We start from the raw sequence: 72089 nt of genomic DNA, 5'->3' as shown, positions 1-72089 counted from the left end.
GTGGTATATCTATGAAACCTATTTTTCAACCCCATGAGATTCCCCGAACAACAATTAATTAAATTAAATGATAAAGATGATATTTTGAACCAAATAAATTTAAAATTAGCTAGTCCGTCCTTGAAAGATAAACCTTTCGTTCATTAGTAGGTACTTAATTCGATAATCTTGAACAAAATAAAGTTAAAATTTGTAGAGTCAATTTATTAACGATAAAATTGAAATAAATAAAATATACCATAATAAAGGTTTTGACAAACCTAGACTAGACATTATTATCCTAGACCTACTCCTCCAGGATGTCTTGTTTGAGGAAAGAGTTAGCTTTACTCAAGCAAAATATGATGGAGATTCATTTATGAATGGAACTTAGATGGTCCGTCTGAATATCGGATTTTAAATATGTTACTGAGAATGACTATGACTTTACAGCAGCCGATCAGATCAGAATAATATCGATAAAAATAGCTCGGATGTTAATATCCGGCTTCAATCGGGTCAATTAAAAGGATGGTGGGATAATTACACCTCCTTAGAAGATAAATCAAGGATTTTAAATGCTAGGAAAATAGTTGAGGAATCCTATTTTCAAAATCAACTCCTTGTAAATTTGTAATAGAATTTGGAAAACGTGTTGTGTGTGTGGAAGGTCTAGAATTTTCAAAAGTAGACAATCTAGATGAAGGTACAAAAGTAGGTGAAAAACTTATTTGAACAGAACCATTTGATTGCTCTAAAATTTGTGAAACTCTAGAATTATTTTCTATAGACTGAGGCTTATTAATTTCTTGTAAATCCCAAGTTCCAGCTTGCGATAATTCATTCCATTTTAGTCTTTTGGGGACTTGTATTTTAGAATGTAAAGGATTAGCTTCAAATAAAACCGTTTCATTTCTTGTTAAAGAATGTCTTGCTCTAGGATCTATAGTTGTTGTCATTACTTTATAGTAGATCCTATAAATGACAGCTATAGATCTAGAATTTTCAGCAAAATCCATATTTTTTGTTTTAACAGTTAAAATTAAAGTGTCTAAAATATTTGAATCAAATAATGAAATTGAAAAATTTGGATAACAATTAAAATAGACAGGACCATTGGCTAAATTTGATTCAGCCATAGCCAAAAGTGAATTTGAAAAATTCAAATGTCTTGCATCTCTTAAACAAAGGAAAATAGGTATGTCCAATCCAATTCTAAATAAAGGTTTAACAGCAATTTGAACCATGCCTATATGTAAAAATTTAAATTTCTTTTTAATATGTTCATGCAATGCAGAAGACGAAAGTAAATGTAAATTTTCATGAGATTTATTTAAAGCAATAGTTTGTTCAGTTTGTTTAATAGAATAATTTTGTGCAAAATCAAAAGTTCCAATTCGATAAATGCTATTAACATTTTGTTTAGGGATGGACCAATTATGTAACTGATTTTCTATTTCCGAGATATTAGACCTTGAAATTCTTGAATTTAAATCGGAAAGAGTAAGAAGAAGAAGGAGAAACTATTTCTCGACTACTAAAACTGCAACGATGTCATTACCAAAGACAATAAACAAGTAAATAATGTTTAGGATAGTGGGACCACCTACCGAATCGCCTTGACCGATAATTGGGAAGACTACCGACCAACGGAAAACCAGTCGACCAACGCTACCTTAAACAATATTACGAGTTTAATAACTAGGCTCGATACCATTTGAGAGGATCTAATAGAGAAATAGTTAATAATAGAAGAAGATAAAAGATATAAGTAAATAATTTGAACTTTTATTGAAAGAAGATTTTACAAAGAGAGATAGTAGGGAAGATAGTTCAAGCATTCAAGTGATGCCTTCTTCCTTCTAATGTGCATCTATTTATAATAAGAAAATCTATACTATTCGGACTTCAAACATTTTTGAGTCCGTTACATTATTGAATTAACTTGTCAAAAGAAAATAGTAGCCATTTTGTCCATTTTGCCAAAGAGAAGATTCTTTGTCCGCCACTTGTTCATTTTTATCATCTTTGTTTTGTCCTTGTCCATTCTTCAAAAGATGCTTGTTTATCTTCTTGTCATCTTGTCCATTTTGTCAAAAAGAGAAGATTCTTTGTCCGCCATTTGTTCATTCTTATCAACTTTGTTTTGTCTTTCTTTGTCTACTTGTCCACTTATGAAAAAGGAAAGATTCCTTGCTTATTTAGTCAAAAAGAATGTCATAATTGTCGAGTCCATAACAATCATCTTCATTTTGAGGAGTAAAACTAGGTCCACTAGTGCTTCCAGAGTCTTCATTGTCACTATCTCCAGAGACTTGTGACAAAGCTTGTTCCAAGGCTGCTTTGAATTCCTTCTTTGTTGTATTTCCAGACAATTTTGCTAAAATTTTACTTTTGTCCGATAAAAAGTTAAATTGTTCCATAGATTGGCTTGCTATCATGGGATTTTTTCCCGCAAAATGTTTCAAAACAGTTTTTTTATTGGCTTGAATGTCTTTGCAGTTTGTCCACCATTTGACACTATATTCTCGAACTAAACAGGCAATAGAATTTACATTTGGAGAGGGTTTATAAGGTTTCACCTTGAATTGCCAAGAAAATATCCAAGGTAGGTTAAAAGTTTCAGAAAAAATAATCAATTTGTTATGTTTAAGAATGGGTAATTTTTCTTTAAAGATAGTAAATCCTTCCACAATTTTGGTAGGTAAAATTTCTGGGCATAGTCCAAAATATGTCCACCAATCAGAAAACCAATTGGGAAAGGTTTTTGAGTTGGTTTTGTGAAACATAAAGAACCAGGAATGGTTCCAATTTCGAAGATAAAAAGTATAGTACCAGGCTTTCTTGTAATCAAAATAATTGAAACAAGGAGGTGTAAAGGTAATGTGAAAATTTTTAGCGGTATAAGGATTTTGGTTCCGGCTAGGGTAAGGACTTTCAAAATTCTGCATTTTGAATAGGAGATCTTTTCAGGAACGTCTTTATCAAAGGAATGTTCAATTTCTATTGAGTGAGTGTCCAAAAGGATAAGTTCATAAAAGTTTTTTAATTTGTACGAACTTTCAGGAATGAAGAATTGTCCAGAGGGAAAAATGTGTTGGAAAAATTGTTGGTAATTAGGATTTTCTAAATTTCCATTGAATATTTCGCTTTCAAGAATAGTTACAATTTGGTGTTGAGGTTTTGTGAAATATTTGGGTGGTTCGGTTTTAGAAGAACCTGGTTTTGTAACAGTTTGTAAAAAGTTGGATGGTTTAGGTGGGGTAGAAGGAGTTTTGTCAAGTATTTCAAATCTGTTGGTAGAAATCAACGAAGATTGTCCAGACTTTTTAGCCGCAAAATCGGCTGGAGATAATTTTTTCTTGATGGGAGTGCCCATAAGAATTAGCTTGATTTATTTCCCTGCAAAAATTCTCTTGTCAAAAAATCAGGCAAAGAATTTGAAGAACCTTTAATATACTCAATATCAAAATCAAATATTCCTAATAGTGCTTGCCATCTGGCAAAAACTTGTTTTGAAATAAAATTTTAACATCCTTTTCTAAAATATTTTTGCGACTACAATCAATACGTAGTAAAAAATGTTTTCCAACTAAATCATCTTCAAATTTTGTAATACACAAAACAATTGATAAAAGCTCTTTTTTAATAGTAGAGTATTTAGATTGGGTTTCATTCCATGCTCCAAAGTGAAATCTAACCAAAGACTCTGTATTTTGATCAGGTAACCTTTGTTTGAGAATACCTCCAAAACCTAAATCAGAGGCATCTGTTTCTACTATGAGAAAGGCATTGGGATGTGGTATGGATAGACAAGGTAAATGAAGAATTTTCTGTTTAATAGTTTGTACGACTCGAGTGTGTTCATGGGTCCAAGGTTTTGGATTTTTTCTAAGACGATTGAACAAAGGTTTACAGAGGATTCTAATATCCTTAAAGAAATCAGATACATAATTAAGGCATCCCAAAAATCTTTGAAGTTGATTTTTGTCTTTAATTTCATCAGGAAATTTGGAAGTAAATTCCAAAACTCTTGAAATAGGTGAAACATTATTTTCAAAAATTTCATGTCCAAGAAATCTAATTTTTGTTTGACATAGTTTCATTTTAGGTGCAGAAACTACTAAACTATTTTTTTTAATTATATTGTAAAACTTATGCAAATGAGAAAAATGTTGTGCTAATGAATTTGAAAAGACTAACACATCATCAATGTAAACAATGGTAAATGATTGATGATCATGAAAAATGTCATTCATAATTCTCTGGAATTCAGATGGTGCATTTTTTAATCCAAATGGCATGACATTCCATTCATAATGACAGAAAGGAACATTAAAACCAGTTTTATAACGATCCTTTTCATCTATTTGGATTTGCCAAAAACCAGATTTCATGTCAAACTTAGAATAAATTTTTGAATCATAAAGTTTTTCAACAAATCTCTTTTGTTAGGTAAAGGGTATCTAATCCATTCTAAAACTTTATTTAAAGGTTTATAATTTATGACAAGTCTGGGTACACCACGCCTCTTTCTCACCGCATTATAGACATAGAAAGCAGAGCGTACTCCAAGGAGAACTAGAATTACGAATTAACCCCTTTTGTAATAATTCATCTATTTCTTTCTTACAATGATTTTCAAGTTCTGTGTTCATATGTATAGCATGTGATTTTGTTGGTATGTTATTTCGGAAAAATCTTTAACATAAGGTAAAGATATCACATGTTTTTCCTATTCCAAAAAGTATTTGGGACGTGCACATAAGTCTTTAGTAAAGAGATTCTCGATATCTTTTATTTTGGCTTTTGTCACATCAAGGTCTAACTCTTCTTTAATCTTTAAAGATAAGATTTCTTTGTTTAAAAAAGCGATTTATTTTTTCTTTTGACTAATAAGATCATTAAAAACGCAATTTTTCTTCAAAACATTTATGTCCTTTTCTTGCTCGGAGAAGATGAATTTAAAACAAATTTCTTTTCCTAATAATCTAGTTTTGATACCATGTGTCAACTGTGAAAGGATAAAGTAATGCTAAAAACGGAGTTCCAAGAATAATGTGAGCGGATAGATTTTTATTAGAATAAAAGAAGTGTAAAAACACAATCCATCATTACAAATTTTAACTTTAGAAAGTTTATAATTTATTTGCATTCTTGAACCATTAGCGATGTAATTTTTCGCTTGTTTTTCAAAAAACTGTGTAGGTACAATTCCTTCTTGTATACAATTTTGGTCCTCCAGAATCAACTAAAGCAATTGTCTCAATTTTAAAATCATTTATAAGAATTCTAACAAAAATAAACCATTTATGAAAATTTACCTCGGTAATATGAGCTAAAAATTCATTAATATGAGAATCATTCGTATTTCGGAGGACTCAATATCTTTATTTTTCCTATTTAGTTCCAATTTTAAAATTCTTTCTTTGAAATCTAAATTTTCATTTTTAAATTATTAATTTCTTGTTTTATATTTTTAATTTCTTCTTGTAAATCTTGAATATTAGGTGTAGAATTTCTAGAAGATTTTGAGTCAAATCTTTGAAAAATTTCTTTTAAGTTATAAGGAATAGGTTCGGATTTTTGAATTTCGTTATGCAAAACAATATCTCTTAATTTTAAAAAGTATTTTTCTCTATCGGAAGGGTCATTAATTTTGTCAACTAATTCAAAAAGATCGGAAGGGTTTCTTTTGTTAAAACATTTAAAGTTGAATTACAACAAGGACACCCGTACAAATTCAGGACCTTCACATGTTTCAAAATCGATTTGTAGAAGATGAATCACTTAGAATATTTAAATCATTTTCTTCAAAATCACTTAAATCAGAATTTTCAGGATCTGTATCAGATAGTAAAAGATTAAGCATTTGATCTTTAAGTTTATCAGAGATGTCTAATTTATTAATTTTTTTCTTTCATCCTACATTGGGATTTAAAATGACCAACACGACCACATTTGTAACAGACAGGAGGACCTTTCTTTTTATTATTTTTATTAATCACTTTTAGATTTTAAATTTAACAAAATAAGTTTAATAAATTATTTCAACCAAAGTAAAATTACGTTGTTTTAAACAAAGTGATAGTAGAGTTCATCTTAATAGAATATGGAATAAGTATTTAGGAGGACTATATATTTTCTAGATAATAGCTATGAGAAATATTTAACACTATTATATATTATTAGTTAGACTCGGCTATGGATCAGTTTTAAACCAGTCAAATCTAAAACGAGCTTAAATTGAAATTAAAATCAAAAATGACCAGTTCAAAGCTTATTTAATATTTATTAGAATCAGAACTAGCGGTTTGATTTCCGAACCACCCATTTAAAAGAAACTAATAATAATAAAAAATAAAAGTATTTATTATATTATAATTTAATTTATTATTTTAATTAAGAATAAAATTAACTTCTTTTTTTTATTGATAATAATGTATATAATAATATTATAATAACATTAATAATATTAAAGATATTTGATGAATGAAAAATAATAATTAATAAAAAGTCAATAATAATAATAATAATAATAATAAATAAATAAATAAAATTTATAAAAAACAGGAGATGAATATTTGTCCGATCATACAAGCAAAGGACTTCAACTTTCAGTGCAGAAAGTGATCAAGGATGTAAATAAATTTTTAATTCCTTTAAACTCCAAGAGGATATATAAACACTTTAATATTTGGTAAAATATTTAAATTTAAATTTTTTCTTAAAAAAATAAATAAATATATATTTTTTAATATTGTCTGAATGGGCCGAACCGGAGGCAGCCCTGAATCATCCAAGGGACAGTTGCGGTGTGGCCACTCCTATTATTAGTATCTTTTTTTTATTATATTTATATTTTAAAAGTTTGAGTTTCGCATGTTGGAGAGCTTTTCTCTTTAAATATTTTTTTGTAATTACTAGTGGATGTTTATTTAAAAAGTAAATTTAAGATTTATTAATTTAATATTATTAAATATTTCTAATTTTATGAGTTATATTTAAATTTTATCTTAAAAATATTAATTTATCTACTTTTTGTAAAAATAATTACTAAATTTAAAAAATAATATAAAATTAAAATTCTGAAATCAGGGAGCACGCAGCGATGCAAGGCCGAATACAAGAGCGGGTCGAGGGCAATAAAGAAACATGAGGGAATCGAATGAGGTAAGCAAGCAGCTATTGTGGGTCAAAAACAACATTGTCAAAGACATTGATGCTTTTTCTTCTGACCTGCTGCCAGTGACTGGTTAATTCACAAATATATATTATTTGACAATGACCCTTTTCCTACCCAATCCAATGCATCTTTCTCTTTCTGTCTTATTTATGTATTATTTTCTCTTTCTCCAAAATAAAATCCTTTAGTTTACTTTAGAATTTAGAATTTAGAATTTAGAATTTAAATATTTGATGAAGCAGAAGGGAATGATTTTGCCCACAACAGGTCCTTGTCACTCAACTTTCCATTTTAATAAGTTCAGAATCAAGCAATATTGCTTTCAATAAAATGTTCAAGTTGCTTTGTTTTTCTTTTTTCTTTTTTTTTTGTCAAGAGTTAATTACTATTTACTACCTTATATTAGGTTTATTATTCATTAATTAATTTTATTCTTTTATTACATTAAAACAGTATCCAATTTTTAGTTTATCATATACTATATTAGCATATCCTCTATCTAAAATAGATATAATTTTAAATTAATTAAAAAATAATTATAGTCTGAATCTTTAAATTTATTATAAAATATCAAATTCACCTAAAAGATTATTTTTTTTGTTATCATTTTTTCATTTTTAGTTTAGTCATAGTATGTATAAAGTAAAAATAAAATTAGTATTCTTTAATAATTCAAACTTAAATTGAGTAACAATTTAATAATGGGATTAAATTGTCCTAAATCAAGCAAGTTAAAAGTATTAATAATCAGCTAAAGGATATTAATTAATTTTTTTTATGTTTTTATAATTGTGCTGAGATTTTATAGTATTAATCGATTGAGAGTTCTATTATTAAGGACTAGATCAAAAACTTTAAATTTCATTTGCTAAGTGTTTTGGCTGTCACTCTAGCTTTCCTTTTATTTTCTCTTTTCAAGAAAAAAAAAATCAATGATGAGATTTTAAATTTGATCAGATTTAACTTTTGTGTTAAGTAAAGTCACTAAATCTTATTCTAAGTAAAAAGAAGTCACCAAATCTCATCATTTTATTTTGGTAAATATCAACCAGATCTTTTAATTGAAAAAATTTAAATTTTAATTCAAGAAAAAATTTAAAACTAAAAGTTAGATAAAAACACAAATAGTATTAGATTTGGTGTGTGATAATTTATGAATATTTTGTAGTTCAATCAAATCTAAGAGATAATTCTCACTTTTCAATTTTCAAAAAAGACAAAATGATAATTTCATAGGGATTCATATTGAAAAGATGTTTAGAAGATAATATCTGGGGTTTCACCAACCAATCTATTGACAAATGAAAAGCTTATTTGTCAATACAAAGTTTGAAGAAGAACAGTGCATTACATACTGCGAAATTCAACATCATATATATATATAATCAGGTGATTAACTTTTAAAAAAAATCACTTTTTATTTGTTTTTAAAAATAATTATAAAAATATTTTATATTTTTTTTTAATTTTTAAAAATTACTCATTGTTCTTTTAAAAAAAAGCTCATTCTTCACTCTTTTCATTTTCTCCTTTGAATTTATGATTTATTAATTTTCGATCAAATTGTGACGCCATATGCTATTATGACCTATCTACAAATTTTTAGAGGATGGAGAGTCATTTTCAGCATCAAATTTAACAAAAAATACTGGCAAAACATTAAAAGAGCGATAACAGTGAGAGAGGAATAAAGTTTAAATCTTTCTGTTGTTAATTAACTAAATTTAAGCCGTTTTTATCAAAAAAGAAAGATGAAAGAATGGGTATTCTTGAAAGAAAAGCTATAAATATTGACTAAATTATTCATCTAATTTTAATATTAAAAAGATTTATATCATTATTAAACATAAATATAATTAAATATTAATATATACTTTATTTAGTTTAGATTAAAAGCATATAAGACATATATATATTTGTTAATATATTACCCAATACATACCTTTTTTACAATATAGTAATTTGTTTTCTTTTTCAGATATGATATTCTCAACAAAATCTTTACATCCTTAAATCAGTAAAATATCTTTTAAATTATTTATTTATTTATTTATTCATCAGTAATATTATAAATTCAAATAAAATACAATAATATTTAACAAAAAGTAATATATATTTTAGATTAAGTATCGATTAAAAGTATACCGAATATATAAACTTTTTCTTCAAAGTATATCCAACATATATTTTTTCGGTTAAAAAAAGAAAACTAAATCTGGATATTTTATAATAAAATTCTGTTTTTGGGTATTTATAAATAAATTCTCTTTTTTGTATATTCTTATTGTTAGTAATTTTTACGTTTATAATTATTTTATATTTTTGTAGCATTTATGAAAAAAAATTAATTTTAATCATTTTGATATTGATTAGATTCAAGCTCAATTATATTAGTTGGTCTCTATACTTACTCATTTATTTAACTTCCATATTAATCAATCAATTCAAAATTTAGTATGGTATCAGAGCAGATCTGGCTTGAACAAATTCAAGGAGATGATCTCAATTTCATGTGACTATTAGGTGTCAAAGTCAAATCTCATTTGCACTTGAGGGGAGTGTTAGAGATTTCATATTACTAAAAATATAAAAAATATAGTCTACCTTATTATGAAATAAAGAATAAGAAGAAGAACAAAAAGTATTATAAAGTAGAGATCAAGAACAAAGTAAATAAAGAGAGAAGGGAGAGTAATTTTTTATATGTATATATGTATGTATATGTGTTTATATGTTTATATATTTCATTTCATTGATTGTAATACCTATTTATAGTTGTAAAAGGTTATAGAAATAGAGTTCTATCTATGCAAGAAAATCTATCCATAGACATAATGATAGACATCCAATATATAACCCAAATATTATCATAACACTCCCCCTTGGATGTCTATTACAATGAATATATCTGGTTTCATATGGAAAAAAATCTTGGTGAAGGAAAAAAAGTACATTATTCATGTAGAAGCATGCGCCATAACACTGCCTCGTTAAAAAACTTGCTAGGAAAATTCAATGGGACAAAATCTAAGCTAAAAAAAAGAGTATAATGCATCAAAATCTCCCCCTTATGAGAACATGATTTCTAACAAAGATCTCTTAGTCTGTGCATGCCAATTTTGTTCATCAACTTCTCAAATGTTGTTGTAGAGAGTGCTTCTGTAAATAAATCTATCGAATTATTAATATCTAAAACACCTTGCTTTTAAAGCTCGCAAGTGAAAAAGAACTTTGGTGAAATGTGCTTGGTTCTATCTACTTCAATATATCTTTCTTTGAGTTAGGCAATACAAGCAACGTTATCTTCATATAGCACTGTTCGGCGTCCTTTATCAAATGGAAGATCACATGTTTCCTTGATATGTTGGATCATAGATCTCAACCATATGCATTCTCTATTAGCCTCGTGCATTACCAATATTTCAACAATGATTAGATGATGTGGCAGTTAGAGTTTGCTGAATAGAATGCCAAGATATAGCAGTGCCATCATATGTAAATAAGTAACTCATTTGTGATTGAACTTTATGTGGATCAGATAAATATCCAGCATCTACATATCCAATAAATTCTAACTTCGAGTCTTGTAGATAAAATAAGCTCATATCTGATGTACTACATTAATAATGAAAAATTTGTTTCATATCATTCCAATGCCTTCAAGTTGGTGAGGAACTATATTTTGCTAGCAAATTCACAAAAATGTCATATAAGGTCTTGTACAATTAGCAAGATACATTAATGCTCCAATAATACTAAGATATGGTACTTTTGGACCAAGTATTTCTTTACAATCTTTTCCAGGACGAAAAAGGTCCTTTTTCACATCTAGGTGCAATCATAAGAGAACTCATTGGATGAGATTTATTTATATTAAAGTATTTCAATATCTTTTCAATATAAGTTGATTGATAAATAAAAATTTCTCCAAATAAATGTTTGATTTACATGTCGAGATAAAATTTTGTTCGTCCCAAAACTTTCATTTTAAATTTATTTTTTAAATAATTTATTATTTCTATCAACTCTTCAGGAGTCCCAATGATGTTTAAATTATCAGAATAAACTGCAATTATATAATTTATTTTCTTAATGAAAACACATGGAGAAATTGAATTGTTAGTATATTCTTCATTCAAAAGATATTCACTTAGGCGACTATACCACATTTGTCCAAATTGTTTCAATCCATACAAGGATTTTGGTAGCTTAATTGAATATATTTTTCATAGTTTTGAGCTACATGCTTCAAGCATTTTTAGTCCTTCAAGAACTTTCATATAAATATCATTATCAATTGATCCATATAAATAAGCTGTAACTACATCCATAAGATGCATATGAAGTCATTCTAAACTTGCCAAGCTAATTAAAAATCTAAATGTAATTGTATCCACTGCTGGTCTTTGTGAGAATTCTTGTGCTACAAGTCGTGCTTTATATCTTACAATTTTATTTTTCTCATTGTGTTTACGCACAAAAACCCGTTTATAGCCTACTGACTTAATATCATCAAGTGTTAAAACAATGGGCCTAAAGACTTGGCATTTTTCTAATGAGTTTAATTCTACCTATATTGCATCTTTCCTTTCAGGCCAGTCATTTTTTTATCAACATTCAATGACGGACTTAGGTTCAATGTTCTCACTTTCTTTTGCAATATCAATTGCCACTGCATATGCAAATACATTATCAATAATAGTTTCACTTTGATTCCATCTCTTACCTAAAGTGACATAGTTGATTGATATCTCATCATTTTCATCATCTTCAGGCACTTGACTTCTTCTAGGGTTATTTGTTTTTCTATATCTTTTATTATAGACTCCTCAGGAACATCAATTTTGAGACTGTCAATTGGTTTATTTTGTTCCCTTTTCTTTCTTGAATTTTTATCCTTGGAACCAAGTGGCCTACCACGCTTCTGCTGTGTTATGGACTCATTTGCTATAATATTAACATGTTGTCCTACTGAGACATTGATTCTAGCTAGAGTATTTTCAACTGGTATATGAGATTTAGTTACTCTTTTTGCATCACAAAATGCATATGGCAATTAGTTTGCTATACTTTGCAAATGAATGATCATTTGAACTTATAGTTCACATTGTTTTGAATAAAGATCAAGATGATTTAGTGATGGCTCATACCAAACAATTTGTTTCTCTAATTGCTTGTTCTCTCTCCCCCAACTTAGAAAATAAAGCCTCATTAAATATCGCAGTAAAGATATTCCTTGTTAATGGCTCAAGATATTTAATTATAAATGGAGATTCAAATCCAATATATATTCTCAATCTCCTTTGAGGTCCCATTTTTGTGCGATATGAGGGATCAATTGGGACATAAACAACGCATTTAAAAATTCTCAAATGGAAAATATATGGCTCCTCGCCAGAAACCAACTGTAATGGTGAAAATTTATGATAACTAGTTAGCCTGCTGTGAATAATAGTTGCTGCATATAAAATTGCATGTCCCCAAGCAATTATTGAAAGATTTATTTTCATTAGTAGTGGTCTAGCTATTAGTTGGAGACATTTAATAAGAGATACTGCTAGACCATTTTGAGTATGAACATGAGCTACTGGATGTTCAACAGTTATTCCAATTGAGATGCAATAATCATTAATGGCCTTAAATGTAAATTCACCAGCATTATCAAGATAAATTGTCTTAATAGCATATTTTAAAAACTATGATTTTAATTAAATTATTTGAGCAAGTAATCTGGCAAATGCCATATTTTGAGTTGATAATTAACATACATGTGACCATCTTGTTGATGCATCTAACACTATAAAATATTTAAATGGTCCACATGGTGGATAAATTGGTCCGCAAATATCACCTTGTATATGTTCCAGAAATCTAGGTGATTCATTTTAAATTTTGCTCGGTAAAGGCCTAATAATCAGCTTTCCTTGAGAGCAAGCTAAACATGAGAATTCATTAGATTGAAGAATCTTCTTGTTCTTTAATGGACGGCCATAAGAGCTTTCAATAATTTTTTGCATCACCTACTCGATCATATGCCAAATAAGAAAAATATTTGGGTCAGTAAACTTCTGATTTACTACCGCATTTGTTTGAATAGTACACATATATGTGTGATATAAGCCATAAGAGAAAGCAGGTAATTTCTCCAATACACATTTCTTTCTCATTGTGAGGGTTGTAATATAGAGATACTCTATATTCCCCACTTTTGTAGTTTTAATATGATATCCATTTTGATGAATATCTTTAAAGTTAAATAAATTTCTATGAGATTTTGGAGAGAATAATGCATTTTTAATAAAGAAATATGTACCTCCAGGTAGTAATATATTTACTCTTGCGGAGCCTTCAATTATTCTTTTACTACCAGATATTGTATTGGCATAAGTTTCTTCTATTGTTAAGTGAGAAAAATATTTATTATCTCTTAATATGGTGTGCGTGGTAGTACTATTTGCAAGACAAAAATCTAAATCATTTGTTCTTAATCCTACTAACGATTGAGTAGGATCCATAATATTTTACATTTCTACATAAAGAAAAATAAATAACACGTCAATTAGCATCAATCTTTTAAAGACTAATATATTTAGTTCTTCAAGAACATAAAATATTAATTTCTTAATAAATTGGGATACTAGATTTCAAGATACTTAGTTCGTCGAAAACTTATGGTCAAAATTCTTCAGGAATTTATACTTTTAGTTATTTATTTATCTAGTTCTTTAAGAACTAAAACTAATATTAGTTCTTTAAGAACTAGAATTTATAATGCAAGTTCTTTAGGAACTAAAATTCATTATACAAATACTTCAAAAATTAAAATTTATAGTACAGGTTCTTTAAGAACTAAAATTGTAATATAAGTTCTTCAGGAACTAAAATTTATAATATACGTTCTTCAAAAACTATATATCACTAGTTCTTCAAGAACAAGAATTTATAATAAAAGTTCTTAAGGAACTATATATAATGCTAGTTCTTCAGGAACTAGAAATTAATTAACATTAACTAATATCAGATAATATATTTATAATAAATTAAATAAAAAAATAATACTATGATCCTAAAGAATGTAGATAAAATTATAATTGCAATATAAACTAGTATTTGACTAAAACAAAGAAATTTAGTAGAAATTTAAAAGCCACAAAATCAAAATAAAGAAATAGATGTTATATACTCATTAAGACAATTAAAATGGGTCCTTGGGAATTCAATAGTGAATTCAATAAAGATAGACTATAGCTTCATGCAATTTATTTTTAAATATGAAAAAAAAAAACTCTACCTTGAATCTTGTTTTAAGCAATCATGCTGATAACGTGTTATGAAATAAAAAATAAGAAGAAGAATGAGTATTATTGATAACTCAGTCAGCTGAGGCGAGCTATCAACAAAGATCTTCAAAGGCTGACCTCAATCTTCGGGGTACATGCAAGAAAAGATTAGAAAGCAGCGGACGGGGTTATCCGGTCACTCACTCCGATGATAAAGTCAGTAATTTATGTGAGGGTGGCTAAAGTGCTTAAACGTGTAAGATATTTTGTACCTGATATGTGACGTTCCCATTCCTTTTATAGACGTTGACAGTCTTCCAGTCTATTTAGGAGAGAACTCCATGTTAGTAGATCATCCTAATTGTATTAGAATTTGTATTCTTGTTCATCTTCAGAGTTCTAGATCGGATTAGACTCCAAAACTAGAGTCCTGTCAGGACATATTCCCTTAGAGTCGCAGTCATGGTGGAGATCGATTCTTGGTCAATCCCGCCTTTCTAGGGTGGGATAGGCTGGCTTATCATACCTAGTTATCATTAGTTCTCCCCTTTATCTGAGAGTATTTATGCTCGGTATTCCTCCTTCTCTAGAGCTCAGTAATTATTACATGATGACTAGTTCTAATGGTTTTAAAGTATTAGGCCGGTGTTTTGTTTAATCGGGAAGTAAGGTCAGTTAAACAGTTTGAATTTCAAATGTTTGTAATGTCTAACATGTCATTGGGACGCTTCATGTGTCGCGCCTTTAATGATAACTGCTCATTGTTTTGCTTTTAAACCAAGGACGGTTATGTCCTTTCTTGACTGGTATCTTCATCACTGAATGTTACTATAAGTTTGGTGTTTTCTCTTTGTGAAACACTTCTTGCCATTTTTAAGTATCTTTCTGTCTTCTCCATTTTCTTCTTCAGTGTGCCTTCGAATAAGCTCTCAGTTGTCACCAGTAAGTTCCTTTACTCTCTTATGTTTTTCTTTTCTTCTTTTCTTCTTTAGACTTAAGCCTTTGCACATTCTCGTTGTCATGGATCCTTCTCCCCTTTCTTCTCTTTGCCCAGAAACCATTGTTGTTGACAGAGATGAGTCCGCATCGACTCGTTCTCTAGACATGCCTGACCACCGGCTTACTTCTCACGAAGAGGTTGAGGGCCCTTACTCTTCTTCCGATGATGGTGAAAATGACTACCATCTTTATCCCTTTAAAATGGATTTGAATGTACTGGAGTATATCCAATGTTGGTATAAAATCCCGACCTCTTTCACTTTAAAAGAGGTCCCAAAAGACTTTCTAGAAAATAGTGTGCCTAAGGCCGGTCATATAGTTATATATGAAGAGCACCTTAAGGCCGGTTTGAGGCTTCCTTTAGACCTTTTTATTAAGTTAGGCATTATTGACATGAATGTATCCATAGCCCAACTTTATTCGAACTCTGTTCGTCTCTAGTTGCCTTGAAACAACTTTGTAAAAATTTGAATATAGTCCCAACTCCTTATTTTTTGTTCAGTTTTTACTTGGTTGCTCAGGCTTCTGAGTATTCTTTTCTATATCTGAGGGCTTGAGCTAGATCTAAACTTTTAAATGGTCTCGTTTTATCAGTTGATAACTGGCACGACCATTTTTTCTTGGTCAGCCACGAAACAGACTTTACCAACCTACCAAGGAGATGGCATGTGCCTCCCCTCAGAAAGGCCAACTAAGCTTACCATTCAATCCGATCTTATAAATAAGTGAACTTTAATGAACATTCAGAAGAAAGGGAGTGTGTTACCTGTTACTCCTCTAATCGAGTAGTACCTTTTTAAGCTCGACTCCAACGAATAAGGATCCGAGTTAGGTGTCAGCACGTTAGTTACCTACTTAGCATTTCTTTTTTGGTATTTTTACTTTGTATTTATTGTTATAGAGCTCTGATCTTATTTACTTGTGCTATTTTTGCAATTATTGATTTGAAGCAATTGAAGAAAATCAAGCTGAACAAAAGTAAGAGACATGTCGGATCCTCTTCTGCTTCTTTAGCTGCCGCTCCAACCTTAGTTTCTCATGATGCACCTGAAGTCAACACGACTTCAACTGATCCGATTATGGATCCTATTTTTAGGGATCAATCCTTTGTGGTGTGCTCTCCTTCCCCTGCTCGAAACCTAAAGAAACGTCCTCTATTGGTTGATGAGGATAGCTGCGTGAAAGTTGATACTCCCACGCCGGGCCGTTGTCCTGACCCTCATCTTTATTTGGAAAAGAAATATAGGGCAGGTCTAACGGTTCAAATGCCTTCCCTGTCGAAGGAGCTTGCCAAGTTTTTTTCATTTAAAGCTGATGTTCGGGAGCTTGACAGTGTTCATCCCTCCGAGTTTCACGCTCAGCATGTCTCTCCTCTTTTAGGTAAGTTCTCTCTTCTCCCATTTTTTTACGATCTCTTCTACAATTTTTTTCTTTTGAGTAGGTTGTACCTCTTGAAAATGCTCAGAAACATTATGAGAGGTAATTGAGCGAGCAGGCTTCCCATGATCGGGTGAGAGCAGAGAATATCGAACATATCCTTCAGAAGCAAGCTGAGGAGTTTGCTGCTAAGAAGTGCAAATGGGAAGAAGAGATCTAGGCGGCTAATGCTCAGGCAGAAAATGCAACTACTCAGCTTAACTCCATCACGGCTGGGAAGAAGAATGTTGATCTTCGCATTACCGAGCTTCAGCTGGAGTGTGCTACAATCACTTCAACACTTACTGACCAAACTCTAGTTAGCAAGAAACTGGAGGCTGAGAAATGTAGCTTTTACTTAGAGATGTCGTTTCTTCTGTCCAACTATGAGGAGGCCATTAAGGAGGCTATGAAAGCTAGACTCCCAGATGTGAACCTGAGCTTCCTCGAGGAGTTAGATATTGAGGAGATCGATAACAAGGCTAGGGAGCAAGCTACCGAGGGGGTTAAGGATGCTAGTGCAGCTCCTCCTTTAGGAGATGATTTTGATGTAAAGGGTGATCTCAATGAAGCTCGGAACATTGTAAATGATTCTTGAGCTTCACAACCATGTATATATTTTTCCTAATTTAATGAAATCAGCTTTTTCACCGTGACTTTCTATTTTTTGAACTTTCCTTTTTGAGATTTCGCCAAGTATAGTAAGTCGGTAATACAGAAGATATAATAAACTTTAACAGACCTTTAATAATAAAAAATGGGGTAAACTTTCATATCTGAATCTAGATATTCTCCAAGTATGAAAGCTTAGTTGTCTTTGTTGATTGTTTTGTGTCCAACTTCTTATGATCTTAATCGTGTAAGGCACTTAAGAAATGGGCTCGAGGCTTCTAGGGTGGCATCTTTAAGTTAATGCCTTGATTTGTGCAAAGTGCTTTGAGATAAGCTCAATGTGCCTGATAGTGGAGTCTTTAAGATAGTGCCCTGGTTTATGCTAAGTGCTCTGAGATGAGCTCGGTGTATCTATTAGTGGCGTCTTTAAGGTAGTCCAATGGTTTGTGCCAACTGCTCTGAGATGAACTCAGTGCGCTTGATAGTGTCGCCTTTAAGGTAGTGCACTAGTTTATGCTAAGTGCTCTGAGATGAGCTTGGTGCGTATAAATTGGCATCTTTATCAATTATATGCTCAGAAAAATTGTACTTTATTTATGAGCAAAAATATATATGAAATCAAAGCAGGAAATAATATACTTAAAACTTAAAATGTGTCTTGTGCCATCCTCGGATGTTTATTGATAGTACTTGTTGAGTACTTAGACATTCCACGACCGATGGAGTTCTCTTCCTGCCATGTCAGCTATCTTGTATGCACCTCCTTTAAGTACCTTTACCACCTTGTAAGGGCCTTCCCAATTAGGTTATAGCTTGCCAATGTCTGCTCCTCCTTTGCTAATGTTAGCTCTTCTCATTACTAGTTCACCTAAGCAAAATGACCTAGGTCGGACTCTCTGATCATCATACTTAGACATTCTATGCTTGTAAGCTTCATTTCGTATGTTGGCTTCCACTCTTCGCTCTTCTAGAAAATCCAGGCATAATCTCATGTGCTCCTCGTTCTTCTTTTCATCATAGTACTACACTCTTAAGGTTGGCAATCCTATTTCTATTGATACCACAGCCTCTGCTCCATAGGCTAATTTGAAGGGTGTCTCACCAGTTGTCGTTCTAAATGTTGTTCTATACGACTATAGAACATTGTGAAGCTCGTTAATCCATTTTCCTTTTCTTTCATCTAATCTCTTTTTCATGCCTTAGAGGATTGTTTGATTTGTTATCTCAGTTAACCCATTGGTTTGAGGATGAGCTACTAAGGTGAATTTGAGGTTGACCTTCATACAAGTACAAAAATCCTTAAATTCCTTATTATCAAACTATTTTTCATTGTCGGTCACCACAGTATGGGGAATGCCATATCTGCACATGATCTCCCTCTAAAAGAAATCAATTGTTTCAGCTTCTACCCACTTTGTGAAGTGGTTAATTTCTACCAGTAAGAACTTCTTTTGCCCTGCTACAGGAGGGAAGAATCCAAGGATATCCATGCCCCATGCTGCAAAAGGCCAAGGGCTGATGAATGGACACTGCAGTGCGATAGGTAGGTGAGACACATTCTGATGTTCTTGGCATTTCTCGCCAACTCGTACGAGCTTCTTTGTGTCTTTGTGCATGGTCGGCTAAAAATATCCTTGGAGAATAGCTTTCTTAACTATGTCACTAGCTGCCTCATGAGCGCCATAGATCCCTTCCTATATTTTTTTGGCCTTGAGAACAGTAGCACATAAAAGAATTTGAACTTAATAAGATTCGCTAGCCCTATTTTGTAAGCGGGATAATTACACATTTGGTGTCCCAACTTGTTAAAAAATGACAATTAGTGTTTCAAATTTTATTTATAATAATTAAGTTGCAACCTATTAAAAAAATGATAAATTCGTGCTTTTATCAGGTCTCTCCCAAGTCTCCCTAAAATTGGTGCACACGTGGATGAAAGACTTGAAATTATTTAACACATCAGAAAGAAATGTGGATTTTTTTATGACATAGAATTATCTCAAAGTTAGGTTAGATTAGGGTAAGAATTACCTATATGTAAATCTAAATTTTCTCCTTTTCCTTCGTCTCTCTTTCTTTCATCTCTATTTCCCTCTTCTTTAATCTTGGCTTCTCTTCTTTAATCACGGTCTCTTTGATTCTGAAAAAAGGTAAAGGTTATGGAGGGTGATGGGATTCTTTGCTTGTACTAGAGATGTTGCATGGTGAGAACCTTATAGATTAACAGAAATCTAGGAAGAAGATTTATATGTTGTAAGCTTGGTTCAGGAAACAAGGGATGTAGTTATTATATGGATTGATCCTGAGATATGTAAAAGAGGAAAACAAATCATACCTGGTTTCCTGCGAAGGGTGAGAAATGTTGAAGCTGAAAGGGATAGGAGCTGGAAAATAGAGAAGTGGTGGTTATGGATATGACCATTTTCTCAATTTTGGTTCTCATTTTCAAATGACAGTTTGGGTCTTAGAATTGTGAAGCTCATTAGAGTTGGCTAGTGAGCTGTAATTGTTCCTTTGTCTTAGGTTGAATGTTACAAAGTTTAGGTGGTTTAATCTTCATGTATTTTTAAGCAATGGAAGCTGTAATTGATGTTTTATGATTCTAAAGTAATGGATATGTAATTTTATGCATTTGAGTGGTATATTATTAGCTAATGGTATTAATTTATTCAAAATGATAATGCATATTCCTTGTGTTTGATAAAAGTACTAAATGACAACTTTAGCAGAAGTGTGCTTAAATCTGTGCATATGACACATGTCTCACAAACCTGAAGTACCAACAAAGTGGAATAAACTAGAAAACATATTTCAATAAACATTGTCTTTTACAAACATAACCATCACCCATAAAAGAAGTTATAAATACCCATTATATATTACTGGCATCCTAGGAACAAAATGAACAAAATGCAAAACCCAAAACTAACTAAATCAATTCACAGAAAACCTATTGTTGGATTGCTCAATATCCATAAAAAGTCAAATTTCGCTAAAGATTAATTAACAATAAACAATTGGCCTGACTTCATTGAGGTCTAGTAGAAATGTATTCTTGTATCAAAATAGGAGGTGTTGGGTCAGTAGAACCACTTTCTCCTTACTTTGCTTTCTTCTTGTTCTTGGCATTATCTAATTGTGAAGTGGTGCTCTTTCTCTTAGATCTAGCTAGTGATCTTAAAGTGAACATGCTTTCCCTTTCCTTTAAGAGATTGATTCTTAATCTTTCTCTGCTTTTTAGACTGAAATATGAAAAGGTTAGTTAGAAGCTAAAACATTGAAATGATGATAGAGATTTTAAAGGCTGTAGAATAAGGATGATACCTCCAACTGATTTGCAGTAATGGACTGTTTGCCATACTTTTTAAATCTTGTCTTCCTCTCTATCATGAATGAGGGTTCAAGTTCATTCTCAGTTCTTTTTTTCCCCTCCTTGTAAATTACCCTTTGAGAATTTGTTTTAGGTTGTAAATAATATCAAACAGAGAAATTAATATCACTAAAATTAACATCATTCAAATAACACACTTCATTTAACATCATACAGTAAATGCACATTACAGTAATGACAACATTTCCTGAGACTGGGTCTATAAATACACCATAACCTCTAACAGGTTGCATCCCTAATCCTGGTATATACTGGTTATTCTTTCTTCTTGAAGTAAAAATAGCATAAGAAAACCTGTCTGAATTTTCATCACATATAGTACTTTCATTCCTTGATTCATTATGAGATTGAAGGTATTCTTGACTGTGAGCCCTTGGATTCTAGGCATTTTGAGTTCCTCCTTGGTATGGGATAGATTCTCTCTTATTGCATCTTATTAGTTTAGAACTCTTCTTTCCACCTTTAACCTGAATTAAATTAATATATATTAGTAAACCATAATAAACTAAATTAATATAAATACCCAAAAAATTATTGATGTGGTTCTTACTGAAACCCTAACTTCCTATTGGTAAAACGAGAAATAAGTGATGGTATTATGGTCATTTACACTTTACTCATTTTTTTTGTTTAATTTTAAGATTGTAGGTAAAATGTTTAAGTGGGGTTTTTGTTAAGGAATAACTTTTAGAACAAATTTTTTATCCTTTACTTTTTAAGCTTTATTTCTTGAATTTTGTAATTAAATGATAAAGACAATAAAAATAATTAATAAATGAGGAAGACAAATTTTCTTTTATATAGTTTTGCATTCGAATGTGAAGAAAATTATCAAGCATTGTAGCTAAAAAAGAGAGAAAAGAACAAAAAAATTGTATTAATATTTTAATTGTTCCTAATATAATTCACTTGCCTTCGAAAGTATGTGTAATACACTGTCTTGAATGTGGGGCTTATCGACTAATTTTGCAAATGTATTGGGTAATTTAGCTAAAAAAGTTAATTTGGAGTGATTTAGATTTAGCGAACAAATTCAGAGGGCAATTTGCTACTTAATCCGTTTTACCTTTCCGGTAAATAGAAATGAATTTTTATCCTTAATTAATTGGATATATTATCCTTATTACTTTCCTTTAATTAGCATCAGGTTGAAAAGTCTCCCAATGGACTTCTAGCCAACTGAAATATAATTCCATGTATAATCCGTACATAATATCGATTGCATCCGTACATATTTTAGTGCAATATTGTACCTGTTTGAGATATTCAAATTAATTTTAAGTTAAGTATGGAGTTATGTCTTAAATTTAGTATTAAAAAAATTAAATTTAGTCTCTCAAACATTATAGACTATTTAATATTTATAGAAGTGAGTTCCATCATTAACTAGGAAAGACTTTTTTAATTAAGCTGTTGCAGTAGCCGGTACTCGGTAGCTATTTCTAACAGCTGATATATGATATATGGTAGCTAATAATTAATAGCTGATTAATAATTATATTTGATAAAATATTCAATAATTATTATTGTTTATACCAATATAGGTGTCAGTTAATTGTTTTTTTAATGAAAGTATCACATTTGTTATTCCATTTAATAAAGAGTTTTTAAATATAATATAACATGTAATTAATAGATAAGATTATCATTTTAAATTTATTTTTATAAAAGCATAGATGATACTAATAAAAAAATAAAAGTAAATATAATAATAAGAAATATTGAGTGGAATAATTAGAAGACATATATAGCAATAGTTTATTTTCAAATATTTTAGAGTTATTTCTTTTGCATTTATCTTTTATCTTTTGAAAAATTCTTTTTCTAAAAACAAAGAGAGGAGATGATATTTTTAAGTTTTCTAGTTTAGAATTTTAAAAATAAATAGAAATAATTTAGTTATTATATTTAAATTAATAGAGCTGTTTATAAAAAAACTCTAATTTAAAGCTGATATAAATTACAATTGTTAGAAATTTCAAAAAATTATCAACATCTCTTTAAAAAGAATTAGGATAATTATCTTTTAAAGAAGAAAGTACTAACATATTACAAGTTCATAGTATTCTATATCATGAGCTAAATATCTAGGTAATGCATCTTTGTTTCTTAGCAGTTGGGGAGTTTATTCTTAGTGAGATTTAAACAATAGACAATTTTAATTTTAGAAAATACTTGGTTAAGAATTTTGATGCAGTTGATAATTATTTTTTACTCAGTAGCTATATTAAAGTGTTTGGTAAAAACTTAAGAAACAACAGTTGATAACTGATTTAGTCTCAATCAGCTGCTGATTGTATCAGCTCTATTTTAGAGTTTTTTTTTTCTTATTAGTTGATAGTTGATTTAATTTTTTTATTATTTAGATATTATTATCCTTATAAATACTTATTAATAATGACTTATTTGAAATTGATATCATATAATTAAATTAGGCATCGACCCAGGAAGAATCAATTCCAGACTTATTAAGAATCCATGATCAACTTCCTTTCGTAATACCCTACCCCTAGGGGAAGTCGAATCCCCGCTGCCTCCTTGAAAGAGAGATGTCCTGAACCACTAGACGATGGGGGCGCATTTGCCCGACCACCAGCATACTATGCTCATAGTATGAACAATTTTTTGAAATTGTCAATATAACTTTAGGGGGCATAAAACAAAAAAAGATTCGGTCCGAGTTGGAGTTGAATACCTCATTCAAGAATTGTTTTTGATCCAATTCGTCAGAATCAATAAAAAAGATAAATCCCTTATGATACACCAGATCCAGCTCGGTTATTGATAGAGTGAATAGATTCGCCATTTCTTGAAATCTCTCTTCTGATTCAAAATCGCAGTGTAACGTGTATCCCCATGGGTTACTCGGAATGCTGCCAAGATATCAGTATCTTTGGTTTCATATTGAGGAGTATAATAAGTTAATTTATAATCTTTAACACCAGCCTTGAACCCAACACTTGTTTTTTTTTTATAATATATAATTATTTTTTAAAATTATTTTTAATGGTTAAATACTTAATATTTATAATTATAGTATTTGAACTTAAAAAATTTTATTAGTAGAATTTAAATTTAAATATCTATTTTTCAAATAATTTTTATAAATATTTTTAATAATAAATACAATTGAGTTAAATAAAATAAGCTATAATATTTTTAATTATTATAAATTATTTTTATTAATTTGTATCATCGAGTATAATAAAATAAAACATACTTAACGACAAATTATATTGTCAATTATCATTTAACATATTAATAACAATTGTTTATAAAATTTTACTAAATGGTTTAATTTATCAACCATCAACTGTTAGCCATCAGTTACCAGCTGATCAGTCGAACCATGAATTTGTTTTATTTAATCTCAAATAGATAATATATATATATAGTTTCATCTTCTTAGGATCCCAACTTTTAGATACCAGCTTTTGTTTCAATTTGCCGGTTGAAACAATTGGATTAGTTTTAATTTTCTTTGTTATTGGGCGGCGATTCAGGTATCTGTGTCCTGTTCTACAGCTCTTCCTTTTCCAAATTCAGTGCATCTCTTTCTTTCCTTTTTCTTTTTCTCTCTCTCTCTCTTATTTGATAAGGAACATGATGGCATGGTTGTCAACCCAAAATCCCCTTTTATAATATACAATCAAGACAACTTGAAATACAATTTACCAACTTTAATTAACTTTTTCTCCCCACTCTTGTTTAAATTTTGCTATATGGCATTGATTCTTTTTCTTTTCCATTTTTTTAAAACTTTTTTAGCATTATTATTATTTTTTTTTATGATTTCAGAATCAAAATTCAAATTGTTAGCATTATCTTTGTTTGTATCTTTAGTTGTACTTAAAGCTGTCCAGCAATTAATTATTTAAGGCTACAAAAGTTGATAATTATCTTCCTCGGAAGAATTGCTGTAGCATAGGCATGATCAAATGAGTGGTTTATTTTTAGTAGCTACGACCAAAAATTTATATTTATACATAATCGAATTGGTAATACAACTTAATTAAATATTAAAATAAAGAAATTAATATCATATTATATATAGACTAATAAAATTCTGCTAGCAAAAATATTGCAATATCTAAAGTCAACCATGTCAATTAAATTCTTATAAATAAAAAAAAATGTTTATATAATCAAGTAGTTCGGACACTAATTAGATGTTGGTACTAAAAATGTCTTTTAAAATATGAAGTATGAACCCGAACTTTATTTAGAGCAGTTAATTATCAAACAAAAAATTCAAGCAGTTGATACTAAATTTCATTAATAAATAGCTACGAAAAGAATTAGAAGGAATTGTGAATGTATTATCAATGCACATTAAAGAACTAATTTCTTTATTGGTAAATATATGTGAACTAACTTAGCATTTGGAAGTCCTTTGAGGTAAAATCTGAGTTCAACTTCCACAATATATGCATATGAGACAAGATAGAGTAACATTTCTTTAATATCATTGCTTTGATGGGTATTTACTTCCACTCAATGTACATGAATAGTCAAAAGTTTATTACATTCACAAACACATATGAGATCAATAATCGAATTAGACCTAATTTGTTGGAGAGAAAAATTATGGTTTGGATTTATGTAACACTGGAAGGATTAATTTGTAAACCCAACCATCAAATTTACTCATTATATCAAGATTAATATGTTTTCTTAAAAACAATGAAGAAGTGGTATTCCCACAAACTAATTCAAATTTGGTGTGAAGAACACATTCTATACACTTAGTTTATACTATCATAAATTGAGTTTAAATTAATGTTTAAATTAAATTGATAGTTACTGGCTAATGGATAAAGAGACTGGGATACAAATTAATTCCTTTTTAATTCTCACAGATAAAATATTAATCAAACCAATCTCTAATTAACAAGAATAATAAATAAATAATACAATCTTCTATGACAAAAAAAAAAAAAGCAATAAAAGAAAGACACGATCTTCTCAAAGAAGAAATATTCTCAATAATACCATCTTAAGAAAATGTAATGAATATTATTCAATTAAGAAAGCTGAACTTCCATAATTAGTACCCACGCATTGCTCCTCTTGTTCCGGATGAATATCCCAAATCCAGCCGTGATATTTGATTAATCAAAGATTTGTTAGGGATTTGACGACCAAAAGCCCCTAGTTTTAATTAATTAAGTTAATTAATAGATTCACTATTTAAATGTCTCAAAGTGGATAGCAATAAAGTTTGAACTGTCTTGGAGACCAGTCGTTTTGATTTGATTCAAAATTATATATATATAACTTAAACTAAAATTGAAGCAAACTGAATCTAACCAAAATAGTAGTAGCATATGTGGTTAGCATTTAATTTCTTCAAAAGGAATTTGAAAATGGATAACTTTTCCACTTATTTACACATTATCATGAATAGTAAGATATACTTTATATATTGTTTTAAATAATACCTATATATTTCATTACTTTGAAATATTTTTTGAAGGTTACAACAGAAAAGAACATATATATCAGAAAGAACCACACCTAGCAAACATTAATTGTTCTTCTCTTTCAAAGATTTTCTACCTTCTATTATTTTTTTAATCACCCAACATTGTTTTTTATTTTCTTTGATATATATTAAATTAGTTGCCTTCCATTTAATCCGCTTTTCATTGCTAAAATTCGAAGGATTATGTGAAATTTTATGATATATTTATATTTGAAGAATGAATATTGAAAGAGAAATTAAGGGAAGCAAATTGAGAAACTAGACACAGAAAAGATAAGAAAGGAAGGAGTTAAAAAAGGAGAATGAAATCTATTTTTAACATAATATTTTTACCCTCTAATATATGTCATTTGCCCGAAATAATGTAAATATTTTGAATGATCTTGACTAAAAAAAGTTACTTTTGGTAAAAGTTTAGGGGAAAATTACTACTTAAGCCTTTTAATTAATTACAGCTAATCTGTTTAATTAAGATAATACTGCTTTCAACTCAAGCTATAATGTCATACCAAAGAGAAACTCGACAAGGGTTGATTAAATCATTGGTATACATGTTACTGTCAAAGTTCCTCACATTACTATTCAACTCCCACTCCTCTCTACTTGAACCCAAATTTAACCCATTTTTTCTTTGCATCCCTTCAATCTCATTCCAGCTTCTGCTTCTGAAAGCAATCATGAATATTTGAGATGTAATTTAAGCCATAAAAATGTTTATTTTTTAAAATAAGAGGTAGAGAAAGGTCAATATGTAGGAGGAGAGACAAGTAGTGTTCGAGAATACTATAATGACAACCTTAGAAGGGTGGCCAGAGTGAGTATGTAGTTAGGGTATTATATAGCTTAGAGAGAGAAAGCTAGAATGAGAAGCTCTTAAATCTCTAAAAATTATAAAACGAAGTAAGAGTTTCTAAAAATTTTTAAAAGTTTTTTTTCTTTTTATAGAAAATGAAAAAATATTTATAATAATAGTGAATAGGTCAAAGCTATTGATCTCGATGACATGTAGTTTCATTTAATGATAAGAGTGTTTTAATTAGGCTATGAGCAACTTGTTAGTTTGAGCATCTTTACTTGTCACTTGAGTCTATACTACACGTCTCACAATATATAGATTAAGGAGGTCATATCCTATTTTTAACAGGTATTATTGAATATCTCAATCAAAAAATAATGGATTCTATCGACAATCTAAAATTGTTAAATAAGGGCAAGAAATGAGTTAAATAAATAATATTTATTTGATGACAATTTTAATATCAAAATAATGATGTAATTGAAATATCAATGCATCTATTCTTTTGTCATTTAAAATTATGTATTTTGATAATTTTGATTTGTAATTATAATAATTAAATATTTAATCATTACATTATAAGTAATATTGCAAGCACATCAGTTATACTTAATTGTAGCAACTCCTAGTTTTAAATTTTATTTCAGTCATCATAAATTTTATTTCGAAGCTTAGCCATTTATATAAATTAATGTATGACATGAAGTAAAACTGAGATGTAGGCGAGAAAAATTATTGGAATTTACAGCATTCCTAATAATAATTTCTACATATTTTTCTATTAAATTATAAATAATCAACTCTCTATTTTAATTCTATTCTAACTTGTCTTGAAATATATATGTATTTTGACGATACTTTCATTTTACATATTAGTTGATTTTGTATTAATAAATTAGAGAGAAAAATAAACAATGAGAGAATAAAACTCTTAAAGAAAAATAAAAATAATTAAAAAAATAATATAATATACTCAAAAATATTTTAAAGAGAATGAATGTGAATCTTAAATCATTTTAGAAAAGCATAATCAATTAGAAAGTCTCTTTAAAATTTAATTTTTACATATACTCTCTATAATAGAAAAAAATATGACTTAAAAATTTGATGAGATGCTCTTAGAAATTCATCTTTATATATACTACGTATTATATGTTTTGATTGCAACAAAAATATTAATCAAAGAAAATAAAATAAAATAAATAAATATTTTAAATAATAGATAGAAATATAAAAATTAATGTACCGTGAAATTTTTAAAATCAGGAATAATGAATTTAAAAAAAAAGAACAAAAGAAACATCATAAAAAAATTATTTCATTTATATAAAAATAAAAAGAAGAAAGAAATAAGAAACTGATAACATTTTCTTACAATTTAATGGAGTCCAAAAGTAAATTCATATATATTTTAAACTTAGTTTGTTAATATTTCAACAATTTTGAGTTTATGCATGCGATTTCTAATATGCTACATGGAAAGAGGAGAGACTTACCACCAACCAATTAAAGGGATTGATAATTTGCCTTTATTTTTCATTTTCTTTTTGAGAAGGGAGATTGTTATATTATATTAATATATATATATATATATATATATATATATATATATATTTGGTTCATTGAACGTCGAATCAAAACAAAATAAATTAAAAACATTGAAAATAAAAACACAAAACCTCAAACTTACAAAAGAATTTAAGGAGATTCTTTTAATATTACACTAGTTCAGTTTAATTTTCAATTTAACTACACTGACCAGTGACCTAAGAATTGGGGTCACTACTGGGATAGTAACGAGAGCTTCTATCTTGCCAACTTGATAAATCTTTTAATCCTTTTATGTGCACAAATTTAGTCGTAAATATATAGAGATTAATTAAGAGAATTTCATAATTAGAAAAGTAGTCTCCCCGTCGAGGGACTAAAATATTAGATACTATTATAGTTTAAGGACTAAAATATAACAAAACTTTATAGTTTTAAGGACTAGATTGTAATGTAAGTTAGGGTGCATCATTCTACCCTAATTAACTATTTATAAATATCTGCTACTGACACAATGGCCTACCAATTAACATGCATATGATATATGAGACAACCTAGCAACCATGTGAAAATAATATCTAATAAATAGTTAACTAATTCCATTAATTTGTTCTGCCGCCAGCATTAAGCCATTGTAGCTCAGCTGCCTTCTAGTTTAACCACAGAGTATCAGTTCACTTAATCCAGATCTTTCCTCCTTGACATGATAGCAGAGAGAAATGGCATATTGAATAATAATAATAATAATAATATAATATCGACATATATAGTTCTATCCATGAATTCTTTTAGCTTAAAGAAAAGAGAAAAAAAAAAAAAACTTAGGCAAATCTTTGTGAAGAAGCAAATGGGATGGCTTAGAGAATCTTGCAGTTTGCTATAAATATATTTATTTCATAAATATTCTGGGCCTTAAATTGATCTAATCTTAATAAGCCACAAAGGAAGTAATTTTAAATCCTTTTCTGTCTACAAATATATGAATATATAAAATTTCTTTTTATCTAACCTATCTAAAGCTATATATATGAAATTTCAGTTTGCTTTATCAAAATATAATAGAGAGAGGATTTATCTAAAGTATTTTGATTTATTCCTCATATTATTATCAAAATGATAATGCATTTTTCTTTTTTGTATCATCATAATGTATTCTTCATCAAATTTCCTTCTGAAAGATGAATTAGATATTTATATGTTTATCCTTTTCTTTTCTTGAAAGAAAGAAAAAAGAAAAAAGAAACTGAGAAGATGGTACCATGGTCAATCCATATACTTTCTTTCTTGCAGTGTAATCAAAATATAGACATAAAATAGAAAAGAAAGAATCAATTTCACGTACAGATCTTGGATTATTTGGAGAAAGGAAAATTCCAGACACTTACATGTACACAAATCTGACCTTTTCTTGCTTGCTACCTTTCCATTGGTCATCCTCTATGTACATGCTTTTCTTGAACTCAGACATGGCCATTCAAGCAAAGCAATTATTGAGGAAGAATCAATGATTCTTGTTCCGTTATCAAACAGTAGTGATGACAGCAATATGGGGTTCATGAGATGGGGACAAGGCCAAGAAAATGAGAAGGCTCATAATAAAAACTGGAATGAACAAGAACAACAACGGCGGCGGCGATAGTGGTGGCAGCACCACTGGTAGCAGCAGCAGAGAAAGAGCTAACAGAATCATCACAATAACCGATCTCAACATCAATATTTCATTACAAGGAAAGTACTACAAAGAAACATGCCATCCTTCCTGAAAAGTACTTCATACGTACGATGGTCTAAATGATCGTGATCCTGATCCTGATCCTGATCTTGACCATGATCATGATCATGATCATGGCATGGTGATGATACTAATCAAAGTTGTAGTTGTGGGAGATAGCTGTTCATGGGCAAATGGTATTTGGGTTGCACAAAAAGAAAATCAAAAGGGTGAGAGGTGGCTGTGTTTGAAAAAGTTGAGGAGAGAATTAGAAAGAGAGTTATGGCTTCTGAGAAATTGACAATATGGGTCCCCATGAGAACCTCGTTGTTCTGTCTTCATTCAGCTAATCGCAAATTCATGTAGTTTAGAGTATTGACTAGTGGATTTATTATTAAAATTAAATCTTCGGTCATTCAGTAATCATATCATAAAACTTCTTTTGTATCGTTAGTGGGAACGACAATTCTTCCCTGCTTCGAATTTTAGTTGGTTTATAGACATGGTGTAGAGTGTCTATCACAAAACCATTGAAGATTCTATTTTGTATTGAAAGACTTCCTTTAAAAATTATGTTTTCTTTTTATTAAAAAGTAATTTAGTTATATTACTGATCGGTTCAAATTATACGTAGATATTTAAGGGTACTTTAGAGTTTTAATGATATATTTCTATATATAATATGGTAAAAATATGTATTTTTATCTCACTTAAGTTTAATTGTCTATTTTCAAATAATATTAGCCAAAAGAGAAAAATATAGAACTAAAAATTAAAAAAAAAAACTTAATTGGACATATATTCATGTCAATGCCCAAGATTAAGATGCATGTTCAAGGGATAATTTAGTCATTTTGTATAATTATTAGGATTTATATTAAGAGCTATTTATCAGATAATATTTTGTGGAGATAAAGATAGTTAAAGTCTTATTTATTAGATAGACTTATATTAGGTATACATCTCTAGGGAGATTTATTTAGAAGACTTTCCTCTATATATATCTTTGCAAACCTAATTCTGGAGGAGAGTTTTCTCCTATATGCTCTCTACACCTGTCCACCATTATTCTCTCCATAATTCTCTACAATTCTTTATAAACATTTAGTCTTAGTTTTCGTTACTCTTTTTAAGATCTAAGGAGCTTTTCAAGAAGTAGAGAGTGAGGACTAATCTTCTTCCTACTTAAAGAATCACGGATCTAGAGAGAGCTTTAATTTTTAGTCTTATTTTATATCTTTCTATTTAATACCATGATCGTTGGGTTAAATATGTTAGGCTAGTTTTTATAAGTGTTTAGTTTAGCCTTTTTACTTTTGTATGAATCTTATTATTTATTTATTTAATAAATGATTTCTTTACCTTCGCATATTTATTAGTTTCATCTATTATTATTGGTTGACCATCATATCAATCTAGTAGTAATATTTGTTATGAAAATCTTTAGATTAAAAGTATTGGAAACATCATCTTTACTTTAATCTATGTTGGTATAAGAAACCTAGGTTACATCATTAGCTAGAGTGACTTAGGGAAAATGCACATCACCATCTTATTCATTAGATCTAGGCTTAAAGTAAAATAAGGAGATTACTAAGTAATTGGCTAGACTAAATACTATCTTTAGCATATAGTTTTAGATCATAAGCATTTGCATTTGCATTGCATGTTTAATTATTATTTAGTTACTTTATTTTATGAATATTATTCTCTCAACATACTGATTTAGAGTGTTTAGATTTACTTTTATTATTTTATGTTGATAATTAGTTTTTATAATAAGTGGCCTCATAGTTCCTTGAGAGATCGACCTCATGGTGAACTTACCCTTACTATAGGAACGGTTCGTGCAGTTGCGAGTACTAAAAAAGACGTATCAAGTGTTGGCGCCGTTGCTGGGGAACTATGTTCAAGTTTATTATATTAATTGATTATCAAAAGTGTTCTGAGTTTGTTAGTTTGCTTTATATTTTATGATTTATTTTGTTTATATCCTTTTGTTTTGTTTGTTTGTTTTATATTTTGTGATTTATATTGTTTATGTGTTTTTGTTTTGTTTGTAAATTTTATTTTTAAGTTTTTTTTAATATAATTTTTTTTTTTGTATGCCTAGCAAGAAACAACTAGAAGAAGAATCAAAAGAAGTTTATATCATGGCAAACCCACTAAGAGAAAAATGAGCTGAAAGACCAATGGCTATGAAAAATTATGCACGGCCTATAATTAGTAATATTACTTCATGCATAGTTCTAGGTGATGCATCTAGGAATTATGAACTAAAGAACATTCATTTTAATATGCTTCCTTCATTTTATGGTATTGCCCAGTGAAGATGCATTAATATTCATTAGAGAATTTTATGTTATAATTCATACTTTCCTATTATCTGGATTAAATGAAGATCAACTAAGAATGATGTGTTTCCTTTGTTCATTGAAAGAAAGAATAAGGGCTTGGTTAATAATCTTGCCTCCTAATTTTTTAAGAACTTGGGATGAAGTTTATCAGAAGTTTATGAGTAGATTTTGTTTACATCAAATGACCAAAGAATTGAGACTTGAAATTTCTAATTTTTATCAAAAGAATGCTGAATCTTTTCATGAAGCATGGGATCGCTTTAAATCACTTTTATTGTAATGCCCACACTATGGATTCCCACTCCTAATAATCAACAAATTATTTTATGATGGGTTGACACAAAAATATTAATGTATGGTTGATAATGCAGCTGGGGGTGTTATGTTAAAAAGGATAGCTGATGAAGTTTATGTTATCTTTGAGGTGTTAGGAGCCAATTCTCGATAAAAGAGTGTGAGGACAAAAAGAGTAGAAGTAAACGAAGTAGTAGCTAGTAGTGAGATGGCCATGCAATTGGCTGAATTGACTAAGCAAGTTAATATGCTTACTTCAACAAAAAAACTCACCAAACAATGAGGTATGTGGTATTATGGTATTTATGGTCATGATACTAATGTTTGTTCATCTTTTAATAATTACAGAGAAAATATGTATGACCAAACAAATTTGATGGATTCTTACCAACTCATACATCCTTTGAATGACCCTTATTCCAACATATATAACACAGATTGGAGAAACCATCCAAATTCTTCTTGGAAATACAATGCCCAAAACCCACCATAATTATTGAGAATCGAAATCAAGTTCAATATTCTCAATTCCAAAAGGACTCCAATCTTTTCTTTCAAGATCAAGATCAAACTCTTCGATCTAATGAATAAAGAAAGCCAAGTTTGAAAGAAATACTTCAATCATTTATGATGGCTTCCATGATAGGATGGAGAGAAATGCGAAAAAGACAAATTCTATTAAGGCTTCAATGAAATGCTTACAAGCTCAAATGGCACAAATTTTTGAAGAGCTCAATAAAGAGAAACTATCAAGTCAACCTGAACAAGCTAATTCCATTACTACTATTAAAAGAGGTGAGATTGTCGATAATATTGCTATGAAAACTGAAAAGAATTCTTCTTCTTATGCAGGTACACTTAAAAATGATGGATTAGTGCTAATCAATAAGGAGAGCATGCAAAATGAAGAAAAAGTAGAGCTTAATCTTAGGCTTGAGAAATTTTGAATGCAACAGAGGTATAATAAAATTTTGAACTCTTGCGTTTTTTATTTGATATATGTAAAAAATTATAATTGCCAATTTTACATATTGCACAGACTAGTGGGAATGTTGGGACTTCAGATGTGTCACCAAATCCTAGTAGAGGTGCTACTTCAGAAAGTACAAGTGCTAGTAGGAGTATTAGAAGACGCAATATAAGTGGTAGTAGGGGTGTTGGAAGTTCAATCGTTGATAGGAGTGTTTCTTCAAGTGATGTTAGGAGTGTTTCTTCAAGTGCTGGAATTGGTGTTAGTTCAATAGAAACTATCCTTAATAAAAGAAGCAGAATTTTTAGGTTTGGTTGTTATGTCAATCCAAACACTAGTTTTACATTATATAGTGTAAGCTGTTATTTTTGTACACTACCAACCATTTAGTTAATATCTAATATTGTCTTCCTGTTGTATAATATTTATATGTCTTTCCTATTAATATAACAGCTAGGACAACCTAGCAGTTGAGTCATTACAACACCAAGCAACCTGAAGAATGCATCCTAACCAGTTGATTTAGGTTTTAAACCTCATGGGTTGAAATGAAATGTTCTAGAACTTCAGTAGCAAAGTGCTAAAAAAGGAATACAAAACAAGAGAAATGTAAGTGCTAGACAATTTGAATTTGTTAATAACTTTTCTACACCATAAGCAAGCTTTAATTTAAGCTAAATAAGTACTTCATCAACTGCAAAATTCTCCACAAAAAGAAGTTCCTAGGCCACCATGAAAGCTGTAGACATTGCTTGAACAACTTTCATCTTGTTATGTTGTGTTTCAACAACTTATTTTTTATTAGTGGTATCTTGTAACCTCTTAATTCTACATTCAGACAGAATTGTTTGGAGAAAACCTGTTTAAACCTTTGTTCTTTTTCACTAGTGACTTATAGTGTTTTATGTACTTATTAAAACCACATTTTGGCTTGCTTATGGCATTTCTTTAAAGTGAGAAATGAATGAATTACTCTATTTTCTTTCCAATTCTTTTTTTCTCCTCTTATTTACTAATAATATATGCAAGTGCTAAAGATAAGAAACTACTAAATTGTAGTTAATCAACTGAATTGATCTAACTTTCATTTAATTAGTCAAGTCATTACAACCTAATACAACCAAAAATAAACAACATATATGTTCTTGTACAACAACCAAGTTGCCTCAGACCAATACATTAAAACCCAATATTGTACCCCCAAAATCAAAACAAAAATCAAATCCTTTGCCTTACATCTTGCTCTGTCCCATTTAGCTTCAACCATCTTAGCTCTTCTTAGCAAACTAGAAATAACATGTCTTGCATGCTCAAGCATAAGTGGATCGAACTATAAGAAATATCCATATGCTCTTGCCATCTACAATAATTAACAAGCAAAATACTCAAAATAAAAAAAATCAAACAAGAAATAACCTTTTCAAAGTTCAACCCAAGTTCCTAAAAGAAACCTTCTATTTTCTAAATCCAAAGAACCTTCGACCAAGGTTAGACAGAGTCCACGAATGCTTCAAAACAACATTTTCCCCACAAATACACACTGGAAATATAAAATTTTGAGGGCCTATGTTGAATTTGAAGTCCTCTATTACTGCCTAGATGAGTTTGATAAACCAAGAAGAACTGCCACCAAAGGACAAAGAAGAAGAAAAAAAAGACAAATAAAGAAAAAAGGATTTGAAATGTAAACACCAAAAATGATGAGAAAAAAAGGAAAATAAATAGAAAGAAGAGAAAGTTGATATAACCTGTACACGTTGGATGTTATATTCTAAATTCAATCACTCAAACACGTTTTTAATACACGCATTCTGCCACATAGGCTACCAGATGTTTATAATTTCCAATTTACACAACTATAGGTGCCTAATAGGTTTAAGTACAACTATAGGGAGGGCGGGGGCAATAGGTTATTTGTGCAAGTTAGAGTGCTCTTATATGTATTCTGCCATTAATATTAAACCCTTTTAAGACAATCTAAACTAGGACTTAAATAAAACATGCATATTTTTTAATAATTTCAATAATTATTCTAAAATAAATACATACTATTTAAATCAATAAAGAAATAGTAAACTAATAGAATACATGCATATAAAAGAATTATTTATTAAATAAGCTAATACCTTCAATTTAACCACTGTTAATGAAATATATGATTAATAATTTTAGAAAAAGAAAAGGACGCACCAAAATAAAAAAAGATTAATATACTTTTTTTTTTCGAAATGAACTAATACTATTTTAGTTCTTAGAATATTAAAATAAAAGTAAGTTGTTCTACTACTTACAAGTTAAGTAAAAGTAAAAATAAAAAAATCTATAAATTGTGAGTGGCCAAGACTAATTTTATATAATTCAACTACAATACCTTCTTCAAAGTATCATAGGATTCACCTAATACTTTAATACCTCTTATTTAAAAATTGAATTCGATGGTTACTAAATTGATTCCATCTATAATTAAGTCACTCGGTTAGATTTTTTTAGTTGGTCAACTTAATCAAAGGACTTAATTAGTAAGAAAAAGTTTAGTCTAGTCCTTAAACTTAATATTAATTATTGAACTTTAAAAAATATATTTTTATTATCAAGTTAAGGCAACTGTTTAACAAAGTATTATTATTTCTTTACCTTGTTAAAATAAAATTTTAGGCATTTTAGGCAATATCTATACTTTATTAATTTCATACTAATCTCTTCATATTTTAAGATATTTATGAGTTTAATATAGTTAATTTTCTTTTATTTTGATAAAATATGCAAATTTCATATTCTTATGAAACTATCATTTATGATTTTTATTTCAATTATTTATTATATTATTTTAATTTCTTAAAAAATATTAAAAACAAATAAATTCTTTTTTTATCTTTAGGTCTATTATATTATTAATTTGAGATGAAATTAATATTGATATCAAATTAATTACTAATTGACATTCTTACCATTAAATTGCGCTAAATGAAAATTAGAAGAAGTTAAAAATTACTAAGATAATTATTTTTTGTTAAAAATAAAATAAAGTATTATATAATAAAAAAAATTATAATAATTTAATGAAAATATTTATTTGTGTTCAGTTTAATAATTAATATTAAATTTAAAAATCAATTATAACTATTTTTTTTATAAATCCTTTAACTGGATTGACTAGTTGAAGAATCTAAAGGAATTATTTAAGTGTAGATAAAATTAAAAACTTGTAATCATTAAACTTTTGAAGGTATCAAAATGTTGATATGATCCAACACTCGGTAAGGTAAATGTAATTTACACCTATAATATTGTAGTACTCAAAGTGCAATAGGCTTGTATCTGAGGGGAACAAGCCAAAACCCACCGTGAAAGAGACTCGTAATTGAGGGAATTGTTCAGGTGAGTACAGTCTCGCATAAGAAAAGCTACAAACTAATTGAGGAATTTATAATTAGAAATAACCCAATGTCCTTAAATTTTGAGATAAAAATATTATGTCCTGCGAGACTTTCGAAGGCCTTTCATGCCGGTTTCTTAAAAATCGAAAAATGAACCGATCAATAATAAGCCGATGTATTTAATGAACACTTTTAAAGATTTTGGTATTCAATAATGATTTTGAAAATTTTTTGTATAAGTCATGAAATATTCTATATAAAATTTACATATTTTTAAATAGTCTTTAAAAGTCAGAAGGTATTCAGTTATAATTTTTATAAAAATTTTATAAGTAAACTCGTATTTAAAAAGTCATTGATTTTTATAGATATGAACTTTTATATATTTTTAATAATTTTTTATATATTATTATAAATAAAAATTCTTCAGATTTCTCTTTCACTTTTTATCAAGATTTCAATAGTTTTTTTTAAAAAAAAAATTCATCTTTCTTCTTTTCAAATCTTTCTACATTATCACTTTTATTTCTCTTTACTATATTTTTCATCTTAAAATATTTAAGAAATAATGAAACTTTAGAAGCTAAAATTATTTACTAATAATATTTTCTAGTACTCATACGTACAAAGAATTAATTAAAAAATTTTAATTTAATTTTAAAAAGGCCTCATAAAAAATATGAGTTTAAAATGAAACATTTAATGAATTGTTTTGAGCAAACAACTCCGCCATATACAGATTTCTAGATTTTACTAGGACAATTATTTGGATAATTCTTTTTATGTTGGTAAGTATAATTATTGATTTAAGTATTTATCAAATAACTTAGTAAGCATGATTATTATTGGTCTAAGTATTTATTAAATAAGTAATAAACAAAATATAATGAGTATGACATGAATTTATTAGTTTAATTGGAGACAAATTGTAATATGATAATTTCATTTAAAAAATTTATTCTCTTGATAGAAAAAATAGTATTCATGTTGTGAGATAAAAAAATATAAAACTTGTATGAATTTAATACAACAATGAAATGAAATATGTTATTTTACATATAACATTATGTGAAATAATGTTTAAAGTAAACGAAAAAAAAATGAAGAAAATAATAAAAGTAAAATGACTAAATTTATTTTTAAATAATTAAATAATAATTAAATAATAGTCTATGAAAATCAATAAAAGTCTAGCATTATCTATAAAAGTATTTTTAAGTAAAGTCTGTAAAAGTCATTCATTAAATCATAAAATCTGTAAAAGTCATTAAAAATTCAGAAACTCTTTAAAAGTAATTTATCTAAAAAAAAGTATAAAAGTCTTAATTAAATACACCATCATTAATTTACCATTTTAATTAATTGAACTGTTAGCTACATCAATTTAATAAAAATTAATTATATTTTATTTATTATATTTTAAAATAATATTATAATAAGCGAATAATGAATTATCAATTTTTTATAGTATCTGTTAAATACCAAACACTAGGATATCTATATAGAAGTTTTCGCAAATCAATCTTGTGATCTACAATTGCAAATTCAACTTTTTAAATTTATCGAATTGGACTGACCACGGATTTTTAGTTAAACCGGTATTTTTAGTCCGATTTTTAAAACACTACTTTTATTGGACTACTGAACAGAAGATTTTTTGAGAAGAAAATAAAAAAATGTTTACTAATTTTTTTATCAGGACTAAAAATGGTTATATTGTACCATTTAAAAAAAAAATTGGCATCGCCTGGCATGACAGCCTTTAATGTCTTCTGCAATTCCCACTTCACCTAAATGGAGCCACCTAAGCTGAGGGAACCCTTCCACCATTAGTAGCGATGAAGTAGGGAGCTTACATATTTCAACTTAGGGCTTGTAATAGAAACAAGAACTGCAGTCTTTTTTGAGAAAGCCTACCTGTAATATTTTACTTTTAAGCTGTGCCTGTTATATATTGACTTTCATTTTATTATTTGAATCCAAAACTTATCTAAAATGACTTTATCAATTCAATATCATCTAAGGAAAAAGATAATTAACTTTTAATATTATATCTATTATGGAATATATTAAATTGAATAGTGTAATGCATAAATAATATAAAATGATTTAAAATATTCATTACACATAGTAGAAGAAGAGTTTGTTCATAAAATATTACATAGCAAAATAATAATAACCCTAGAAAGGTCCGAGGCCAGCTTTAATGGAACAATATGTCAAAAACAAAACCCAATAAATAAATAAATAAATAAATTTATCTGTCATAAGCTTGACAATTGGATATGTAGTAGATTGATCATTGCACCTTTAAATTTTGAATTCATATATGCTTATTGATCAATTCAATTTATACACTAATATATTTCTCTGATTAATAATAAAAAATATTCCAGTTAAAAATAGTGCTAAAATGGTCAAGGGCACACACATAACATTTCTCTTAGCATAAGCAGAGTTAGGGCTAATGCCTATCATATAGAAGACATACTTATTCCATAAGTTGTTATAATGTGGATGGTAGAGGGCGCAATTGTACATAATTATCATCAGTATGTTGCATTTCCTAAAAGGCAGCAGAGAGCTCCAACTGTTCCAACACATTGTTCAAAGTATAATCTAAAGTCACCTTAATTGCTTTCATTTGTCAAAGTATGACAAAAATCAGTAACAATCAAAGAATGTATGAAATGTTACCCTACCAAAGGGATTCCAATACTTTGGCCAATTTCTTTTTAAATTGGGTGTGTTTGACTAGTGCACACAAATTCAAAAAATTATAAAAAAAATTTAATTAGGTGTATTTAATCCTTGAACATAAATTGAGGGAGTTATTTTTGAAAAGCTTAAATTGGGCATTGTTGAAGGGGAAAATTGACCCTTTGTCCATTAATGTATTCTTTCATCTATCATTTTCTTCCTGAATTTCATGACATAAATCAACTTAAGCTAGTTACTCAAATAGAAACTATTTAAGGTGGTAGCTTAGTGGTTATGATAGTTTTATCAGTCTATAAAGATTTGGGTTCGAATCTTGAAAAAAAGAAAAAGAAGTTCTCGAGGCATTTAAACCTTGCATAAGATCATCTGTGTTATGTTTGATTGAGGCTCTTCTTTTTTGCCTTCAAAGTTAGTACTGCAGAGATGCACGCACTAGAAGTTCCTATCACTGTCATCCTCTCTCCTCTTTTTCTTGACAAGAAAAGAAAAAGAGTTAGTCAATGTCCGTGCTGCTTAAGGACAGTATTACTGTGTCAACAGTACGAGTGATCCATACATGCACAAAACTGAACAGATTTCCATTTCAATATTCTTCAAAGGAAGAAGAACAGAAAGAAACATCTAACCAAGCACGAATAAATAATATCTGACTTTACTGTACTGCTCACTGATGGGTAATGTGGGGGGTGGCCGGGGTCCTACCTATAAATGCACACAGCAGTTTATATTGGGGACAAAAGCTATAAAGATGGTCATGGGAAGTCATGTTGCACTGATGAACAATACATAGAAAAATGGGACTATGTGGGACCTTTAGGAAATATGTCCTATGGTTTCTGTCTAGATTCATTTCCATACTTATTAAAACAATATAATAAAAAGATAAGTTGTAAATGGATTTAATTTAGGGTTAAATTTAACTGGTTTATATAATTTAATTTTTATATTTTTTTTATTATATTAGATTTTTTAAAAATTTTAATTCAATTAATTATTATTTTCCTGTATTAATCGAGAGATTAAATTTATTATTTTATACTGTAATTTGATTTTTAAATTTTTATCAAGTATTAAATTCGTTTAAAATTTATTATCAAATCAGAATAAAATAAAATTTTTAATGCAAGTAAATTTCAATATATAATTAAAATAAAAAATTTAATTTTTTTGACTTGTTCATATCTTTTATCTTTTTAGAGTAATTTAATTCTAAAAAAATGTAAACATATTAAAAATATTTATTTTTTATTTACGATTATATAATTACTATATAGTTTAGTTTTAAATTTTTAGTAAAAATAAATAGTTAAAAATTATTATTTTTATTAGACACTAAAATTAAACTTATATTAAAAATAAAAAATTTATTCATATTAATTTTATTTGGATGGTTGATAAAATTTATTTATTTTTAATATATAAAATTATAATGATTTCTTCATTGATAGTAAACTTGTCAACTAGATGTCTAGATTACTTCACTAAATTAAGACATAGTTGTTTAATTTAATTTTTACTTTTTATATAGTTTAACTATAATGTATAATAAAAATAACAATAAAATGATATTTTTAATTAAAATATTTTTATATAATAATTAAAATTAAATCATATAATGATTTAATAATATTAATGTAAATATAAATAGTTTTAAAATATTTAAATTTTTTGGATTAAATTGTATTAAAAATAAAAATTAAAGTAAAAAATATTAAATTTATTATTTTAATTATACACAAAAACTAACTTGTGCTAAAAATAAAATTTTACTCTAATTTGATTATAGAATTCATTTTGGACGACTTTGATCGTTGATAAAAAAATTCAATGATTAAATTGTAATATTAAATTACCAGTTTAATCCTTCAACTAACACGAAAAGTAGCAGTAGTTAGTTTTATTAAAATTCTTGGAGTTTAAATGTAATAAAAGAAATATAGAAACTGACTCGTACATTAGGTCAAACTGCAGGGATAAATAGTATTTTATCCTTTAATCTATAAGATCAATATGGGTATTTAATCTTTTAATTTTTATTTTTTTTTTACTTTCATGTGTATGATAATTAATAATTAGATATATTTGAGAATTTCACGGGTAACAATTTAAAATTTTTTACTTTTAGTTTTCGCCAAAATATGTTTTACTTTTTTAATAGATAATTAATTATTACATTAAAATTATTTTCAATAATCATAATAATTAATTCTTAATTTTTTATTCGATTAAAATAGAGATTTAAAGTCATTAGAAATCCCATATTATTAAAGAATAAGAATTATAAGCAATTAATAAAGATTAATGTCTAACTAATCTAGTTGTTAATTCTAATCAATTTGGTATTAATTAAATTCGTGCTCAATTCAATTAATTATACTCTACACTCACTCATTAATTAAGTCACACTTTAATCAATTTAATTATAATTTCTAATAATAATTCTACGTATTAATTTTGGTTATATATTAATATTTATTTCTATTAATTAATTAATAGGCACAAATCTTTAATATAAAAATATGGAATCAAGGCTGGAGTTAAAAAGCTCCGACCATTAACCCAAAGTCCGAGGCTCCAGCCATTAAACCTAAAATCCAATCACAACTTTATCTAAAAGCTCCAAAAACTCAGAGTCTTCAAAACCAGCTGACCAAAAATATCTTTGTATGTTTAGTATCATTGAAAGCCACTGTGAACATGTACACCTTTCTCTTCCTAAAGAAGTTCTATAGCGACCAGCAATCGATTATAACAACCCAACATCAGCTTAATCGGATCAAAGCTGAGTTAAATCTTGATCATATTGAGTAAAAACAAATTTATTGGATTCATTAAGTTAAATAACTATAGATTATAAATTAAATTACAGAATAAAAATATTTATCATAAGAACTATAATATGATCTTATAGTTTTATTTTAATAAATAAAATATAATATTATAAATATTTTTACTTTAACAATGATTTACAAGCTAGCTTTTAAGTTAATAATTATTTTATTTTAATAAGTTATGAACATTATACACGAGCTAGTTTATAAGTCACAAGTATATTAATAGATTGGCTCACGAATCAAAGAGCCGAGTTTTATGTAGTTCAATTTTGTTAATTTTTTAATCAATTGGTTATTTTTCCCATTGATAGAAAGGGGTTATATAGTACAAAAGTTCTATCTAATCATAACAATTAAGGAATTTACCTAATATAAAAATTCTATCTAATTCTAACAATTAAGGGGATTTACATAAAATAAGAGTTTTATATAATCCCATCAATCAAAGGATATATATACTAAGCTTATCTTTGTCATGCCCACATCTTGTCTCTGCAAGTCTTTTGATAAAACTTAATCTATATGCACCATACGACTCTATTAGACTTACCCACGACTTATCTCTACAAGTTTTTTGACCAAACTTAATCTATCTGCACCATACAACTTTATTAAGCTTGCCTATGTCTTATCTATAAGTCTTTTGACCAAAATTATTCTATTTGCACCATACAACTTTATTAGGCATGCCCACACCTTACCTCTACAGGTTTGCTGACCTTAGATTTCAATATGTCCCTTCAAGTTGGAGCATGGAGATTTCGAATGCCCAACTTGCCAACTAAAGTTGAAATGATTGCTTTCCCAAGGCTTTAGTGAAAATGACAGTAATCTGATGTTGAGAAGCAACGTAGCGAGTAGTAAGAAGGCCTTGCTGGATGCAATCATGTACAAATTGACAATCAATTTTGATATGTTTGGTTTGTTCATGCTAGATTGGATTATTGGCAATATGCATGGCAACTTGATTGTCGTAATAGAGGTGAATAGAAGAGGGATGAGACATAGTTAAATTACAAATGGTTGTCTTAGCTAAATTAATTCACAAGCGGTGGTGGCCATGGATCGATATTCAGCCTCTGTAGAAGAAAGCAAGATTGTAGTATGTTTCTTGCTTTTCTAAAATACTATAGAATATTCAAGGAAAATAAAGTATCTACTAAGTGAATGCCGAGTGAGAGGACAACTGGCCAAGTCATAATCACTATATGCTGAAAGAGACAAGGCACTAGTTGAGGATAGAAAAATTCCTTGACTTGGTGCTACATTACGATATTGTAATATGAGCATAGCAGCTTGCCAATGCCCTTGGCGAGGTTGGTTTATAAACTGAGATAAGATATGTATAGAGTAACAAATATCAGGCATGGTGATGATCAAATAAATCAATCGTCTAACTAGGTGATAGTAGAGGACCCGGAACATCAAGAATAAAGTTATCATCAAGTGCTAACTTATGGTTCTGTTCAATAGGAAAATAACAAGGTTTTGAATCCAACATGCTCGCCTAGTGCAAAATTCAAGTGTATATTTCTGTTGTGAAAGAATAATCCCTTTAGGAGAACGGGCAACTTTAAGACTGAGAAAATATTTAAGAGTGCCAAGATCCATGATAGTAAACCAGGACAACAAATATTTCTTAAAAGAAGTAAGATGTGAGTCACTATTAGTGGCAATGATAACACCGTTCACGTATACAAGGATGGCAGCAAAGAAGGTCCCCTTTCGGCATATAAATAAGGAGTTGTCAGCCTTAGATTGAGTGAAACCGAACCGAAGAATAATATAAGAAAATTTGGCAAACCATTGCTTTGAGGCCTGCTTCAAACCATATAAATATATGCAAAGGCGACAAACTCGATCAACACCGGGTGATAAATAACCAAGTGGAGAGGCACCGTGTATACTTTTTCATTTAGATCACTGTGAAGAAAAGCATTAGGAACACAAGCTGATATAAAATCCAGTTTTTGGTGGTAATAATTGCTAAAAGAGTATGGATAGTTGTAAGTTTAGCAACGGGTGTGAAAGTCTCAATATAATCTAGATTTTCCACCTAAGTGTACCCTTTTGCCATAAGACGCGCCTTATAGCATTTGATTGTTCCATCTGAGTGATACTTAATTTTGTACACCCATTTGCATTCAACCGCTTTTTTTTCCTAAAGGCAATTTCTCTACTATCCAAGTTTGATTCTTTTAATCGCTTCCTGTTCATTTTGCATGTCTGATCTTCATCAAGTATCTTTGTTTTCTTATGAGCAAGACATAGGCTCATCATTTTGAGTGATGGCCATGAGGTAACAATTATAGGGTGATGAAAAAATTAGAGTAACAAAAGATAATGAGATAAATGATAAGATGTATCGAGGAAATTGCATTGGAATGAGTATGAGATGTATCTTTATTATTTCTTAGTAAACTAATATGAAAATCTTTAAAGCAAGCTGGTAACTTCCTATCTTGAACGGGGTACTTGGATTCAGTCGGAATAATAGGTGTAGGATTAATGAGGGGTTCAGTTCTCTCTGCAGTGTTTGGTTGAGGTGTATTGTCTATGGTGGAATTTTAAAATTGTTCTCAGTAGGATTGGGAATGATTTGAAAGCTAGGTGGCACATCTTGGATGTCAAGGTTAATGGTAGGTAAGGGTATAGATGTTTGAATTGATGGTTCATTGGTAATTGTTGATGGGTGTGGTTTAGTATAAAATAAAAAAAAATTTTTTTGTAGAGCACTATATCCCTAGACAAAAAGATTTTATGGATCTTTAAATTATATACTTTATATTCTTTTTTAGCATAAGGATAGCTAATAAAGATGCAAGAACTGGCTCGCTCACTGAATTTATCATTAGACCTTGAAATAACTAAAACATAACAAAGACAACCGAACACTCGAAGATACAAATAACTAGGTTTATGTGAAAACAATACTTCATACGAACTCTTGCCAAATAAGAGAAGTATGGGAGTGTGATTGATCAAGTATGCTGTAGTGAGGACACACTCACCCTAAAATTTAATCGGTAATCCTACTTAAAATCGTAAGACTCTTATTAACTTCAAGAAGATGTCAGTGTTTACGTTCTACAACCCTATTTTGTTGAGGGATAGAAACACAACAAAATTGTTGGATGATCCCATTTTATTGGCAAAAAGGCTGGAATTTATGAGCATAAAATTGTCCCGTTGTCACTCTAAATATGCTTAATATGACAATTAGCTTATTTACATATCATGGCAACAAAAGATGTTAACAAATGGCCAACCTTGGTTTTGTTTCTCATTAAATAAACCCATGTAGCTCAAGTATAGTCGTCAACAATACTTAAGTAATAATGAGCATCAGACAATGATGGGGGTTTAATAAGGACCCTATACATCACAATGAAATAAATCAAAAGCATTCCGAGTTTTAATAGAACTAGTAGGAAAAGGGTGACAAATTTGCTTAGCTCGATGACAAATATCACAACACTTATTAAAGTTCTTCGTATTGGGAAGGTTCAGACTATTAATTGAGAATATTCTATCAAAAGATAAATGACCAAGATATTGGTGCCATAAATCAAAACTCGCATCATGGGTAGAATTTGCTGAAACCATAGCGATATTAAGTGCCCAAAAATAATAAAGACCATCCCCGATTTCACCCATGCTAATTAGCTTCCTCGCGGTTAGGTCTTGTAAGGCGCAAAAAGAAGGAAAAAAATGAGCAGCACAGTTTAGGACTTTAGTTAATTTGCTTATTGAAATAAGGTTGCAAAAGAAGGAAGGAACATACAGAACATGATTTAATTTGATATCTAAAGTAATGGTGACATCCTCATATAATTGAATTGGAACAGAAAAACTATGAAAAATCTCAACTGGAGAGTTAAGAATAAGTGACATTTCATCATACAAGATACTTTTTTGGTAAGTCATATGACCGGTAGCACTTGAGTGAAGGATCTATTAAATATTATCATTAGATAGAGAAATTCCCTTACCATCAAAGTAAAAATAGTTTGGTATTATGTGTCTCTTCAAGATTAATAAAGACATGAGTTATGTATATTGTTCCTTGGAGAGGCCATTGATTAGTGATCCAGTAGATTACCTTGTTAGATCGTACATGTTTTGATTGGGATATATGGTGTTTAATTAGGTCTTTCCAGGTGTGGAGCTTTAACTGATTTCTTCAATCATGATGGAAAAGAATATGGCTTAAATAACCTACTCTGCTATCATGTTAATTTTTGTATCAATCATTTATTTTCCTCATTAATGGAAATAGGTTATACAGTACAAGATTCTATCTAATCCCAACAATTAATGATTTACATAATATAATAATTTTCAGCAATCAAGGAGATTTACATAATATAACAAGGAATATACATACTAAACTTATATCTGGGGTATCCACGTTTTGTCTCTGCAAGTCTTTTGATAAAACTTAATCTATTTGCACCATAAACTCTATTAGGTGTGCCTACGTCTTATCTCTGCAAGTATTCTGACCAAACTTACTCTATTTGCACCATACAACTCTATAAGGTATGCCCACGCCTTATCTCTATAGGTTTGATGACCTTAGTTTCTAATAAATTTGATTTCTTTATGAGAAATATTAGAAATATCTATATTTCTTTATCAAATTTATATTTTTTATTTTAACAGTGCTAAAATATTAAAAATATAAATTTTTTTATTTTTTTAAATTTATCGTTTCGATTGATTTTTAGCTTTTTATGGATATTTTGAATACCTTAAAAGATAATCGAAAAAATAATTGAAAAATAATTATACTATAAACAAGTTAAGAAAATAATATTTCTAAAGCAAACATTTTACACAATAGATTTTTTATTATTAATTTTAACATATTTTTAAGAAATTTATTTTTTTATTTAAATAAAGCTCATTAAACGGATTTAAATAAGTTTTTATTTAGCTGAATCTCGAATAATTCCCGACAGGATGAATTCAATTATGATCTAAGCTTAATAGGGCTCAAATCTCTTACAGAATCAACAGCGGCCCCGTAAGGAATTTAGACTGAGCAAGCCATCCAACTTTGTGAGGGCACCAAAACATGATCCTCCGTATAATAATCCAACAACTACGAAGAAAAACCTAAAACCAACACTAGACATTAATTGCTTAATACATTGTTTTTTTTAGAGAATATATTTGCTTAATACTGTTTTCTTATCTTCTTTTTTCTGTCTTTTCCTTTTCATAATAAGTAATAAAGGGGCAAAAACCTAAAAGACGTTTGGCTCTCATCAATATGCAAAGTAATTACAAATTATTTTTTGTATTTTATATTTACTTATGAAAATAAAGTTCAATTTGGCTTTCAAAATTTTCAATCATTTTTAAAAAAAAGATATATTTTACAGCCATTTTAATCTTTAAAGTGTTCGAATAAGTTCAATTTAGTTCTTTTTTAAGATAGTGAGTTGCACACACTATAAAAATTAATTTGACCACGAGTTTAATGCTGGCTTAATTTGGTCAGTTAACTTTTTATGTAGGCTCAGTTTGACCTTTTAAAAAATAATTTAATTATAATTAATTTAATGACTTAATTGAATTTATAAATTAATTTTTATATATTTTAAATTTTTAATTAGTTGATTGAGCAAATATAGAAGTTGATGATGGTGTGATTTTGGTGTCGATACTAGCATTGACTTTGGTCTCCTAAATTGCATCCATTTCTTTACAGTGATGGATTGATGTATTTCTGAATGCTGATAAGTCTAAATTCCTAAATGAGCTACTATATGGATAAGATAGATCTATCAAAAAGAATAAGTAAATAAATAAAGTAAATCTATACATTTATTTTAATATTTTAATTAAATTATTTTAATATAATTATATTTTATATAAATATAATATTAAATATTAAATTAGAATATAATTCTAATATATGTGTGTGTGTATATATATATATATATATATATATAATTAGATTAGAATAAAATTAGTATAATTATAATGTATATATTAAATTATAATAATTATAATAAAATATTAACCGTCCTTCACAACCTTCTCCTTTTCTGGCCCTATATTTCTTTGTCGCAGAAGACTTCATCTTCTATTCCATTTATATAGAGCATATGACTAAAGCTATTACAATGAATTAGTCCATGCAAAAGAGATGGGTTTGAAGTTTGAAGATAAAAAACAACATCATCCAAAGGAATTATCATATGATACTTTTGTTTCGAAATAAAATGGTTACTCCAACCTAGATCAAAAAGTCATAACAAATCCTACTCTATTAAAAAAGACCAATTGAAATTATTAATTTGAAACCAATAACAAATAAATGGAAATCAGAATGGAGCCTTTATTTTTCAATTCAAATAAGTATATCTAAATAAAAACAGATAAGGAATTTGTTATATTGTGTTAAATTCGCATACCAAAGGAGTTATTCACGTTCAAGCAAGTTTCGACAGTAATATTATGACCATTATAGATATTAGGGGATCGAGTGATTTCTTAATCCTTCGCTAGCACTTGTGGATTCAGGGGCACAAAAAGAGGAATGTTATTTGCAACTCAAACCGCAGTAGGCTCCATTGCCTTTGCTCCACCTCTATTTACTACGGACTAGGGCAAGTTCCATTCCTTAGAATCAAATAAAAAGAAAGCAAATGAATGAACCAAATGCAATTTAGTTTAAAAGGTATTTCCCCCACATCCTCATTTGATCCCGCCTACCGAAGAAAGAGAAGAATAAGCTAGGAAAGGGCCCATAAGCTATAGCGCGAGAAGGACAAGGGCTAAATTACAAAGGCAATAGCCCTAAAGAAAGGCACTAGTAAGACAACATGCAACACTCTAATCTAATGCACTAATGCTAATGCACGCTAACTGCCCCCAATCTAATGTGCTACTACCGTGCTATACTGCAACAATGCTTACTATGCGCTCTAGCCCTATCAACAGTAGAGTTGGTTGGGCAAGAGAAGGTTGGCTTGCTCAAGTGGATGGTGATTGTGCATATATTATTTCTTTAATTGATGGATGGAGCTAATTAGAACGTAGGCTGATAAAGAGACGATGATGGTGGTGATTGTAAATTCTCATCTATGCTTTTATTTTCTTTTCTTATGATGATGTTGGTGATTTTTTATTTAAAAAGAGATTGGTGGTAGTGGCAAAAAGATATTGATGGCTGTGACAAGTTGGTTTTGATGGTTTTAATAGACTTATCATAATTTTTTTTAAAATTACTTATTATTTTTAATTTTCAACTTAAAAATAAAATAAAATTCAACTTGACCCCATCAACTTGTTGCTCGGATTCAATTCTGCCAACAACTTATCGTTCATATTCAATTTGACATTTTCTTCATGCTTTTGCTATAGCGTGTTGAATGACTTGCTAAAAATGGCTAAATCAAACATATTTGAAAAGTTTAAGAGTTAAATTGACCATAAATATAAAAAAGAAGCCAAATTAAGTGTGACTGAAAAGTTTGAGGACCAAATTGAACCTGATTCCTGTACTTATATCATTCCAAAAAAACCTTGAGTTTGATTAATTTGAAAACTAATTTAATTTCTTTCAAATTGAAGATTATTATTAATTAGTTGAATTAGCTAATGTCATTAAAATTAAGTTTTAATTATTTTAGCTTTGAATGTGCTTCTCTTAATATCAATTTTGCAAAATTTCCTGATTATTCGTGACTTTTTAAAGAAAGTTTTTGTTTATTTCATTATTAACACTCTTTTAAATAATTAGAATATCTATTAAGAACTTATATTAGCTTGTGCATAGAACAAAATAAAGCATCCAATAAGAATAAAATAGGAAATATTATTATATAATATGAGTTAAATAAATAAATATTTAGTGTTGTACATTATTACCATCTTCAGTTTTTAAGATATATATATATATATATATATATATATATATATATATATATATATATATATATATAAATTAACATCCATTTAGATACAAAATAATTTTATTTAATTTTGATAATTATTACATAATTATGTTAATAAAATTTATTAGGTTAATAAGTTTATTTTTTGTTAACCTATTGTTATAAATTTTTTAGATTATGATAAAAATCTTAAAATATTAGAAATAGTATTAATTTAACATATTAAATACTATTAACTTCACTTATCTTGAAATTTTATTGTTTGTTACATATATTTTCATCTATAAAAGTTAATCTCATATAAAGATCTATTTGAATTATGAAGTGAGGAAAATTTAGATTATATTAAAAATACATATTGAGAATAAATTTATAATTGCAATGATAACAAAAATACCTGCAATATTTAAGTAGGCAATTAATTATTATTAAATTTTAATAATTTAAAATGACTAGTATAATAAATTTTAATTAGTATAATATGAATGAGTATAATAAATTTTAACAAATTATTATAATTATTATAACTTATATAAAAGTGTAAAGGGAGAGGAACACAAAAATTAATTAAAAGAGCACTATTAATTGTTTTATGATGATAAATTTAAAATATTACATACTATTTTATTTTTTAAGTTATAACGAATTAAATACTTAATATTCACATGCAGTGCATGTAAAAGAAATTATTTTTCATTACAAAAAAATAGTCTAGTTTTAATTTATGCATTAATTAAAATTTTATTAAATTTATAACAAAATTTCAAAGCTAGAATATTACTTTCTTTTTAAAAAACATAACTGAGCATATTACTGATTAAAAATAAAAAAATGTTAAACTAAAAGAAACAATTAATTTTTTTAATTTTTAATAATTATAAGAGTAAAGTTTAAGAAGTTACTATATGATTTGACGCTTTTATATTTGAGGAACAGTAGTATTATTTGTATCAAATGATTTACATATATTTTACCTTTTATAGCATTTATTAAGTACATACCATTTCTTTTTATTTTTTAAAATATATATATTAATTAAAATATAAATTTTTGATAAAATAATTATTTTTAAGTAATTTTGTATCTGACTAGATATTTTATGATCATAATAAATTACTAAAATATATTTTTAATTTTAAAAAATTTAGAAAATACTTTTTTGAAATAAAATTTAAATTTATTTATGAATTCTATAATGTATTGTTAGACGTTGTATTACTTATAAAATTATAATTTAGTAATAGTTCAAGTTAAATACATGCAAAACTATATAAAAAAAAGAATAAAAACATAAATATGTACTAAAAAGGTACAAAAAATAAAATAAAATAAAATGCACATTACTCCTTTGATAAATAAAATATTTCTGTCTCCCTAATGTAAAAGCGCCAAACCACATGGTAGTCTTTTAAACTTTACCCTAACAAGCTTCACATGGTAATAATAAGTAGGAGTGTTATGAGAGTTAATTGACTATATAAAACAACTAATTAATTTATTTAAATTATTATTATTAGTATTTAATGTTATGTCAATGATCTTTCGATTAATTTAATTGAGATAAAATAGAATAGTTGCAATTATATAAAAAAAAATTTATAATATATAAAAGCTTTTCAGTGATTATAAAAAAAATATGAATGTAAATATATTAATATAAAAAGTATTATATTGTTTAATTTATTATAATATTTTTTGACAAAAAAATAATTTTATATAAAAGAATAAGGAAAAGATAAAAATTAAAAATAAAAATAAAAATAATTAGTATTATAAGTTAAAAATTCTAGTTATAAAAATGATACTTTAAAAAAAAAATTATTTTATTAAATAAATATTGTAGTCCCTTCAGTGATTTGAAACCCATAAGAGTGTCAACTTCAAGAAGTCAATTTATTATGATGCCTTACTCCAACGATATAACGAGTTGATGCATAAACCTTTTCTGCCCAATGCAATGTATCCTCTCCCTCTATCAAACATGTTACATCTTCTTCTCTTTCCAAAAAGCAAATAATATAAAAATAATGGCCTGGGGTTTTGTTTTAAAACACAAAATGATTGGAACCATTCTGTCTTATATTACATCATTTTCGTTTCCACCTTTGTTTTTCTTCATCATTCTTTTCAATCATCCATTATGAAGCATCAGAAGTGGGACACAAATAATTAATTGTCTTATGGAAAAAGGAAAAGGAACCTTGGCCTGTTAATATATTTGATGGGCATTTACTATTTACTTTTTGATATCTTAATCTAATACATTAGTTGCTTTTTATGTGGTTTTTATTATATTTTATTTTTTTATATTTTTATAAAATTAATTATTATACCTTACTAAAATTAACAGTAAAAAGATTAAATTAACAAAAAATTATTCTATAATTTTTAAATTTTTTTATTAAATATTAAATTTGTCTCTGATTAATATTTATTAAATTAGAATAAATTTTTAATTTTTAATATAATTTAATTTTAGTATCTAAAAAATAATTATTATTATTTTACTAATTTTAGAATTAAATTATGCAGTAATTTAATAATATCACTCTAGACGTAAGTAGTTTTTAAAATATTTAAATTTATTATGATTAAGTTATTAAAATTTAGAGTAATAAGAAAGTAATAATTAATAATTTTTATTATACAAAACTAATCTATTATAGAATTAACTATTACTTCTAGTAAGGTTAATAGTTTCACCCTCATTGTTAATTATTTAATTGCATTAGTTTTAACTTCAGATGAATAATAGCTAATTTTATAAAAATATAAAATAAATTTATATAATAAAAATAATAATAGAACAAATAATATATTAAAGTAAATATTAGAAGATAAATAATAATTATGCCCATTTTAATCAGGTTATTCTAGCCCTATTTGTTAGAAAAAATATTTCAAGATTAATCTCCAATCATTCACAATACCTAAACGGCTTCCTTATAATTCCGGTGAATTCAATTATCGCATGTAAGATCTGTTCAGCACAATCTTTTTTTACAATAGGGATTACAATATTTTTTTACTTTTATTATCTTAGAATAGAAATTATTGTAGATAAATATGAACCACAAACTATGTGTACGGATGAACATGTTATCATTGAAATCCCTTCTAATTTGTTTCTGGAATTAAGGGTCACATAAGAAAATATTCAACGAATGAGAAATAAAGAGAAAAGGTAGAGATAAAGAAAAACTATTTTGTTGTAGTTCTCTTCAAAGATCAAAAATAATAATAATAAAGTGTAATTTTGCGTATTTAAATTAACTATTTAATAATTTAAAATTTAAATCCTTCATTTCACATAAAAGTAAATAGATTTATTTATATTTAAATTAAGCATTGATCCAACTCTATTAAATTTCATTAGATTTATAAAATAATTTCTGTAACTTTTATTCAAATTCTGAAATTTTAGCTCATTTTTGAAATTCTGAGCTATGAGTAAATTCTCAAGCCATTTTTCTAGAGTTGGTTTAGTGATTCATAAGAATTATTCATATGTGAAAAATAAGGAATCAAGAAGATGAAAAATCAATTTCAGAGTCTTCTGAAAACTTGAAGCACGTTTTTATGAAGTGAAAAAGAAGGAAGACAAGTGTCAACTAATGAGGAAGTGGTGTGAAAGTGAAGTATATTCAAAAAAGATAAAGTACGTGTATATTATGTAAAGAAAGAAGTTGAGCAGAAGAAGAAAGTGGAATGAAATGTGGACAAAAAGTTAAGAAAGTAGTAGGTGACTAAATAAGTTATATATTTATCAACATGCTAGTAAGTAAGTGAGTAAGAAAGTTATATATTTATCAACAATGTGCAAAATATAAAAAGTAACAGTGCGTGCACTTAAGATAATGAGTGAATTGAGGACCAAGCCAATGATGAAGAACATGCCAGATCATTTCTCAAGCCATAAAAGTTTATAAATAGACAAGTATCTCCTAGTGAGCAAACTTCAACAAACAAATAAAAAACAGACCTAGAGTCTATAAACTTTCTTTATTTTTTATCCTTAGATTAGTCAAACTATTCTTAGATTAGAAAAATTATTTCTAAGTTAGAAAATTAATCTTTAATTTACAGTTCGATCGAACCTTTCAAATGTTTCTCAATATTCAATTACATTTTGTAACTCATTTACTTTATGCAATTAAATTCTGGAAGCTTTCCAGCTGTGGGCGGTGGTTTCAGGCGCGCATCTAAGTGTCTTTAGCTACTATGGCACTGCGAGGCTTTTCAACCTAATTGGGAACACGCTAATTAGTCACAAAAACTAGCGCGGAGATGGAAATCGCCACCCGGATAACCGAGACACTTTTACTAATGAGTGATGTTTCTCAATTTCATAAAGAAGCTTAAGTCACAAATTCAAATATGGATCCGGAAGTCAACTTCCTTATTTGTGTATATTTGTCTTTAATTTTTTTGTTTAACGGGCTATTCTCAATAAATGCAACAGTTATATAATACATATCAAGAACTACAACATCTGAGGTCCACCTAAATCTAGCCCATTTTTATTAAAGCCCAACGCATACATCAAAGTTATTAGCCTAACTAATTAATTACATACAAGACCCTTATCTAGTCTTAGCCCAATTACAAATTATGCTTTAATTTTCAGCCTTTAAGCCTAATTGACTACTTTTTGTGAAGATGCCTAATTTAGTAATCCTAAATCTAATTATGGCCTCAATTTTAACTTAACTAAGCATGACAAAGTCTTTTAAGTCTATATGGATTTTAAGCTAAAGACCAATTATCATTTTAATTAACATGCCAGATCCAATTTTAAAGTCTAAGTCTATCTGCAGTTTTAATTAGGAAATCATACAACATATATTTGAGCATCCATCATAAATAAAAATAAAAAATAAAAAATAAAAAATAAATATAGCTATTACAACCCGCCTATAACTAAAAAACGTAAAGAAAACCCTAAAACTTAGAATTGTGAAAATACATCAAGAAAATTGAAGATCGGCCTAATTATGTACAAAGCCGATGGGCTCAGGATGAAGAGTCGATTGGCTCAATGCACAGCCGAATCAGCTCTAGAGGCTTTGAGTGGATTTTTGTGGTTTTTCCTAATTGTCGCGCTCATAATCCATTTTTATATGCACAAAGGGAAAATATAGTCATAATATGTATAGTTACAAAATAAAAATAAAAATAAAAATGTAACCTAACTATATCTAGTATTATTCAATCAAGTTTGAAACTATAATTGAATCAGATTTAAAACCCTAGGTGTTCTTATTATGAAATTAAAAATCTAATAAAATCAACATGCTAAACAGAAAAGAATCCTAATCTAACGATGGGAATTATGTAGAATAATCATTAAAGAGACATCTCTAATATTTTTTCATAAATAACAATAAAAATTGAAGCAATAAGGGAAGAGTAGAGATGTTGATGTAAGAGAACTCTCAGGTTGTCACCGTTAGTTATCATTTTATGAATCTCAAGAGATGAGGAAGTTGTTGAATCAAAGAGGGGATGAGAATGTAGTTCTGCTTTTTTTAGATTTTCAAAAAAGTTTCTATTATTCTTCAATGAGTTTTCTAATTTGGGAGTTTTTTCTTAGTGGCTTGCTAAGGATTTTCCCTCTATATGTATCGATGTAACTTTTTTGCTCTAATTTTTCATCTTTGTTGCTTAAAAGAATGTCGCTAACCCTACAGTTAGGCCATACTATTCTATTTATAGGAGTAGGGTTAGAAAATCCTAGAAGGCATTGATAATTATTAAATTATTAAAAAATAGGTTGTAATTATCCTTTCCTTTTATTAGATTAATATCAAATAAAAAGGGACTTATTTCTAATTTCAAACAATTATCAATAATAAATATTTAAAAATTTCAATAATTATCATAAATACTTTCTTATTTTTATCACTTTTTAACGTTTTAGGTAGAAAATACACATAAAACAGCATCAAAATTAAAAAAAATTGGCTAATTAGTCTGTGCAGAGCCAATCGTCTCTGCACAGAGCCAACTCGGCTCTATGCTAAGTCGATCGATTTTGTGCAGAGCCGATTCGGCTGTGCATAGAGTCGATTGGCTCTAAGGAGCAAAAGTTTTAAAAATTTTAACAGTTTAATCCCTTAACTTATGAAAACTGCCGTTACCCTCCGGACTTTATTAGTTTTATCAATTGGGTCCAAATTGATTCTACAAAAGTAATTTTAAATCCAATTAATCCCATCGTTCTTTAGATTTTCCCCTTCTCAATTTTTGAGACTCGAAAAAGGCAATAACTCTCATCATTGGGTTTTTCATAATTCTCTTGATATATAGATATGAAAAATGGATGTTGACACCAGTTACTATTTCAACGTTTATTTATTGCAATCAAGTTTTTTAGCTTATATTTTACATTATCGCTCTTAGCTTACAGAAATTTAGCTCCTAGTTTTATTCTTTAAGCTTATTTTTACATTGCAACTTATTAATTATATGTTCTTAGCTCAAAATTGCATGCTTATGGCTCAATTTTATATCCTTAATTCATTATTAGCTTAATCGTTAGCTCATTAATTAGCTTTGTGCAACTATTTAGTAAAGCTGCATCAACTTAATAAGAATTAAGATATTTTAAGTATTTTATTATCTGCATAATCATCTAGATTAAAAGTCAAATGGTAGTGTATTTTACATTTATTACATCCATAACAATTATTTGTGTTAGCCTAAGTGCCTTGTCACAATGGCTTATTCCCTTATCTTTTGATCTTAACAAATAAATTGATACTTGAATTAAGTTTTCTTGAGTTTTATGGATGCAACATAAGTTAAGTAAAGTACTTCAAAATTGCAACTGCAAAATTCGACAATTTGATAGCAACAACTTTCATTCTACAATTGCTCAACATCGCGATCGCACTATGTAGGGCACAATCACGAAAATTAAAAGGTTCAAGGCATAAGTTTTTGGCTTAGAAAAGCTTGAAATGATGACTGCACCTTAGGAGGGTGCGACCATGAAAATTGAAGACTGAAGTAGCAGTTAGGAACTATTAACGATCCTATTAGAAAGCTGTCAATGCCATACCGCCATATCAAATAGCCGTTGGAAGTATTTCAAGAACCGCGACTATGATTTGAATCTTGACAAGTATATTTAATGCAGTGTCTTAAAGTTAGATTGTGTGAACTTTTAGAGATTTACTCATAATGGCTCTTTGAGGTTTTTAGGCTATAAAAACCATATCAAAATGTCATTTAAGGTTGATCAACAACCTCTATAAGTCCACAATATTGTGCATTCAATTCTTTCCTTCTTGCAATTAATATTTCTCATTTTTAGTTGTTGTAAGAGCTTGAATGCTCTTGTAAGGTTTGAGTGTTGGCCAAAACACTTAGGTTAAGGTTTAAGGGTTAGCTTAGGAAAACTCTTATAAGGGTTGTGTGTGAGCCTAAGAAACACAAGTTGTAAGGTTTAGTGTGAGCCTTAAAATACTAAGTTGGGAGTGAGTTTGAAAACTCCAAGTATAAAGACACAAGTATAGTGAATACCTAATTGTAAATTGGGGAGTGGATGTAGGGTTTGTTAATACTTGAACCATTATTATTTCTTGTGTGCCACTCTTCTTTTTGTTTTCTCTTAATCAAAATTTTTAATCTCTCATTCTTGCTCTGTTCACCAATTCAATCATTCTTCTTGATTCATAAGAGCAAATAACTTGAGATAATCAATATCTAGTACACTTAGCGATCGATTGCACGTGAAAGAAATGAAAATATTGAACAAACGACTATCAGCTAAAAGTGGGCTCGTTAATACATTAGAAAAGAAGGATAAAGATTGTCTCTTCTGCTCTACAAGTCAATCCACCTTCCTCATTACCTAAAAATAGGATTCAAATTAAAATAAAATGCCATTATTGCTCGAAATGAATAACTTAACTGCCACTGTTGCTGGAACTCGATGATGATTGAATAGATAGTGGAATAACAAAGATGATTCTATAGCTTGAAATCAAGCTTTTAATGTTAATACTTAAAGTCTTTTGCGATTTTTGCTATGCAGGCAGTAGAAATTGCAAAATGTTTAATGGATTTAGCACAAGCATTAAAGAGTCTTATATGTATTTGCTGTATTTTATTTATTTACTGTATAATTAATTTTTCTTAATTATACATAAATGAAAAAATTTAAGAAAATAGTGAAAATGCTGCAAATTAAGAATGATTATTTAAAGGAAATTACCATGCTGCTCATCTCAAGCTCCTTCTTACCACTCATCATTGCTAGTTCTAGGGATGGCGATAAGTAGGGTATGGATAAAGTAGTATTATACTTTCACCCATACCAAAAAGGATGGATGTCTATCCATTACCTATTTGGATAATAAATATTAAACCCGTCCTCATAACGATAGAGTTTCGGATAATCCGTGAATAATTCACTATCCAAGTAGTTATCAAAATATAATATAACCTCTATAAGATAGTATTATTATGATAAAAAAATATTATATTTTATAGAGATTATTTATTTATTTATTTATTAATAAATGGATATTTATTCATTTTAAAAATTTATGTTTAATTAGTTGTTTATGTATTTTTATCATGATTTATGTATCAGTTACTAATCTTTTTTTTTTTTAAAAAAGAATATGGTCAAAAGTTAGTTTGCATATATATAGAATTAAAAAGTTAATATTTATATACATAAATTGTAGAAGTTATATACATATAAGCTAAATAAATTTATAATTTTATGCATTAAAGAAGATTAGTCATTTAGTATATTGGCTCGAGTATTACTAAATTTGATCGAGTAAGGTTTGGGTGGATACCAAGAAATAGGGTACAAATAGTCATCCCTACCTGGTTCTCCTATGTAACCTTTGTTTCTCGCTCTAATTGATAGGGGTGGCCACAAGCTAGTATTGAACCTGTCAGACCTATATAATATTTTTTCTTATTTTTATATAAATGAAAAAATTTAAAAAAATAATGAAAATGGTGTAAATTCAGAATAATTATTTAAAGGAAATTACCATGCTGCTCATCTCAAGCTCTTTCTTACTGGTCATCATTGTTGGTTCTAGGGATGATAATGGGTAGGGTAATATTATACTCTCACTCATATCCATTTGGATAATAAATATTAAACCTGTCCTCATATCCATAGAGTTTCAGGTAACCATGAGTGACCCACTATCAAATAGTTATCAAAATATAATAAAATCTCTATAAGATAATATTATTGTGACTAAAAATATTATATTTTATAAGGATTATTTATTTATTCAATTATTAATTTATCAATAAATGGATATTTATTTAGTTGTTTATGTATTTTTATAATAATGTATGTATGAGTTATTAATTTTAAAAAAGAATATGATCAAAAGTTAGTGTGAATGTATATAGAATTTAAAAGTTAACATTTATATACATAAATAGTAGAGGTTATATACATATAAGTTAAATAAATTTATTATTTTATGCATTAAGTAAGACTATTCATTTAGTACATTAGGTCGAGTGAGATAGATAAATTTTATTACTTAGTTGAAGTTATTAATTTATTGATAATTTATTTATCAATATTCCAATATATATATTAAGAACTTAAGTAAACTAAAATATTAAGTACATAATTTTTTAACTTATAATTTCATTTAACTAAAATTATATATAGTATACTAAAACGGATTAATTAAAATAATAAAATGAAAAAATTAATAAAATATTAAAAAATATTGAATAATTAAATAGTTTGTTTATTTTCTAAATACAAAATATCAGATAATTAAAAATTATAAGTTCAATTATAAAATTTTAATATTCTACATCCAATTTAAAAAAAAAAAAATATTTCGGATAGGGTGTGGATAGGTAGTATAGTATCTGTACCCTACTCATGCCCAATATAATTTTTTTGGCTATAGGTTACCCAATACCCATTACTCAGTCAAGTCGAATATTACCTAGTTTGAACAAGTAAGGTTCAGGTGGGTACCCATGAATATAGTACAAAGTGCCATCTCTAGCTAGTTCTCATATGCTAACTTTTGTTTTCTCACTCTAATTGACAGGGATGGCCATGGGCCAGTTCCGAATCAGAACCAGACCGGTCAAACCTATGTAATGTTTTTTCTTAATTTTATATAAATGAAAATTTTAAGAAGATGGTGAAAATGCTACAAATTGAGAATGACTATTTAAAGGAAATTACCATGTTGCTCATCTCAAGCTCCTTCTCAACACTCATCATTACTAGTTCTAGGGATAACAATGAGTAGGGTAGTATTATACTCTCACTCATACCTAAAAGGATGTTTGCTAACCATACTCATTTGTATAAAAAATATTAAACCCGTCCTCATACCCATAGAGTTTCGGATAACCCGTGGGTAACCCACTACCTAAATAGTGATCAAAATATAATAAAAATCTCTATAAAATAATATTATTATAACTAAAAAATATTATATTTTATAGAGATGATTTAATTATTCAATTATTAATTAATCAATAAATGAATATTTATTAATATTGATTTAAGGGTCAATTGATCTCTATTTTGGTCTTAACACACAAATTGAATATTGCTAATTTCATGTTTGGGTGTCTATATGACACTGCTACAAAGGATTTTGAATTGGCCAAAGCATCTTTCAGCTTTTAAGAAAGAATTGTAAAAAGCCTTAACAAGCGCGAGGGTGCTTTGAAAACGAGATGGTGCTTTTCATATGGTCAAAATTGCCCAAGCCGTTGGAAACTCCATCTGACAACACTCCAATAATCAAGCAACACCTGGCAGTCAACTGACCAAAGCCTTAAGAAGCACGGCGACGCTCTACTTTGAGGCAGAAAACCAAAAATGGCATATGGTTTCACGATGGGGAGCGTGAGGGCGCTTCTAAACGCGACTAAGACAAGCGTAAGGGCGGTTTTCGCATTTAATGCGATGTCAATAACCATTGTAACCTTAACCAACAAGTTTGTGTCACGTGTCTGGAGCCATTGGAGTCGTTAGAGCCCCAACGACTCTATTCAAAAAGAGTGAGGGCGCTTGACAAGCGCAGAACACTTTTCATGCCTACAAATAACTTTTTGCAATGTCACCTAATTTGCCTTCAATGAGTTGGGTCCTTTTGTAACGTCTCTAAGAGGTAGGTATGAGAACAAATACCCCTCATAAAGACTCAAGAACTAAGTGTGTGACCTTGTTATTCCAAAATCTTACAAATTTATTTCGCAACTTTCTACATTTAATTATCTTCTTTGTATAGTGTATTAAGTTGAATCTTATTGTTCAACTAAAACTCTAAAGGATTGTTGTGTGAGCCTAGGCATTAAAAATATAAAAAAATTAGTTGTTGAGTAACTACTAATACTCAATGGTTAAGGGACTTAGTGAATGATTAGTTCACTAGGGTAAGAGGTTAAGTGTTAGCCTTGGAAAACACCAAGTTGTTGAGTGAACTTCTAAAATCCAAAGGTTGTAATCTTGATGATTATAGTGGAATAGTCAAGTGTGATTTTGAGGAGTGTCTGTAAGGAGGATTGTTCCCGAACCACTATAAACCCTTGTGTGAATCTCTCTAACCCTAACTCTCTTTCGAATCTCTTTTTCTCTTCCTTAAGTCCTTATGTGTTTCCTATCTAAATTTATTTCCGCAATTTGAGATCGCCAATTCAACCCTCCTTCTTAGTTCTAAGGCACAATAATTAATTTATAAGAATTTATATTTAATTAGTTATTTTATCATAATTTATACATGAGTTATTAATTTAAAAAAAAAGAATATAATAAAAAATTAGTGTGCATATATATAGAATTTAAAGGTTAACATTTATATACATAAATATCAGAGGTTATATAGATATAGGCTAAATAAATATATTATTTTATATATTAAGCAAGACTATTCATTTAGTACATTGGCTCGAGTCGAGATGGAGAAATTCTTTTATTTAGTTGAGGTTATTAATTTATTGATAATTTATTTATCAAGATTTCAATGTATATATTAAAAACCTAAATAAAATACAAAATCTTTTAACTTATAAATTATATATAATATATTCAAACAAGTCAGTTAAAATAATGAAATAAAAAATTAAAAAAATATTGAATAATTAAATAGTTTGTCTAAGTTTCTAAATACAATATATTAGATAATCAAATTTATAAGTTCAATTATAAAATTTCTAATAATCTACATTCAATTTAGAAAGAAATATTTCAGGTAGGATATGGGTAGTATAGTATCTGTATTCTATGCATTACCCAGTATAATTTTTTCAGGTATGGGTTATTACCTAGTCATTTTGAATATTATCCAGTTTGACCGAGTAAGGTTCAGGTTGGTACGTACGAATAGGGTAAAAATTGCCATCCCTAGCTGGTTCTCCTATGCTAACTTTTTTCTCTCACTCAAATTGATAGGGGTGGCGACGTGCAAATTCTGAACCAGAATCGGAACCGATCAAACTTGGGATCGTCTCGAACCGAGACCAAAACTGGGGAAGGACGAGTTAGGTCCGGTTCAATATTTGGAGGAACTGGAACCGGTGGTGTATGTTTCGAACCGCCAATTTTTTGAAAAAGATTTACTATAAAATATTCTAATAATTAATCTTGTTGCATATATTTTTAATCGTAGGATTAAAATAGATGGTTTGTATGATTAATTAAGTTTTTATTATTCTTATTTAGATTTTGATAATTCTGGTGAAATATAGAAAATAGAATTGATATTGATGGAATAATTGATGATGTTAGAAATATAATTATTGATTTATTTTTTGAATTAATTAAGAGAGTAAATAAATTTTTTTAAAATAGATAAGAGAACTACTTAAGTTTTGATTCTTTTAAATCCAAGAGAATATACAAGCATCTTAATTTTTGGTAAAAATATTAAGTTGAAGCCTTTTATTTCTTTTTTCTTAAATAATCTTTAATTTTTTTTTAGTCTTCCGAACCATAATTGCAAACCAAAATTGGCCGTTTCAAACCGGCCCTAAACCTTTCCTTGGACGGTTCCGGTCTGGTTCTAATTTTTAATGAACCGTGATTGCCGGTTTCGATAGTTTATGAACCGTAGCCACCCTTACTAATTGATCCCTCGATTTCTACTTTTTCTCTGAAGTGACTTCAGTTTTTAGAGATCATGCCGGTAGAAATGACAAAATGAAGGAATTGGTGTTTGGTATTTATGGAGTTAATTATCCCTAAAATTATCTAAAAGCGCACTAAAAATTAAAAGTAAAAATTGCACGGTTTTCAAAATAATAGTTTAAATTAAAAATTAATTCTTAAACTAAAAAGAAAAGTAAAACCAAATAACTTATGTAGAACAATAATATGAAGCCATAGAAAAGATTATTTTTAATTTTTATGTATTTTTTTTTATAACAGTTGTGTTTTTTAACCTAATAACAGTTAATATATACTGATGTTTAAAAGTATTTTAATTTAATATTTAATTATCTATCCGACAACACTTGAAGATATTAAAGAAAATTCACACTAGAAAAAACAAATTAAAACAAAATGATGAAAAAGAGATAGGCTATAAGAATTAAGGCAAAGTTCCACCGAATAATAAGAAAGAATTGTCCAAGAAATGGACGTGGGTGCAAATCCCAGATTCATAGCGGTTTGTCGGCCCAGGATGCGAAGGGAGACTATTGTCCAGTCCATAGAAGGTAGAATACAATTAAAAAGAAAGAAAGGAAAACAAAAGAAGATTTGAATTAAGCTTTGATATATTTTGTCCTTTAAAAGTCTTTGCATCGGTCTAGAGAATTGCATGGCTCGAAACTCACTTTCATTTTGAATTCTTGCACTTCTTCTTCAAAATAATGGAAGTCTTGCCCTCTAAGTAACTAACAGTTCATTTGTGCTGATAGGGAATTCAGGTGAATTGTTGCCATTTTCTGATTAGAATCCATGAACTGTTGGCTTATACCAAATTAGCCCAAAAATATTGGACATCCATATCTCACTTAAAATGAAGTGATAAAGAGAACGAGAGGGAGAGAAAGAAAGCTTCAAATATAAGAAAAATGTAACTAAAAAAAACTGTAGAGAAACCCATAAATTAATAGAGGAATGGAGGAAAGAGAGAGTTACAGTTAATGTGAGAGTGAGAGATGTTTGTGAGAAATATATAATTTTACAGGGATTCTTACCTTATAAAAGACTAAGGATATCATTTTTAATGTTAAATTTTTTTTGAAAAATAGTATAAGTTAAAATTATATTTTAAAAATACGGTAGTACATGTTAGGTATATTTTTCTATAAAATAATATATTATTATTAGTAATTTGGTATATATTTTTATAAGTTATATGGTATTCAATTGTTTAGTATATGTTTAATATATTTTTAGTAATATATTTGATATATATGTTCGGTGATATTTATTTAGTATGTATAACTAGTATCTAAAACTATTTTTTGATATCAATTTTATATATTTTAATATATTATTTCGTATATAGTAAATATATATTTGGTATATAACTAATATATGAAACTATTTCTTAATATCCATTTCAAATATCTAAATATATATTTAGTATATATTAGGTATATAATTTCATGTAATGATATCTGAAATTATCATTTAATTTCTATTTTAGATTTGTGATATCATTTTCACACTTTAGTAGCTATTTAGTATATATATGATGACTTCTATGGTTATTTTATTTAAAACAAAATAATTTAACTTTGTTTTAAACACTATAGATCTATAATTATATTAAATCTTGTTTATTAAAATTTATATGTAAAGATAACTAGCAACCTGTTGAATCCTTCTACAACTTTATTTTTATTACATCACTAATGAAAAAATGAATGATATTATAAAAATATGATTACTTTTTTGAAATTAAATGATTTATGAAAAAGTTAGTAAATTTATGAAAAATAATAAATTTTTCGTGATCACGAAATTTGTCATTAAATTACAAAAAATGACAATCATCTTCATATTTTTACAAATTATAATAATTTTTCATAAGCATTACTACTTGCGAAAAGATAATCATCTTCATTATGAAAAAAATAATTACTTTTGTAAAATTTGATGATTTATGAAAAATACTAAACTTTTTATAATTGCGAAAATTTATTGCTAAATTATGAAATTGACAATTCTCTTCATATATTTTTTTACAAATTATACTAATTTTTCATAAGTGTTACTATTTGCAAAAAGATAAATGATATTATATGAAAAATAATTATTTTATGAAATTTAATAATTTATGAAAAAATTGACAAATTTATAAGAAATACTAAACTTTTTTGTAGCAATAAAATTTATTGTGTAAATTATGAAAAATGACAATCATTTTCATACTTTTTCGTAAATTATTCTAATTTTTCATAAGTATTACTACTTGTAAAAAAATAAATTATATTAAGAAAAAATAATTATATTTATGAAATTTAATTATTTACAAAAATATTAGCAAATTATGAAAAATACTAAATTTTTCATAATCATGGAATTTATTGCTAAATTACAAAAACTAACAATCTTCTTCATATATTTTCGTAAATTATACTAATTTTTCATAATTGTCATTACTTGCGAAAAAAGAAATAATATTTACAAAAAAAATAATTACATTTGTAAAATTTAATGATTTACGAAAAATTAGAAAATATATCAAAAATTAAATATCTTATTAATCACGAAATTTATTGCTAAATCAAGAAAAATAATAATCTTTTTCATATTTTTTTACAAATTATACTAATTTTTATAAATTTTACTACTTGCTAAAATAATGAATAATATTATAAAAAATAACTATTTTTATGAATTTTTATAATTTATAAAAAGATTGAAAGATTTAGAAAAAATACTAAATTTTTTCATAATTACGAAATTTATCTCTAAATATGAAAAATGACTTTTATATTTTTATTACAAATTATACTAATTTTTCATAAATTTTAAAGGTGTATAGATTTCTAAAACTATCTTATGTTACTTTAAATATAGTTTTCATTGACCATTTAGATTTCCTTTTTTATCTTTCCTATAAAAAGAAAAAAAGATTTTATTAAATATCAAACAAATATTTCTAAATAGATAAAAATAACAAATAAGAAAATAGAAAGAAATTCAACTTAAATAATTATCTAATTAAAAATTTAATTTTATCTCAATTAATACTAACTATTTATTCAAAATTCATTAAAATCACAGTGAGCTATTATTTTCCAAAAAAGAAAAAGAAAACCTTTTGCTTTAGCCTATAAAGTTCCTACTTGGTTCTTTCTAGTATTTAGGATATAAGCGTTCGATAGTATATAAATTTGGACAAATAATTGAACACTTTCATTTACATATCACTCCCTACTCTTTCCTTAAAAGTACCGTCCCATTTCCTCCCCTTTTCTACCCTCCTCCTTGCCATGCACGATATTACGTTTTGAGATCCAGTGTTTAGGGTATATTTAGTTTGAAATGGAGAATAGAAGATTCAAGATGACGATCATTATGGACATGATCTCCCTCACCCACAACACACAAAATCTTTTTTTTTTTTTTTTTTTTTATCATGTTGTGTTTTGTATCTATTCTACTCACACAGGTGTATGTCTTTGATTATGTAATTAGTTAGGTGCTTGCTTACTAACATCCATATAATTGGCTAGTTCCATTTTTTTCACATATGTAGTATTTTTCACAAGAAAAGTGGGTCAGATTAGATTTTAAGCTGAGTTTAACAAGAAAATAACTAATATGGGCCAATCATGTGGATTAAATTACGTTATATTTATACTAATTTATTCTTAATAAATTGTCAAATTTTATAACTAATATATATATATATATATAGCTCAATCCAGCAAAAGATTAGCCAATCACGGCCGACCAATGGTTCAGTAGCACAATTCATAACTCAATTCATGCAGCAGAGTAGATTTTACTCTTTTTCCTCTATCTCTTCTTGTATTGGTATTTTTACTCATTCAATTCCTATTAGGTGCCTCCTGACAGGAGCTCTTGGGTTGCAATCCAGTGATATTCTTAGTAATAATATTTTTGGTAAATGATTTTACAACAAAGTAATATTTTGGATTATTTTTGTTGGGTGTTACTTTCTTTCTTTCTTTGTTTTTTTTTTTTTTTAAATCTCTTTTCTTAAAATGTCTGGGCTAAGTTTTGGGCATGATGAACTGATACGTAAAATAAAATGGAAAATCATTGTTAAAAGAGAGAATAACAGATTGACCGATGTAAACATTTGGGCATATACCCCCAAAGGGAAAACCAGTAGATGGCTATTAGCTAGATACATAACATTTAGAGACTATGAGCATAGCGAGGCACATTGGAAAACATTTTTTTCTGGGCAAATAAAGTTGATTACAGCATCCACAACATTTTTTTCTGGCTAATTCAGTAGCATTCTGGCTGGAGTCCCCAGCACTTGCAGATTTTGATATTCCTTGGAACTAAATAAATTTTAGATTATTGGACTTTGCTCCCTGCAAATTGATAATTAACACCAAATTTATGGATTTGGAACTTACCTTGACATAGAAACTAAGAAGATCATTCAACAAGAATAAGAAAAAAAAAATAGAAACAAGTAATTTTGGTTACCTGTTTAAAAGGTAGCTAGTTATTTTAATTAAGGATTAGAATTAAAAAGAAATAAAAAAATTATTATCTATACTAGTGTATACACTATAATAAATAAATAAAAATAATACATACACATAAATATTTTATAATTTAACATTAAATGTTTGACACATGCTTTATTATTTAATATTAATAAATATATATTTATTATATATTTATTTAATGTATAAATAAAAATATAAATATATCCAAATGCATAAATGTATCGATGATTGCAGGAGTGGAGCCAGAATTAAATTTAAGAGATGGCCAGTGCTTCTTAACAAAACTAAATTTTAAAATATACAAACATATACTAATAAACCTATTTTTAAAATTTATCCCACTCAAGAAGCCATAGCCACCTTCTGTCCCACTGGCTTCAACAATTACCAGATGCACAATAAAATAACCAAAACTATATATATATATACATTGGATCACAATATTTGCAAATTCATAAGAAGGTGGGGCAAGATATAAAAATTTGTAGCGAAATAGAATAGATGCGGAGATGCAAAGAGAAGAGAAGACAATTATAAGGCATACAGGACGTGCATAAATGCTTTTGGTGTTGGGTCGTCATATTCTTAGGCTGGTGTTTTACCATCCATTTTCTTTCCTCTTACAGACACAGAATCCAAGAGGATTGTGTCTGCTATCCTAAAGGATGATTCAGCGACATTATATGTTTTTCTCTCATCATTACATTGTTGTCAACAGCATGTCTCTAAATCATTAATGTTTTTGGAGACCCAAAGTCTCTAAAAAAAAAATCAAACAAGAGAAGGTTTATTTAATTATGCCTCAAAGTTATTACAATATTATCTTGAAATTGTTGCTTTAAGTAACCAAACAAGAGAAAATGTTGCTTTAATTAATCAAGAGGAAAGAAATAGAAAAACAGAAGGTTAAAGGTGGCAGAGTGAGAATCTATTTGTTATCATTCCTTTTCTTTTCTCTTCTTCTTATCTATTTTTCGGTTTTCAAAATAAAATATGGACTTTTTAGTTTTCAATTTTTTTTTTAAATCTGATCTTTAACTTTTGATTTTCTTGGTTCCCAAAATATTTGTTTTAATTGTTTTATTTTCTTGACACAGAAAAATAAACTTTCACCGCTTCAGAAATAAAATATCTGATTCTCAAATTTCTCTATTTAAGAAAGTTCTAAATTTAGAAAAGAAAACAAAAACCCAGAAATTACACGAAACCGACTTAAGAAAACAAACAAGAACGGCACACAGAGATTTACCCTTTTGCATGAAAAGATAAATATTTTTCTAGAGATTTACCTTCTTCAAAGTAAATGTACTGACTATGGAGTAATTGCATTGTTTTTATTGAATTATAAATAATATGTTCTCCATCAATTACACGTAACCTTTGGAAAATAATGCTGCAAAATGGCAGATTTCATTGACTATAAAGATAATTTGGTCGCTCTCTTATCCTACAGATCTTTGCCCAAGTCAATATATTAAAGTTTCTAGGGACTGTTTTATTTCCTCTGCTGATCCACAGAAGGAAGAAAGCATTGCTAATTCTTTTTGCTATATATATTACACTTTTTTTCTTGCTGTTTACCTTTCAAACTCAACATAAACATAATATTGTTTTTGATTAAATCAACATATGCAAAATCAAATGATAACTGCAATTTCTTATATGCATTACCCATCCATAAGTGCGACATGTATATTATAGATAAGAATAATTATAAAAATAGGGTGTGAATTTATTAAAATATGTTATCTAAGGAGAGTGTCTTTGTTAGCATCTATAATTTTGCCCATAATACTGGAGAAGCTCTGCAGCAGCTAAGAGAGATTACTCTCTAAGGGGCTAATTAAGATGGCATATTGGTGATGGGAACCATGTGACTGTATGGAGGAATACGTGGGTTCTTGGCCAACCAGAAATTTTTTCTCATTCGATCCCGTACCTAGAAATTGGCCTTCCTGAGAACACGGCTGTCAATCAACTGCTGCTGTCTAGTGACAACAACAATTGGAGCCATGACTTGTTCAAAAGAGTTTCAGTAGTCAAGAAGCTGCATGCACAAATCTTAACAATTTCTCTATGTCGAGAAAAGGAGGAGGGCATCTTGACCTGGCATGTATCTCTTAATTTAATATTGCTTTTTCAATAGTTCATTGCTAAAATTATACTCATTGCAAACACAACTGGCGGGCTGTTACTTTCATGACTAATTACGTAGAGCAGTATTATTTTTCCAATTCTTGTTCAGATGCCATGAACTAAAGAATAAAAACATGACCACCTTGACTAAGTCTCATCCTATGTGCTATGATATTTTTTTACAATTTTTATTTAAAAACAATTAGGTGAATTTTAGAGTGTTGTAAATTATAATGAATTTTTATTGATTAAGAAATTATAAAATTTATATTAATTTATATAAAAATTCTTTTTGAAAAATTAATTAGTACATATTTAATCTTAAACAATAAGTAGTGTCATCGTCCATTCATCTATTTACTGCGATATTTGAATGTGATTTTCATAACAACTTTCTCATATTGACTTAATGCTTCACATTTAACATGACTTATTGTTTTCCTGTCTTCCATTTCTTGATTACCATAACCTCACCACCACATTTCTAGAACCAGGGAAAAAAAGAAAAAAGAAGGTTTATATATGTTTATGAACTCGAATCTTGATTAACATTTATCTGATCATTTTCATGGAAATATATTGAAATAATACAACAAATTAATTAATACTTATGACTAGTTACCATAGTAATAGGCGCAGGACACAAAATAAATGCCTGTTCATACATATGCTGGCTAATGGCTGGTTTTCAAAAGGAAAAAGAAATGAGAAGAAGAAAAATTTAAACATATAAACATATATGTTAATTAAATCTTTGATTTCTACATTCTTACAAAACAATATAGCACACCTAACCTATTACAAGATTGCTTCTCAATGAATGCATTTTTCTCTGGGGATTCCCCGGAAGAATGGGGAAAAGAAAAATCATTGCACTACTCTGATTCCTTATGAAGGATATTCAGTCTATTAGATCAATAGAAGTTAAAAGAGGGTATTTATGTTCGGGGTAACGTTTATATGGAAATCAGAGGCCGCTTGAGAAGTCTGCAGAGAGAAAAGAGAGGAAAAGAAATGCTTGAAATCATACAGAAGGGGATGGTGTATCAGGGACCTTGAATTGACAAAAGGCCAAGAAAATGAGAAAGCTTAATAGTATGACCGGAATAAGGAGAAGAAACAATGGTGGCGGTGGCAATGGTGGCAGAACAAGCGGCAGCACCAGAAGGCAGAAAGTAAAAACAACCATGACCATGATTGAGAATTTGAACATCAAAAATCACCAACGACTCAAGCTGTTGAGTATCATCTCTCATTGATCACACTCCTTCTCCATAATTTCCTTATTTACATGAAGGGGTTTTCTTAGGGTTGAAAATGGGGCATTGTTCAGTGTATATAAATGGAGGGTATAGTTTTGAGAGAATGAAGAGTTTAAATAAATTAAGCCAAAAAAGAGAGGAATAGAGAAGTTAGCAGAGAAATTTTGTGGGAG

At 28.2% G+C, this 72089-nt stretch overlaps 1 non-coding gene across 1 annotated transcript; it reads right to left on the bottom strand.

The window, feature by feature from the left end:
* Positions 1-32950: 32950 nt before the first annotated feature.
* On the bottom strand, positions 32951-33057 carry LOC125368712. Its single transcript, XR_007214478.1, has one exon. It is a non-coding gene; the product is annotated as a small nucleolar RNA R71 (small nucleolar RNA).
* Positions 33058-72089: the final 39032 nt, after the last annotated feature.

The sequence above is a fragment of the Ricinus communis genome, chromosome 10, assembly GCF_019578655.1.
Source record: "Ricinus communis isolate WT05 ecotype wild-type chromosome 10, ASM1957865v1, whole genome shotgun sequence".
Taxonomy (NCBI): domain Eukaryota; kingdom Viridiplantae; phylum Streptophyta; class Magnoliopsida; order Malpighiales; family Euphorbiaceae; genus Ricinus; species Ricinus communis.
This window is presented reverse-complemented; position numbering and strand designations above follow the sequence as displayed.